Here is a 72,089-nt window from a genome sequence, read left to right on the forward strand (position 1 = left end):
TTGCTTGGTTCTAAACCGCACATTTAGCTTTTCTTCGGCTATATCACGCTGAGGAAACAGAAGCTATGTGCCTTTCCCAAGAACCATGGAGATAGCAGTCCCGGGCTTGTCGGGGAGGGGGAGTGAACCCCCAACCCTTAGATTTCGAGTCCCACGCTTTACCACGGTTTCTTCAATGTGTTCTTATTTTCCGGAAATCTTCACTTTAACCGTTATATAGTGTCAGTTCACTTTAACCGTTATATGGGGTTAGTTCACTTTAACCGTTATATAGGGTCAGTTCACTTTAACCGTTATATAGGGTTAGTTCACCTTAACCGTTATATAGGGTCAGTGGAGACATATGAATAAAAATAACATGTTTAAACCTGTTTACAGTGGTCACCCATACACTAGTGCATAGAGGTAGCCACTCCGTCCCCGTCCAGGATCCATCCAAGTTTTATTGGGTGGTGAGTGTGGGTGGATGGGAAGGGAGCAAATACAAGTCCCATTACTGATAAGACCTCTCCGGTGGCTCAGGCGGCCTAAGTGGTTAGAGAGTCCGCCTCTGATGCGGGAGGTCGTGAGTACGAACCCCGGCCGGGTCATACCAAAGACTTATTTTAAAAACTGGTACTGGCTGCTACCTCGCTTGACGCTCAGCATTAAGAGGTTAGTGTTAGGACTGGTGGGCCTGGTACCAAGATAACGCGATTGGATGGCACATGATGCCACATGTCTGCGGCGTGATGCCTCAGTGCTAAACATCACGATAAACTGCAACACTGCAGACATCGTAGTAATATGACTGAATATTTTTAAAAACTAAGTTAAAAGTCCAAATGACACACCCATTATCGTTCACAAATTTAAGCGTATGGTTTCTCGATTTTGAATTTAAATTCCCCAGACAGACAAGTGCAATAAGACACAGAGGTAACACCTACCATGAATGGTTTCTTCACTGATTAAATGTTAAATGGGCACAGAGGACGATATTTCAAACTTAGTATTAAAATTTTATTTGAAACAAGATTAAAAAAGATAAAATACCAACTAAGTTCCAGTTCAAAGGCGCTCGAAGAATTATTTTTGGGGGTGGGGAAGCAAACATATAGTGGTCAGCTATTAAGTTTAACGGATGTAGACCAAAACATGTTTAGAGGTAAAATGGGGGTGGGGGTGGGCTAATGACCACTTGTCCCTATGTGCGGGCGCCAATGTCCCAGTTACATCAGCCGCAGCACACACACCCACTCTTTATTTGAAGAGACAGTAATACAAAATACAAATACAAAAATAAAACGGATTTCTCGATGATGCGGATTAACAACAGTGAAAAGTCATTCATTAAGAAAGAACATGTATGAATGCAAAAAATTTCAGGAAGCCATTTCAATTATGCAAAAGGAAAAGTCGTCACTGACTCGGAAAATTTATCTGACAGATAGCCTATCGTAGGACCTTCAGTTAATGAATACGTAAGCTAAATGCAAGTTTCACCTACCTCTACGATATCTTCAGCTTTCATTCACTCATCCCCAAACCGGGTCATGCCCAATTTGCATACTGAGGTACAATTACAACATTTATCTGTGTACCCGTCACATTTCAACCCATTCTTTCTAAATGCTGTCGTATTTCCCCTCTCTTGACACATTCCTTCTACAGCTTAACTCCCAATATTTCGTGCTACTGAATCTCTTGTATACGATATAATATACGCCTTATCTTTCAAACTATATTTCTAGACCCCTTTCCGCCAGAAACTGATGAAATTGTCAGCGTATTAACAATTATACCGTTCCCATTTAACGCAACAAATTTTAGAGGAATATATACGGTAAAAGTTACTTAAGTTGATAATGTTCTAATTTTAGAGGAATATATACGGTAAAAGTTACTTAAGTTGATAATGTTCTAATTTTAGTTATTCTTTATGTTGTTCTTTCTTTCTTTTTTTACAAGCGACGATTATTGTCCTTATCGAGACAAAAGAGGTCGAATGTATTCATGTCAGAAAATGTTGCTTGTATGTAGAAAGTGAACTGTAACGACATTCTATATTTATCTCTCTTCTATATCGATTTCAAAATACACATGATACGAACATACTAGTCTGCTCTCTCTCTCTCTCTCTCTCTCTCTCTCTCTCTCTCTCTCTCTCTCCTCGTAATCAATTTTCCCCAGCATATCGTCCTGACTTCTGTGCTCTATATCAAGACGCTGGGACCTGATGTATGACCTGAGACCCAAAACTAAAATTTACCTTGATAGAGTACTCAACGTCGACTTTAGCCTTGAAAGGTCTAACGTTAGCACTGAGAGGAATGACGTTAATATCGAAAGGTCCAACGTACGTTAGCATCGAGAGGAATGACGTTAATATCGAAAGGTCCAACGTACGTTAGCATCGAGAGGAATGACGTTAACAATGAAGGAATCCACGTTAACATTGAGAGGAATGATGTTAATTATGAAAGGACCAACGTTAGCATTGAGAAGAATGATGTTAACGATGGTAGGACCAACGTTAGCATTCCGACCATGACATTAACGCTGAGAGAGCCGCTCAGTACTTTATAGTAAACATGTGTAACTAACTTAAAATGACAAACCTGTATTCATTTATATCCTTTGTAGATCGCATTCGAATGTGAATGAACAAAAAAGAATATATATATATATATATATATATATATATATATATATATATATATATATATATATATATATATATATATATATATATATATATATATATATATATATATATATATATATATATATATATATATATATAATTTATATTTGATTTCATTTAATTGTTTGATTGATAGTTTTAAATTTTTTAATTCCATTACATGTTATAGTAATGTAATTATATTTGTTTACTGGGATTTGACATTTTCAAGAACTTAGTTTGACCTGACTGTTTTTTCGTAAACACCTAAAAATAGAACTTTGTATTTTTATGCTGTCGTAGTTCCTGACCTTGATTCAGAATTAGTAACAGTCGGGGTAAACATTTTTTTTATTATTCATTTTTAATGTGTGATATAAAGAGTGAAATCGATGCTGTCCTGGAGTATGTGATGTAAAGCTTCTAGAACGTGATCACGTGACCCCAATCCGGGCATCTGTTTTGCGCAGAGGTCAGGTTTAATACCGATGCTTTGAGAAATAATCTCATTTGGGCTTTTAAACATTTAGATATCGTTTTTATTTGTTGTGACCATATATATATATAAACAACACCAACACGTAGAATGTGCATATCTATATATCTATCTAAATATTTGTTTAGTATGTACGCTGTATATTGATATACCACTCGTATAAATGTTTCAGTTAAAAAGAACTCGCCAACCCTTGTATCCTTTCTACGATACGAGGGTTGCTGAGTTCTTTTTAAATGAAACATTTATACAACGAGTGGTATATCAATATACATCGTACATGCTATACAATTATTTTATTTATAACTCATAGAAATGCACACACTTGAATTTCTTTTGCACTCTTCAGTTTGTATAACAATCGAGTTATTGCTAATTTGGCCTTAAATAAATCTCAGTTCTTTTGATGTTGTTGTTGATGATAATGATGATGATGATGACGACGACGACGATGCTGCTGACGAGGACGATGATGATGATGACAACGATGATGAAAATGATGATGAGGTTGGCCTACATGCACATTATCAAAACGTAAGTTGATGATGCTGTAAACATAAGTTGATGATGCAGTAAGCATAGGTTGATGATACTGTCCGCATACGTTGATGATGCTGTACGCATAAGTTGATGATACTGTACTCATAAGTTGATGATGCTGTAAATAGTGCTAGTTTAGCAGAGCATGCATTTAACTCTTTGAAAAATATATTTCTAGTAAAGATGCTGGTCATTCGCTGCAATTTCATGACTTACGTAAGTGTGATATAAAGGAAAGCGTTAAAATGAGTGACATGAGTGGATTACGATATCATCATCATCATCATACACAGGATTTTAATTATGCTTTGTGCAGCCTTGTCACTCCCCTACAATGTTTAGGACTGTTAATTAACATACTCTAGTCACAAAGCATTACTGGTTAAAAGAACTGAGATTTATTTAAGACCAAATTAGCAATAACTCCATTGTTGCATAAATTGAAGAGTGCAGAAGAGGCTAATGAAAAGGAAGTTATACAGTGTTCGGTGAAATTAAAAAATATTAAAATATAGTCGACTGTATCATTGTGATCTTGCATATAGTTTCCCATTTTCTGTAACACTAGCAGAAGCTTTTGAAGTGAAAGAAGGTGGAGATCAGTACTGGAAAACAGCTGTCTCCAGTCCAATAAGATTACGATGGAATTAAGTTCACATTTATTTAATGACAAATATAGAAATTCTTTTTAAGAATGCAGTTAAAGAGAGAATTGTTGACATAGCAACAGTAAAGGGTGTTTTGATCATGCGTAAAAATCCAGAAAAGCCTGACAACACAGTTACAGAAAACTTCTTATTCACTATATAGACTGTCTGCCAAATGTAATTGATTCCCATGGTTTATATAGACTGTCTGCCAAATGTAATTGATTCCCATGGTTTTCAATTGATACAATACTTTACAGAAGTCATACATTATTTATTTGACGTGCAAGGAAGGCAAATAGAACTCAGGTATGCAAGTATTAAGAATGTTTACACTGTTATCTACACAATCTGTCTTGCTCTAAAAAGTATTATAAAACAATATTCACTTCGAAATCAATTGAAATGACAATACAGATGCTGCAAACAGGTATATATTTTGTTGCAAACGCATAGGTAAAATTCAAAGCCATCAACTCAAATCAATAATGTAAATATTCAAATTAATAAGTAGATATAAATTATGTAAATTTATTTTATTTGCAGATGCATTTGCAATTAAAATCAATCAGCTGAAATGAATTATGTAAATTTCTAATCAATCAATTGAAATCAGCTATCTTACAGTTACGTAATTGGACAGCATAATCCAGAGTCAGTGAACAATGTAACGTTTACCTATGGAAAAAAATATATTTAAAAGAACGGTAATTTCTGGAGTGCACTACAGAAAGGCTACGTTTGCACTAAATTTGACAGAGAATGAAAATGCGAAAAAGATTTTTGTACTATATTATTATATTCTGTCCAAGTTTTCTTAATAACAAAACAGTTACAACAGAAGCAGCTTCTTCAAGGAAGAAAAAATAATTCTAACGATACATTGGAATATTTTTTTACAGTTTCTGGCTGATGTGTTCGAAAGTACTAGTGACCAGACTTACATGTCAGTGTGTTCGAAAGAACAAGAGGCCAGATATACTTGTTGATGTGTTCGAAAGTACAAGTGGCCAGATTTACTTGTTAATGTGTTCGAAAGTACAAGTGACTAGAGTTTCTGGTTTATATGTTCCAAAGTACAAGGGTCAGAGTTGCTTGTTGGTGTGTTTCTGAGTACAAACAATGGCCAGTAATACAGTTTGATGTGTTCCAATGTACTAGTAGATAGGGTTACTGGTTGATGTGTTCCATGGTACAAGTAGATAGCGTTACTGGTTGATGTGTTCCAAGGTACAAGTAGATAGGGTTACTGATTAATGTGTTCCAAGGAACTAGTAGTTAGGGTTACTGGTTGATGTGTTCCAAGGTACAAGTAGATAGGGTTACTGGTTGATGTGTTCCAAGGTACAAGTAAATAGGGTTACTGGTGAATGCGTTCCAAGGTACAAGTAGATAGCGTTACTGGTTGATGTGTTCAAAGGTACAAGTAGATAGGGTTACTGGTTAATTCGTTCCAAGGTACAAGTAGATAGGGTTACTGGTGAATGCGTTCCAAGGTACAAGTAGATAGCGTTACTGGTTGATGTGTTCCAAGGTACAAATAGATAAGGTTACTGGTTAATTTGCTCAAAGGAACTAGTAGATGGGTTACTGGTTGATGCGTTCCAAGGTAGAAGTAGATAGGGTTACTAGTTAATGTGTTTCAAGGTAGAAGTAGATAGGGTTACTGGTTAATGCGTTTCAAAGTACAAATAGATAGGGTTACTGGTTAATGTGTTCCAAGGAACTAGTAGATAGGGTTACTGGTTGATGATTTCCAAGGTACAAGTAGATAGGGTTACTGGTTAATGTGTTCCAAGGTACAAGAAGATAGTGTTACTGGTTGATGTGTTCTAATGTACTGGTAGGTTGGTTTACTGGTTGATGTGTTCCAAGGTACAAGTAGATAGGTTTACTGTTTGATGTGTTCCAAGATTCAAGCAGATAGGGTTACTGGTTGATGTGTTCCAAGGTACAAGTAGATAGGGTTACTGGTGAATGCGTTCCAAGGTACAAGTAGATAGGGTTACTGGTTGATGTGTTCCAAGGTACAAGTAGATAGGGTTACTGGTTGATGTGTTCTAAGGTACTAGTAGATAGGTTTAATGGTTGATGTGTTCCAAGGTACAAATAGATAGGGTTACTGGTTGATGTGTTCCATGGTACAAGTAGATAGGGTTACTGGTTAATGTGTTCCAAGGTACAAGTAGATAGGGTAACTGGTTAATGCGTTTCAAGGTACAAATAGATAGGGTTACTGGTTAATGTGTTCCAAGGAATTAGTAGATAGGGTTACTGGTTGATGTGTTCCATGGTACAAGTAGATAGGGTTACTGGTTAATGTGTTCCAAGGTACAAGTAGATAGGGTAACTGGTTAATGCGTTTCAAGGTACAAATAGATAGGGTTACTGGTTAATGTGTTCCAAGGAATTAGTAGATAGGGTTACTGGTTGATGTGTTCCAAGGTACAAGTAGATAGGTTTACTGTTTGATGTGTTCCAAGATACAAGTAGATATGGTTACTGGTTGATGTGTTCCAAGGTACAAGTAGATAGGGTTACTGGTGAATGCGTTCCAAGGTACAAGTAGATAGGGTTACTGGTTGATGTGTTCCAAGGTACAAGTAGATAGGGTTACTGGTTTATGTGTTCTAAGGTACTAGTAGATAGGTTTAATGGTTGATGTTTTCCAAGGTACAAATAGGTAGGGTTACTGGTTGATGTGTTCCATGGTACAAGTAGATAGGGTTACTGGTTAATGTGTTCCAAGGTACAAGTAGATAGGGTAACTGGTTAATGCGTTCCAAGGTACAAGTAAATAGGGTTACTGGTTAATGTGTTCTAATGTACTAGTAGATAGGTTTACTGGTTGATGTGTTCCATGGTACAAGTAGATAGGGTTACTGGTTAATGTGTTCCAAGGTACAAGTAGATAGGGTAACTGGTTAATGCGTTCCAAGGTACAAGTAGATAGGTTTACTGGTTGATGTGTTCCAAGGTACAAGTAGATAGGGTTACTGGTGAATGCGTTCCAAGGTACAAGTAGATAGCGTTACTGGTTGATGTGTTCCAAGGTACAAGTAGATAGGTTTACTGTTTGATGTGTTCCATGGTACAGGTATATAGGGTTACTGGTTGATGTGTTCCAAGGTACAAGTAGATAAGGTTACTGGTGAATGCGTTCCAAGGTACAAGTAGATAGGGTTACTGGCTGATGTGTTCCAAGGAGGTACAAGTAGATAGAGTTAGTGGTTGATGTGTTCTAAGGTACTAGTAGATAGGTTTAATGGTTGATGTGTTCCAAGGTACAAATAGATAGGGTTACTGGTTGATGTGTTCCATGGTACAAGTAGATAGGGTTACTGGTTAATGTGTTCCAAGGTACAAGTAGATAGGGTAACTGGTTAAAGTTTTCCAAGGTACAAGTAAATAGGGTTACTGGTTAATGTGTTCTAATGTACTAGTAGATAGGTTTACTGGTTAATGTGTTCCAAGGTACAAGTAGATAGGGTTACTGGTTAATGCGTTCCAAGGTACACGTAGATGGGTTTACTGGTTGATGTGTTCCAAGGTACAAGTAGATAGGGTAACTGGTTAATGTGTTCCAAGGTACAAGTAAATAGGGTTACTGGTTGATGTGTTCTAATGCACTAGCAGATAGGTTTACTGGTTGATGTGTTCCAAGGTACAAGTAGATACGTTTACTGGTTGATGTGTTCCAAGGTACAAGTAAATAGGGTTACTGGTTGATGTGTTCCAAGGTACAAGTAGATAGGGTTACTGGTGAATGCGTTCCAAGGTACAAGTAGATAGCGTTACTGGTTGATGTGTTCCAAGGTACAAGTAGATAGGGTTACTGGTTAATGTGTTCCAAGGTACAAGTAGATAGGGTTACTGGTTAATTCGTTCCAAGGTACAAGTAGATAGGGTTACTGGTTAATGCGTTTCAAGGTACAAATAGATAGGGTTACTGGTCAATGTGTTCCAAGGAACTAGTAGATGGATTACTGGTTGATGTGTTCCAAGGTACAAGTAGATAGGGTTACTGGTTAATGTGTTCCAAGGTACAAGTAGATAGGGTTACTGGTTGATGTGTTCCAAGGTAGAAGTAGATAGGATTACTGGTTAATGCGTTTCAAGGTACAAATAGATAGGGTTACTGGTTAATTTGTTCCAAGGAACTAGTAGATAGGGTTACTGGTTGTTGTGTTCGAAGGTACAAGTAGATAGGGTTACTGGTTAATGTGTTCCAAGGTACAAGTAGATAGGGTTACTGGTTGATGTGTTCCAATGTACAAGTAGATTGGTTTACTGGTTGATGTGTTCCAAGGTACAAGTAGATAGGGTTACTGGTTGACGTGTTCCATGGTACGAGTAGATAGGGTTACTGGTTGACGTGTTCCATGGTACGAGTAGATAGGGTTACTGGTGAATGCGTTCCAAGGTACAAGTAGATAGGGTTACTGGTTAATGTGTTCCAAGGTACAAGTAGATAGGGTTACTGGTGAATGCGTTTCAAGGTACAAGTAGCAAGGTTTACTGGTTGATGTGTTCCAAGGTACAAGTAGATAGGTTTACTGGTTGATGTGTTCCAAGGTACAAGTAGATAGGGTTACTGGTTGATGTGTTCCATGGTACAAATAGATAGGGTTACTGGTTAATGCGTTCCAAGGTACAAGTAGATAGGGTTACTGGTTAATGTGTTCCAAGGTACAAGTAGATAGGGTTACTGGTGAATGCGTTTCAAGGTACAAGTAGCAAGGGTTGCTGGTTGATGTGTTCCAAGGTACAAGTAGATAGGGTTACTGGTGAATGCGTTCCAAGGTACAAGTAGATAGGGTTACTGGTTAATGTGTTCCAAGGTACAAGTAGGTAGGGTTACTGGTGAATGCGTTTCAAGGTACAAGTAGCAAGGGTTACTGGTTAATGTGTTCCAAGGTACAAGTAGCAAGGGTTACTGGTTGATGTGTTCCATGGTACAAGTAGATAGGGTTACTGGTGAATGTGTTCCAAGGTACAAGTAGATAGGGTTACTGGTTAATGTGTTCCAAGGTACAAGTAGATAGAGTTATTGGTGAATGCGTTTCAAGGTACAAGTAGCAAGGGTTACTGGTTGATGTGTTCCATGGTACAAGTAGATATCGTTACTGGTTGATGTGTTCCAAGGTACAAGTAGATAAGGTTACTGGTGAATGCGTTCCAAGGTACAAGTAGATAGGTTTACTGGTCAATGCGTTCCAAGGTACAAATAGATAGCGTTACTGGCTGATGTGTTCCAAGGTACAACTAGACAGGGTTACTGGTTAATGTGTTCCAAGGTACAAGTAAATAGGGTTACTGGTTAATGCGTTCCAAGGTACAAGTAGATAGGATTACTGGTTAATGCCTTTCAAGGTACAAATAGATAGGGTTACTGGTTAATGTGTTCCATGGAACTAGTAGATAGGGTTACTGGTTGATGTGTTCCAAGGTACAAGTAGATAGGGTTACTGGTTGATGTGTTCCATGGTACAAGTAGATAGGTTTACTGGTTGATGTGTTCCAAGGTACAAGTAGATAGGGTTACTGGTTGATGTGTTCCAAGGTACAAGTAGATAGGGTTACTGGTGAATGCGTTCCAAGGTACAAGTAGATAGGGTTACTGGTTGATGTGTTCCAAGGTACAAGTAGATACGGTTACTGGTTAATGTGTTCCAAGGAACTAGTAGATAGGGTTACTGGTTGATGTATTCCAAGGTACAAGTAGATAGGGTTACTGGTTAATGCGTTCCAAGGTACAAGTAGATAGGGTTACTGACTGATGTGTTCTAATGTACTAGTAGAGAGGATGACTGGTTGATGTGTTCCAAGGTATTAGCAGACTTAATTATGAATAAATCAGCCATAAACTGGATTAGTTAATTTGTTTTGTTTTGGACAAACCAGTCATCTTCAAACTAGCCATCATTACGTCGACGTCAATATTTCCAAATTAACCATAATTACATCAACGTCAAGCATTCTTCAAAATGACCATCATTACGTCGACGCCAATTATTTCTCAAACTAAACATCGTTACGTCGACATCAATTGTTTTCCAAATAAGTCATCATTACGTCAATTACAATAAATTTGTATCCCTGTAATTAATGTCTCTTTAGCATTTGAAGACATTTTTGAAAAATTAATTTCTAGATATTTGATCTTTTTCCAACTCATATTCTTTATTTATGTAATTAATACAGGGTTGTGTTTCCAGCGGAAAAATATTTATTAGAATCGTTTGTTGCTTTTAGTCCCAAGTTTGTATTCAGTTCACTTTAGTGTTTTAAATCACGATTGTTGTTCAAAAAAGACAGTTCTATCTAACGTATCTAGTTTTAAGCCTGTTTCTACGTAAAAGTTTGAAGTGATGTTGTGAATTACACATTTTCTTTGTTTTTCAATGTACATAATACTCTGAGTACGGCTGGTTTACTGTCCTTTTGGTCATTTATCAACTTCTGAAACCCTGTAGAATCGTGTTAATTTGGAATTAATTTCTCTGGAGACAATGGGTATTTCTTGAAAAAGTTATATTAAACTGATGGAATCTCCAAATCCACTTTTTAAATACAAAAAATGCCAAATATGCATCTAATATAATATACACCCTAAATGTATCTAATCTCATAGACCCCTGATATGCATCCAATATCATAGACACCTGATATGCATCCAGTATCATAGACTCCTGATATGCATCCAATATCATAGACACCTGATATGTATCCAATATCAAAGACACTTGATATCCATCCATTTTCAGTCACCAATTACGCATCCAATATTTGTATTCGATTATTATTATTATTATTATTATTATTATTATTATTATTATTATTATTATGTTTAATTTTAATTATTTATATATATTTTTTAATTATTTTTTATACTTATTCATTGATTGTATTCAGATGATTTATTCTTATATCATGTAATCTTCTATGGAAGGAAATAAAGATGATGATCAACTTCATCAAATTATCCAATATCAACGACACCTGATATGCATCTAATTTCATAATCGCCAGATATGCAATCCAAAAGTATGGTCACCCGATATGCATCGAATATCACAGACACATGATAAGCATCCAATGTCATAGTCACCAAATATGCATTCATTATCATAGTCGCCCAATATGCATTCAATATCATAGACATTTGATATGCATCCAATATCATAGTCATCCGATATGCATTCAATATCATAGACACTTGATATACATCCAATATCATAGTCACTAGATATGCATCCGAGAGCATAGAAACCTGATATGCATAAAATATCAAAGTCTGCAGATGTGCATTCAATATCGTAGACACCTGATATGCATTCAGTATCATAGACACCTGATATGCATTCAATATCATAGACACCTGATATGCATTCAATATCATAGACACCTGATATGCATTCAATATCGTAGACACCTGATATCCATTCAATATCATAGACACCTGATATGCATCCAATATCAAAGTCTGCCGATCTGCATTCAATAATGTAGACACCTGGTATGCTTCCAATATAATAGTCATCCGATATGTATCGAATATCATAGTCACCCGATATTGTAAAGAAATATTCGTCTACTAATTCAATTTGTTCACGAGTTGTGTTAAAAAATGTTACCTTCATTTATATGTTCATAGTCTATTTATATAATTTATTTCAATATAGGTCAAATATAAATTAGCGTCTGTATTGGCCTTTCGTAGTCGCCATCATTTTTTATAGCACCATCTGTATCCAGCAGAGTTCATGATTTTATTATGTGTATCTATGCGATATCACAATAATCTAGATCTATGCGATATCACGATAATCTAGATCTATGCGATATCACGATAATCTAGATCTATGCGATATCACGATAATATAGATATATGCGATATCACGATAATCTAGATCAACTCTCAACCAGCAGAAGCCATAGTCCGTTAAGGTTTGAAGTTCTGCACCTGGTATAAATAAACCTGCCCTATTATCAAGAAGTGATATACGATAATAGTGGACACGGTCCAGTTTGTAATCATTAACACAGCCATTCCTACATTACTCAAAATAACAAAGCATATTAGTGTATCCGTCATGACAAAGTAGTTACATAGATCCCCAAGTAAATCAAGGTTAAAAGAATATAGTGTGCATACAATGGTCATTTGATATATTTTAATCATTCACACGTGAAGTAAACTTTTATGATTGTAGTATAGCTATTTCGTAAACTTAAAAAATATATTTCTTCAAATATTTTGATTGCATACTTATAAACTGTTTAAAGATTTCTAAATTTCGTGATTTAATTTATCATAACATTGTTCCGTAGATTGTCTCACCAATCTAAAACTGTCCATAACTCTGACTGTCCATTTTCTGTTATTTATATTTCTTTCTTTGTAAACAGACCAACCGTGAAGTCGTTGTTCGAATGAAATGTATTTCTAATCATAGATCGGTATGATTGTTGATTATTCGTCATTGTTAGTCAGTGTCCTCGTGAACAGTTAGCTGTCACGACCGGACAACCCTAATTTACTTAAATACACTCCGTCCGTCTGTAAACTATTGCTTTATTTATCTTGTTGATAGATTTGCGATGCAACAAAAAAGAAGAAACAGAACAAATGCTTTTGAAACGTCCTAGACTATTACGATAATAATGGACATATCAGATTTACCAGACACACTTCGTGTCCGTGTAATGAAGGCACACCTCCAGTAAATATTGACCTTGACATTACTGGTGACAACAGGTCTGTGGATTATGGTCTGTATACACTCACCTTCTTTACTATGATCGCACTATAGAATTATACAAACTATGGAACTTATAATTGGTGTTGGTAGTGTTAGATTTCTCAAATGATATATAATTATATTGCATTCCTAGAATGTGTCTTGTCTTATAAAAATGTAGCAATCATCTTTAACAGATGTGTGTTTGTCCATGCGACCTAGACATCTGTCGTGACACGAATTTTGAAAAATATATATGCCAACAAAACTATACATTGCATCTTTCAAGCCATTGGATCTACTATACTAAAAAATTATTAAACATGCTAACAAGTATTTCTCTCTTTTTAGGTTATTTTATTAGTTTTAATAAAGTTTTATGCCATATCCTCTATCACAACCCCTTCGAATAGTTTATGCAGATTTAAAGACAGATCAAATTAATTTTCCAATTTGTTATCGATATTTTGTATATTGATACAATTGTTTGTGTTGAAGTTTCCTTTGAGGGGATGATATCTATGAGGATTTTATTGTACTTTAACGGTTCAAATATAGTAGACAGGATGTTAACTAAATGTTCAATGATACTATTTTCACCTCATATTTAGATGACTGTTTTGTATACTAGAAAGTTATTTACTCATTGGTTCACAGTACTGGGCAGCTCGTTTCCGAAACCTGATCATAGAGATGTTATTGTACTCTCGGTGGCCTAGTGGTTAGAGCGTCCGCCTAGGATGCGGGAGGTCGTGGGTTCGATCCCCGACCGAGTCAATCCAGACTTACAAAAATGGTACTAACAGCTACCTCGCTTGGCGCTCAGCATTAAGAGGTTAATGTTAGGAATGGTCGGCCTGGTGTCAGGATAATATGATTGGGTTGACATCATGCTACATGTCTGAGGCATGATGGCCCAGTGCTAGACATCACTATAAACTGCTGCACTGCAAACATTGTAGCGATATGATTTTTTTTTTAAAAAGCTACGTTAAAAATCCAAATCTCACACACACACACACACACACACACACACACACACGTCCTCTCGTCATTCTCAAACATGGCTCAACATTTTCCAAAGAAAGGTTGAGAGAGGGGCAGAGAGAAAGAAATGAGACGCAAATATTGATGCAAATAAGAGAGGGAAATTCATAGAACTCTTTTTGCTGGTCATTTAGAAGTCAAATACAATCTTGAATTAAAAAAAAAGTTGTGGGGGAGGGGAATTAAAAGAAATTTTTCTATATACTGTCGATCTTTTCACATTTTTCATATGGTAGGAAAACCCATCTAGAAGATACATAAGGCTCATCTACAACCTATTCCAGCATCTCATGAACAATTTATCAGAATAATGGTAGACTGTGTCGGTCTCTAACCTAAGTCCAAGTCAGGCAACCAATAATTGTTGACCATAATGTGCGCGTGCACAAGGTTTCCAGAAGCAGTGTATTTGAAAAACATTAAAACTTAAATGATAGAAATTGATAACGTTTATGTTACACTTTGTGGCCGTCCCAACTCTGTTCAGTCTGATCAAAAATAACATTTTATGTCTGGAATTTTCCAACAAGATATCCATGAATTAGGCATCCAAGAGTTTAGAACTTCTGCATATCACTGAAAGTCGACATTAAGATTGTCGATTCTATACCAATGAAACAGCATTGTCGGATGAACCATCTTAAGCAGGAATGTTTGAAAAAATAAACTGAATATTTTTTGGAGAATGACTTCATAGAGAAAAAACAAAAGTCATTGGAGTTGAAAACATATTCTTGTGCCTAAACCAGATAATGCATTTCTTATACGTATTGACCATAAAAACGTCCATATTGTCACCAAATCAGATTAATTTCTATTTTCCAAAAATTGATGATTACATTTACAAAACTGGAATCTCACAAAAAGGTCACAAGTTTGACCTTTTAAAGGATAGAAGTTATCAATCTAAAGTGGTGCCGTTTGGTATGAAAACGGTTCCGATAACTTTCCAGCTTTTAATAAACAAGAACAAATGGTATACAATAAAGCTTTCATTTATATGATAATATACATCATCTACAACGACACTTGGAAACCATTCGGAAATTCATTGATCGACTCAGAAATGCAAATCTGAAAACCAAGTTACTTTTGGTGTGCTTGTATCCCTTGTTTGTTTTAGGACATACTGTCGAACAAGGTCAAGTTAAATCTGAAGAAGTTAAGATCAGGGTTACTTCTGAATTCCCAGTGCCTATCAATATGGGGGATGAGGTGGTTGGATATCTGGCTGGTTACTTCTGAATTCCCAGTGCCTATCAATATGGGGGATGAGGTGGTTGGATATCTGGCTGGTTACTTCTGAATTCCCAGTGCCTATCAATATGGGGGCTGAGGTGGTTGGATATCTGGTTGGTTACTTTTGAATTCCCAGTGCCTATCAATATGGGGGATGAGGTGGTTGGATATCTGGTTGGTTACTTCTGAATTCCCAGTGCCTATCAATATGGGGGATGAGGTGGTTGGATATCTGGTTGGTTACTTCTGAATTTCCAGTGCCTATCAATATGGGGGATGAGGTGGTTGGATATCATAGTACATTTTGTTCACATTTTTCCACAACTACTGAACACCTGCCCAACTTGTTGAGTAATCAATCCAAGTTCCACTTGTCTGACAATGTCAGGAGGCTTTTGATAAATTAAAGGTCATAATTAAAAGTTCTTTCAGCTCCAATGTATAGTCAATTATTTAAATGTATGTTGATGCAAATGATGTTGGGGTTGGTGGAGTATTGATTCAAGAAGAAAGAAACAACGGCGTGAATGATCGGTGTGCTATTTTTCTAGAAACTAAACTAGCACTAGAGAAATTATTCCACAATAAAGAAGGATACTTTTATTGATTTGAGCTTTGACGGACACATTTCTTTAGTTCCTTCTTCGATTATTGTATTCAGTGACAACAACCTCCATACTTTCATCAGCAAAATGAAAAACAAAACCAGGTATTATGGAGGCTAAGTATGATGCCGCAGGAATATAAAAAAACTGACACTAGACACGTCAAGTGGAAAGATAATCTGATTGCAGACGCACTTTCACGTGTAAAGAAGTATTATATTGCTTCATGTATATTTGTGTAATTGATTATGCATCTTCCTATCTAATGATACGTGTGATATGGATTTTTAACGTAGCTTTAACAATGTTTCAGTCATATCGCTACGATGTCTGCAGTGTGACAGTTTATAGTGATGCCTAGCACTGGGGCATCATGCCGCAGACATGTAGCATGATGTCCCACCCAGTCACATTATCCTGACACCAGGCCGACCAGTCCTAACACTAACCTCTTATTGCTGAGCGCCAAGCGAGGCAGCTGTTAGTACCATTTTTGTAAGTCTTTGGTATGCCTCGGCCGGGGATCGAACCTACGACCTCCCGCATCCGAGGCGGACGCTCTAACCACTAGGCCACCGGAGCGGTCCTATCTAATAATAATTAATATAGTATCATATGTATGATTAACTAATATGTAAATAAAAGCTTTATTATGTTAATCTATTTTCTTCTATATGAGAAGAGGTGCTATAAATATTTAATTTATATTGTATGCTTGACATTTATCCGTAATTGAAGGCAGAGTTTTATCCTACCTGACTTTTGTCATTCAGTGTCTACTTGATTTAAAGTGGTAAACAAGAAGTTGGTATATAGGGATATGGTGAACAAATTATTCATTCCTGTTTCATATCATTCTTCGGGGAATATGTGATCAGAGGTTTTAGTTCTGTTTCTTATATAATTTAAGAACTTTAATTTGTAATTACAACGGCTCATTTAATATTTGGAATAACACATTACTAAGGAATTATTGTTAATTCGTTCAAAGACATTCTGGATTATATCACTGTGATACAGCAAGACTATTGGATTTCGTTCAGAACATTCTGTACCTTTGGACTTGTGACTTGTGATAGAACATTTAAGATTATTTGGATTTATTTGACACTACTGCACATTTGTTTTGAATTTTCAGTTATTATACACCCAACGAAGACTTACCAAAAACTTATAAAATGATACTAACAGCTACCTCGCTATGCTCTCAGCAATAAGAGGTTTGTGTTAGAACTTGTCGGCCTGATGTCAAGATAATGCTACTGGGGAGGAGGGCGACATGATGCTGCATGCCTCCGGCTTGATGTCCCAGTGCTAGACATAACTATAAACGGTCACACTGCAGTCATCGTTGCGATAAGACTGGAAAATTGTTAAATCTACATTAAAAATCCACATCTCTCTCTCTCTCTCTCTCTCTCTCTCTCTCTCTCTCTCTCTCCGAGCACGTGATCCAACTGTAACTGTGGCTACTCATGACTGCCTTTGTCTAATTAAAACTTTTCTACCCGAGCACGGGATCCACTGTACCGGTGTTATACTACTTATACTGTTCATAGTTTATTATCCACTATCCACTGTACCGGTGTTATAAAGCTACTCATACTTTATCATCCACTGTACCGGTGTTATAAGGCTACTCACACTTTATTATCCACTCTACTGGTGTTATAAGGCTACTCATACTTTATTATCCACTGTACCGATGTTATAAGACTACTCATACTTTATTATCCACTCTACCGATGTTATAAGGCTACTCATACTTTATTATCCACTGTACCGGTGTTATAAGGGTACTCACACTTTATTATCCACTCTACTGGTGTTATAAGGCTACTCATACTTTATTATCCACTATTCTGGTGTTATAAGGCTACTCATACTTTATTATCCACTCTACTGGTGTTATAAGGCTACTCATACTTTATTATCCACTGTACCGGTGTTATAATGCTACTCATACTTTATTATCCACTATTCTGGTGTTATAAGACTACTCATACTTTATTATCCACTATACTGGTGTTATAAGACTACTCATACTTTATTATCCACTATACTGGTGTTATAAGACTACTCATAAATTATTATCCACTCTACTGGTGTTATAAGGCTACTCATACTTTATCATCCACTGTACCGGTGTTATAAGGCTACTCACACTTTATTATCCACTCTACTGGTGTTATAAGGCTGCTCATACTTTATTATCCACTCTACTGGTGTTATAAGGCTACTCATACGTTATTATCCACTATACCGGTGTTATAATGCTACTCATACTTTATTATCCACTCTGCTGGTGTTATAAGACTACTCATACTTTATTATCCACTATACTGGTGTTATAAGACTACTCATACTTTATTATCCACTGTACCAATGTTATAAGGCTACTCATACTTTATTATCCACTGTACTGTTGTTATAAGACTACTCATACTTTGTTATTCACTGTACCGGTGTTATAAGACTACTCGTACTTTATTATCCACTCTACCGGTGTTATAAGGCTACTCATACTTTATTATCCACTCTACTGGTGTTATAAGACTACTCGTACTTTGTTATTCACTGCACAGGTGTTATAAGACTACTCGTACTTTATTATCCACTCTACCGATGTTATAAGACTACTCATACTTTATTATCCATTGTACCGATGTTATAGGACTACTCATACTTTATTATCCACTCTGCTGGTGTCATAAGGCAACTCATACTTTATCATCTACTCTACTGGTGTTATAAGGATACTCATACATCATTACCCACTGTACTGGTGTTATAAAGCTACTCATACTTTATTATCCACTCTACTTTTGTTATAATGCTACTCATATGTTATTATCCACTCTACTGGTGTTATAAGGATACTCATACTTTATTATCCACTATTCTGTTGTTATAAGGCTACTCATACTTTATTTTCCACTCTACCGGTGTTATAATGCTACTCATACTTTATTATCCACAGTACTAGTGTTATAATGCTACTCATACTTTATTATCCACAGTACTAGTGTTATAATGCTACTCATACTTTATTATCCACTGTACTAGTGTTATAAGGCTACTCACACTTTATTATCCACTCTACCGGTGTTATAATGCTACTCATACTTTATTATCCACAGTACTAGTGTTATAATGCTACTCATACTTTATTATCCACAGTACTAGTGTTATAATGCTACTCATACTTTATTTTCCACTCTACCGGTGTTATAATGCTACTCATACTTTATTATCCACTGTACCGATGTTATAAGACTACTCATACTTTATTATCCACTGTACTAGTGTTATAAGGCTACTCACACTTTATTATCCACTCTACCGGTGTTATAATGCTACTCATACTTTATTATCCACAGTACTAGTGTTATAATGCTACTCATACTTTATTATCCACAGTACTAGTGTTATAATGCTACTCATACTTTATTATCCACTCTACCGGTGTTATAATGCTACTCATACTTTATTATCCACAGTACTAGTGTTATAATGCTACTCATACTTTATTATCCACAGTACTAGTGTTATAATGCTACTCATACTTTATTATCCACTCTACTGGTGTTATAAGGCTACTCATACTTTATTATCCACTGTACCGATGTTATAAGACTACTCATACTTTATTATCCACTGTACCGATGTTGTAAGGCTACTCATACTTTATTATCCACTGTACTAGTGTTATAGGACTACTCATACTTTATTATCCACTGTACTAGTGTTATAAGGCTACTCATACTTTATTATCCAACGTACCGATGTTATAAGACTACTCATACTTTATTATCCGAATGAAAATATTGTTGATCTACCGCAATAGTTTATTGTATATGATTTAACTATATAAGTTAATATATTGAGAAGGATGTGGATTTGTTTGTCTAAGAAAAGGTAAATGGGCTAAAGTTCATTCGATTGGATAATAGGCATTCTTTCTGTAGGTGTAAATTATATCAGCAATTTCAATTTTTGACGATTGTCGGAAGCTTCGACAATGATTTGTGTCTATTATAGCAATACAATCTGTTTGCCTGAGATTTAATTATGTCCTTTTCAGGGACAAAAACAAAACAAAGCGACATTATTACTGCATGTATATGTACATCCATTCACGTGGCGAAATATCCACACATAAGTAATTTTAAACGCAGTTAAATTTGTGAACTCGTGTTAAATAGTTACTTCAACATCCCAAGGGACGCAAATCTTGCTATTCTTCAGACATAGACAAATGGAGTAAATTATATATTTCCCTTGTAGGACTATTGTGTTTACTAAGGTACACAGAATTTGGAATTTGCGTGCCTGAATATATTCGAATACATCGGGTAAATACAAATTAAACTAGTTTTAATGAAATAAAACACGCTTCTGCAATATGTCCGATATGACATATACCTGACGGACTTCGGAATGAAAGACTCAGCAGTTTTTGGAAGATAACCAAGTTTAAGACTTTGAAATCAATATAAATATAATTTTATCCCCACCCCCCACCCCTGTATGTGTTAACTCCCCCACCCCACCCCGTATGTGGGAATTTGTGCTGAAATAATATGGAATTTTGAATAGTTGAAAGCAAACGGGTTAATAATTTTTGTGAAGACAGATTAAGCATTACTCCAGTGCCTTAAAAACATAAAGTTAAATAAAATTAAGAATATTATTGAGCACTTTGTAATGCCAATGAATAATAATCTTAATAAATAAATCCACCCAAACTAAAAACGGAACACAACCATACGACTGATTATGCTTCGTATGTTAAGGCAAGAATGGGTACTTCTTAGCAAAGCATTCCTTTACTTTACCTAGTTCGCAATTACCATTTTCTGAAAATACTTTGTCAGCTTAATGGAATTTTCCATTCTAGAAGTTTCTAAGGTTAGGATCAAGAATATAAACATATCAAAGTATAGTTTTGAGTTAGAGAAGCCTCTTTTCTTCGCGTTGATTTTTAAGAACAGAATTGGCGTTGTCATAATTCCTATTCGTTCAAACGTTTCTCTCTGTCGATCTAGGCCATATTTTTACTTCACGGAAGTATCCTGGATAGGAGTAATGTTTTCCTTCAGAACCGTGCTTTTTTCCATGTAAAGCGACGCGTTCATCTGTCTGGCAATCCTCCGTTGACTTGTCAACCACTACAATTATCTTCCAAGATTACCAATTAAGTGAAGCCACGGTTCACATACATTGGGCCAGGGGCCATGTGATCCAGAAGAACCCTGACAGGAGGAACACCAAGAGGTTGAAGATGATGTCCTGTGGGAAGAAATTATCAAATAGACAGAAAACTGATGACAGACAAATAAAGCAGTAGAGGCAGCAACAACAGAGGCAACATTAGTAGAGGTAACAGCAGCAGCAACAACATCAACAAGGAGAGTTAAATGGAGACGGACGGAAAGCTTCGTGTTCCCGTTTAGAGAGAATCTGCCCATGCCGCGGTGAGGCCCAAGCTGAGACGTGGCCGTCCTTCCAAATCCTATAAAATGCAGGATCACTTACCAAAAAGAAACAGCCCCTTTCAGGGTCACTCTCAACTCTGGAAAATAAATATACTAATAATTTTGCCATTAAATGTCTGTTTTATCTTTGTGTATGTCGGTGTATGCCTTCGTCTTTCTCCCGAAAAAACTTAAACTTGACACACCATCCCTTATCAAATGTGTTTTGTGTGAATAGTGTGTTTTCGTTTGTGTATAGTGTGCTTATAAAATATTCCCTTACCCTTGTGTAAACCTATGTAACAAAATCAGGAAAAGATTTCTTCTAGGTACGTGTAATTTCTCTTCCATTTCCTGTTCCAGAGTGAGGGATGTTTTCCTTCACGTGCTTGCTTCAGGCATATAATGCGGCATGTTCATCAGCCTTCTCATTCATAACTCAGAAGTGTGTAGTGCGCACATTAAAGCGTCGTGCAGGTGCCTGACATCGGTACTTCGAATAATTAAGAAATACGAGGTGCGTACACTAACCAATCGCACTTGGCCAACTTGTCAAACTTTAATGAGGGATCGTAACGAGTTCTCTTCCCTTTAATCGCTATGTGACAGCAGAGAACAAAGCGGTCAAAGATTATTTCTGGTTTACTTCCTGCTTAACAACCAAAAACAAAACAAACAAAAGAAAAAAAAAACACATTGATGGCGTCTTCATCTTGCTTGACAAAATGTCTCAATCGTACGGATAGTGGATGTTATCGTCGGTGAGAGAAACCAGGAGCTGTCATCTCCGCGAAAGAAGTTAATCAATTCGAAAGTAATTATTCCGCATATTTTTGATATTGTTGTCGAAAATTTAAAAAATCATATTTTCTCATGTGTGCAAAAAATGGAATACGCGTAATTTTCACAAATTTAACTTTGTGACTCTTTCTGTAATTATTTTTCAGGACAGTCATACCCCTGAAATTATTAATTAATTAATTAATTAATTATTAAAAAATTCACGGACCACTGAATGATTTGTTGTGAAAAATTCTTTAGACAGTTAGTTGGCGGGATAATTTAGTGAAAATTCTAAACTTCTTTGTAAACGATTTATCTGTTTAGTTTAGATTCTTGTTATCAAGGTAATATTATGTACGCATTACAGTCAACAATAACTGTCCTTGTTCTCAGGTTGAAAGCATATGACAATAGGTATTCTCAAACATGTCGTCCTAGATAAGTATTTGAATAAGTCATATAAATGAGAGAGAGAGAGAGAGAGAGAGAGACGGAAGTACATCTGTGTGCCTGTGTGCGAAGATACAGGTCAGATTTTTATTTTGTTCAGTCAACCTATACCAAAGATATTACTTGTGCGGGACAAAAGGAGAAAAATGATCATGATCTAAAAAAAGATGTACGGTTCTTAGTGTGCTTTCAGTTTTGCAATGATGGTTTCTAAAATGTAATGATTCAGAAAATTGCATTGAATTTTGTCGCAAAATGAAAATACGATGTAACGTTTTAAAAAGAAATTGTTTCTCATTACGACACACCTGTTCATCGATGTATAAATCCTTTATTTATTCGAGGCCTGACTCTTTCCTTTTAGACAATTATATTAAATTTAAATCTCTTGACCTTCTCGTGACTATTTAATGATTACCAAATAAATGCAGTGTTTAAAAAAATTTGTTTAAAGTTTAAATACTGAACTGTTTGCACAGATGCTTTGCATATATTTGCTTTGTCATAATTAGTGAATGCAAATAATACGGCAGTAAGTTGTTCTTTTGTACTAACTTATAACATTCGTTCTTTATTTAACGAATTGTAAAATTACAGCATGTCATGTGCAGCTTTTGTTTAGGTGATTTTCACTAAGCCACTCTAATCAGATTTTCACTGTTACACTGATCAGATTTTCACTAAGTCACACTGATCTGATTTTCACTAAGCCACGCTATTCAGATTTTCACCAAGCCACGCTAATCAGGTTTTCACTACTAAGCCACATTAATCAGATTTTCAATAAGCCACGCTAATCAGATTTTCACTAAGCCACACTAATCAGCTTTTCACTAAGTCATACTGATCAGATTTTCACTACGCGACACTAATCAGGTTTTCGCTGTCACACCAGTCAGGAGATTTTTGCCAAGCCACACTAATCGACAAATAAAAAAATAAAGTTAATATCATTAAGATTTGAGATATAATTGGTCGGCGCTAAAGTTTTGAACTGAAGTGTTAATACAGTATATACTTTGATTCACTGAAAAATGAAATAAGACAATATTTGTTTTCAGTGATACATGTATTATTGTAGTTTTGACGGGTGTTTATCGCTGGACTGATCAACAAATAGATTGTTCTGGTGAACGAGTAACTCCGAGGGTAATCAAATATTGGGACCGGATTTTTCTGTGGCTCCACCTATTGGAAAGATAACTGGCTACAAACCGTCATTCAAAATCAGTCAGTCAGTTTTCTCACTAATTAATTAAGAAGTACAGTTTATTGGGTAGGGTGGAGCACCTCCTGGGCTGGGCACAAGAACTAGACATCTACCTTTTCAACCGGCATCTGAAGAGGGAGACGAGCTTTTTACATTCTGCGAAGAGACTCTTCAGGGAAGTAATAGGTTAATAAGTGGAGAAAATTAAATCATAAGAGGCGGGAAAAGAAGAGACCGAGGAAGGAATTGGAAAAGTTGAGACGGAGAAGAGATACGGAATTTGTAAGACGTAATAGAAACATGGTGAAAATCCAAGAGAAATGAAGAGGACTGAATCCTACAAATTGGATGCTAGAGGAGGAGGAAGTTTTATGCTCCTAGTCTCCACAAAAACATTATGGCTTCAAAGATGTGCAGCCTGCGATGCCAGACCCGGGAGGTGCAACTACAAAGGGAATTGGTTGGAAGAAGAAGCAAAACAATGGACCTTTTCAGGGAAATCCAGATTTTTAGATAAGAGTGTCCAGTAGCCAAAATGTTTTGTTTTATGTTTTGTCTATGTCTATGTCTTACAAAAAAATTAAAAAATTAAAACCCTTTCAGTTTCTCATGTGTGTATATGTGGAGAAGGGTAACATTGTGTGTCTACAAACACTTCCTGCTCTATGTGATAGTATGTTTTGTCTATGTCTTTGTCTTTCCCAAGACAAAAATAAAACTTAAAACCCCTTACTTTTCCTCTTGTGATAGTATGTGTGTAAGGGCATAATATAGTGTATATAAACACTTCCTACCATTGTGTGTGATAGTATGTTTCTGTGTTTATAAGCATATAATGTGTATATAAATATTCCTGCTATTTTCGTTGGATATTAGGTGTGCGTGTTTGGATTGTACTCAAAAGGTGGGTGCTGGATAGTATATGTGGTGAGTGTGTTTGGACTGTAGATAAAAAAAATGTATTATTACGTTTTTCTTTATGCCCCAGAGTAGCTGATCTGCCTTTAAATTGCAAGAAAAGCCTGGGGCATAGATCAACCTTATGTTCAATACCCCTATGCCCCAGGCTGCCACCCCATGTTAAATTCCCCTTATGCCCCAGACTGTCAATTCCATGTAAACTTATGGTGCAAATTTAATCCCCCTTTTTGCCTCCGCGTGTATATTAGGTGATGCTCTACAGTTTCGTATTTTGTATAGGTTAGATTTTTAAAGAAATCGAATTTCTCAGGATTTCCTCACTGGTTATCCTAGATATTTAAGAAAAAAACGTATATCTTAGAGATCGCTAAAATAAATTTTAATCCTCTTTTTTTGGTCAGGACTGATGGTTGTACTTTGTTTCATAGCGTATAGTGCTAGCTCCGCTTGGTCATTTTCGATTTCATGACTTCAGAAAAACAAAACCAAAGAAAACCTATATAAAAAACAAAAATAAAATAAAACTAACAGACAATTTTTGGTCCCTTTTTATATATTTTGTAATTCATTCAATGCACTTTCAGAAGCTGGTATTTCCTAGTCTGGCAAAATTCATTTTCACTATTTTAATAACTGTTAAAGATAGTATACTTGAGACTAAGTCTGGCTGATTTTTGGAGAACATGTGAACAGTCCCTTTTGCTAGCCATGTACAATATGCAAAGAAATTTCAGCACAATAAATGAAAGTTTCATAGAGGTATTCCCATTTTGCATGCCGCAGATGCAAACAACTTCAACTTACACCTGTAACTCTCTCACAAGTCCGAAATATATGTATGGCATCTCACTAAAGATCCCATAGGTATTGTTATTGTGTGATTTAAGTTTGGTTTCAAAGATTAAATATTTAAGTGACAAGTAATAATTCTCATACTTTTCCCCCAAAGAACACTATTCATTAGTGGCGAAGTCGCAAACCAGCCCAGCCTAGCTGCTATCCCAATATTAAAAGTGGGCTATTTTAAAAATGCACATTTCATTTTCTCAGTACAATAACCATTATTATACTGAAAAACAGGGCCATTAAACTTGCCACAAGTATTCCTGAGTTGTCACTAATAAACTGTACGGTTTGAACATGGCTGGAACAGGTCAGGTTCATTGAGGTTAAAGGTCAAAGGGTAAAATATTTGCTAATCTGCTAGTATCTGGAAGAAAATAAATTTGCTTTGGAAACATTTTTGCTATATTTTTCTTTCGCTGAATGCAACAGTTTTTAATTTAAATGACGTCATTCCAATGTTTTAAGACTTCTAGTTTTCCCATAATTAAGGTCATTGCAAACACAATACTGCCAGTAGCTGAGGGGGTGAATAGACTAGAACTTCAGACCGAAATAAAGCTTCATACTGCGGGTGAAAAATACAAGCGTCAAAAATCCTAAAGTAGGGAGGGTAAATAGACCAGGTTTATTTGCGCGATAAAGCCTTCCTACGACGGGCGAAAAAATAAACGAGTCACTGAGACCTCTAATTGGGTTATATTTTTGTGTCAAATATATTTACCTGGGTCATAACCGCGCGTGTGTGTATGTGAAAAAAAAAACGCCCGCTGTCAGGTGGAGTAATTAAATCATTATTATTGATATAATACACTAATCATGGAATCTCGCACAGCCAAATTAGCTCGACAGCGACTAGATGCAATTAAGAAATATCTTCCCGTCCGTGATTCTGTCAAGCAACAACTACAAGCGCGTCAGGAGTCCCAGGTGGAATTTACGGAAGGTACAGAACAGTTATTTAAACCAATTGTCGAAATAACCAAGACAATTGTTACAACAATTGAGGCGGCTCAAAAAGCTATTGAGACATTGCCTATTGATATTGTTGGACGTTTCAAAGCAGCTCAGTCACAATCTCAACAACCTCCTCAACCACAAACTGAACCTCCAGAAGTTAAAAATAACATTATGGATAAATTTACAGCAGAAAGTATTACTACAAGACCCACTGGGACGATATATGGACAAAATTTAAAGCGACAAGGAGAAAATGTATGGTTTTGTATAGGGAAAATAGGAATGGAACAGGTAGGATAACGGTACCGGACATTGGCAACAATAGTGCAAGGGTCTGACCTGAATACGCGCTAACCTAGGTAGAGACAAATACAGTAGAGACATAGACATATATAACACATACATATATTGATGAACATCAATCTATCACACATAAAATAATAAAATCGACCCAAAAAATTTAGGCAAAAGAGTTTTAAAAAATTCGAGGAAAATATATGATATATAATCGATTAATTTTTTTAGGCAACAGAGCAAACTTTTTCGAGACATTTGAGTGGCCCTGAGAATGACCTTTGTTTGTTGTTTTTTTTTTCCTTCTTTCTTTTAAAAATCACTTCGTCAACATAGAGGGCATCGCATAGACTTCTAGGCCGTAGATGATGACTATCTTCATACAGCCTTGTCTCTCCACATAGATCCTTATTTTCCAGATTCTCGTATCGATGATCTTGATGATGATTTGGCTTATATGGGTAAGTCCATGCGGAACAGCATATACGATACGAGGGTAGACGATTCAAAGTTAGTCCACATCTTGTGACGAGAACAAGTGAAGGGAATAAAATGAACCGCGGTTATTTATAGTGGACGAGAGGATCGACACGGATTGAGCTTTCTCACTAACCCTAACACGCGATACAAAATTCAGTCGCAGTGCAGAGTCTGTCTTCTAATCCGAAGAGAGCTACCTGTGACGTCACATTCCTTTTATAGGTGCACTAGCGTCTGTGCACAGTGAATCAATGCGACATTGTTTTGAAACATGACGGAAACTAAAAAGACCATGAATTCGGGTGTACTGGCCGTGGAGACGAGAAGCGATGGTATAGCAGCGGCTACCAAATTCAACACGGTCCTACTTCCAGAAGAGACCGATTTTAATTGGGATTTTTTTTCTCTTCTTCGCAATAATTTTTTCCGGTATCAGCACCTTCACCACCTTCTCCTTCCTTACCACAGGTCGAGGATTTTAAACAGAGACATAAAAAAGAATAGGAGAAAATTTTGAAGCAGCAGAAAGAAGCAGAACAAGCTTTTCTCCTTCAACAGCAACATAGAGAAGAAGACGAGGCAAGACGGAAACGACAGAAAGATGAAACAGCAGAGAAGAAGCAAGGTCTATAAGAGAAGGAGGACGGTGAAAGTCATACGGTGACAGTACTCTTTGACATTTTGACAGAGTTAAGGAGTCTTAAACAAATGTATCAGTCTTCATTAATACCAGCCAAGAGAAAAAGACCTTCCCGAGCCAAATAGCACAACCCTGTTCACACACTTACTATGCCTAAGATACCAGCCCTAGTGATTTCCACGAAATGATCGACAGGAGCAAGTCCAGAAGTAGGCACTGGCCCTGGCAAAGGCTTAAGGCAAACAAACACCCAAAGGACCTTTCAGGGCCAACAACCTCTATCGAAAAGAGATACTAGTCATTTTGCCAAAATCAATTAAAACTCAAAATCCTTTTTTTGCCCCATGGTGAGCGTAAGTGAATGCTTGAGTGTAGGTCCTTATTTTAAAAAATCAAAACCAAGAGACACTTACGTTTTTTCTTTCTGTTATATTATGGTACAAATTTTACAGTCCAATTTACTACACAGCACTTTAAAGGGTTCATAGACTTCTTCTTTGTCTTTGTTCACCCTCTCTGTTTTTTTTTAACTTCTTCATTTTCACAGGTTTTTCCTCTTCTTCCTCACTTTCGTCTCTTCTTCTTTTCTTCTCTTCCTTCTCTTTCTGGGAGTGTCGGGATTCTTCCTTTCTGGTGGGCACCTCTTCTTCCTGTTCGGAAACCTCTATTCCTCTTGCTCCTGTTATTTGTTTTAACGCAGTCTGAATACCAATGTCCTTTCTCTTGACAATGATAACAGGTTCTTTGACTTTTGTTTCTTATGATACCTATTTTGCTTTTTTTGCGGTATGTACCCTCTGTAGCCCAAGACTCTTTCTTCTGAAAGATATAGCACTTAAAGTACCTTAACTTTCATCTCGAAATGAAGAAAACTTTCGTATGACACCTCGCAAAGCTCTGGTCAGAAGTTCGATCTTTGTGTGTGTGTGATTTTGATTTTTAACGTAGTTTTAACAATTTTCCAGTAATATCGCTACGATGTCTGCAGTGTGGCAGTTTATAGTGATGTCTAGCACTGGGGCATCATGTCGCATACATGTAGCATAATGTCCCACCCAGTCACATTATTGGTACACCAGACCGACTAGTCATAACACTAGCCTCTTAATGCTGAGCGCCAAGCGAGGCAGCTGTTAGTACCATTTTTATAAGTCTTTGGTATGACTCAACCGAGGATGGAACCCATGACCTCCCGTATCCAAGATGGAAGCTCTAACCACTAGGCCACCGGAGCGGTCGAAGTTCGATCTGTGTTGCCTCTTCCATTTTTCTGGTCGGCTTGAGAGTGAAATAAATACTGGGAGGGAAGACACTGGCCCTTTATATAAGGAAGACACTGGCCTGACATTGATATAGGGACCGAGAGCGTTTAAAATGGAGTCATTTGACTTTTTGCAGTCGCATCATTTCGTTGAGAAAGGAGAAGAAAGAGGCAGACACGTGACATATCGCCTTGCACAGTAGCTGAAGTCTTGGCTCAAATTCAGGCCAGCAATTTTGAAGATGACATGAGTGAACCAGAATCCAGACCCAGAGAGGCTCCACCAAACCAAAGTCCACCACCTAAAAACCCTCAGAACTACTACCACATTCAAGAGACCGAAAAGCGCTCCTCTAGAAAATTTAGAACCACGGCCTACACGGTCACACGGGCGTCACATAATGCTTGGGTTGACACCTGGGGAGTTAAATCCAACTTTGAAACATGAGTGCGTGTGGTACTATTCCCACTCATGTAACAAGCCTTTCACTCAGGTTGTTAGGGCCTTCAAATAGTCCTGCAACCTGACGGCTTAAATCAAAGGGTGTTCCGTGAACACATAAAAGCCTGGGGGATGTGGCACTCATTCATTCCCCCAGGAGTAATTAAGAAGTCAGCTGTGCTGGCAGAAACCAGTGAAACATGCTCCATGTTGAACGCACATCACTTTAATTCAAGTTCCATTCCATTCCAGGAATGTGGATTTTCCAAAATTATAAATACGGCAAACGACGCTATTTACTATTGAGAAACTGGGGACAAAAATTGATACCGGATGTAGGGTGCACCCCTTCCACTGAGCCCGATCCTCCTTTGCCGCCTCCAGACGTGCACCATCTAGGTGAGTGCGTGTGGACCATTCCCACTCACCAATAGTCCCGTGAGACATAAATGTCTCGAAACCGGACCATTCAAATAGCACTTCTTAAGTGCATTAATGATGTGGGGGAAGTGACAACATTCCTTCCCCCTCGAAAAAATCAATCATTCCCAAAAGGGAAATAAACCGGTCGTAAATGCCCGAAAAGGCGATAAACGACCTTAATTCAACCAGTCAGTCGGTCAGTCAGGAAAGTGGAAGAATAAAGATAGTTGTCCGATGATACCTGTATGCCAGCGAGTCTCTTCATATCGATGTGTGTGCTGCTGTAGTTAACAGGAAATCTTTACTCTGCAGTATTCAAGCAAATTACCGGCTGGTGTTTAGCAGTCCAGTTGTCGGTGTGGATCCTCAGTAGAGATTGCTTGGAGTGGAACTCCAGAGTGGAGCCAACGGGCAAATGTTCGACTGAAGACTTAGCAGCGCTGTAAACCCAGTACTGCCGCACTTATGGTGACCCTCGGTTGAACTCGATATTGAAAAGGTCGAGCTACCTATCAAAATTGCCTTAGTGAATCATGCGGTTTCCATTTTGGCTTGGAAACTGCTTTTAGTTATATCTCTATCTTTGGCTCTAATTTGATCATTTCGATACCGACATCAAAATTTGTATTCTGGTTTAGTTTAATGCGTGATACAATATAATACGAGTCATTTAGACTTAGAGGATTGGTATTGTTTAGTTTATACAAGTACACTTTGCACACTAAATTCTAACTTCAATAATAAATGATTTAAGAACAATTTTTAACCTACTTGGTTTGATTAATTGCACAGGTGGCTTACACATTATTGGTATTTTAACATTGTCTAGAAACAACTGGACTTGATTTGTTCAAGTACGAGCTGGCGTTTCAGAGCTCTGTGCGCTTGCGCCTTCTGTCGGATCCATTGCCACCTTGCCACTTTGCCTCTCTCTGTCATTCGTACAATGACGGAGATGTGGAACAATTTCCACCCGTCCAAAACATCCGGTGTCCCGATGTGACGTCATAGTTATGATCAATCGCGACTGATGTCTCATTCTGCTTTGGTTGACACCTGGTAACACTGTAGAATACAGACTGAAAATTAAGATTATAAAACTTGAGTGCGTGTTGGGTCCATTCCTACTCAGGAAAGCCATACATGCAGGTCGTTTGAGACTATTTTGTCTCAAGACCTGTATGGGCTAAATTAAACGGCTTTTTTTAAAAACTGCATTAACACCTGGGAGATGTGGCTCTGATTCCTTCCCCAGAAACATCCTACTTTCCAAGAATAATCCAATCGCGCATGCCCGAATGGGCGAAAGCGACTTTAATTTCAGATAACTAATAAGTCTGGCTACCCCAGCGTTGACTAGTCAACACATTGGAAGATGAATTTGTTCAACGATTTATAAGACACTTGGTATTGGATGGTGGATGCAGTCTATGTGGTGGAAAGGCTTGCAGATGAATGGAAGTATCAAGGTAACCCAGACTTTGTGACCAGTCTGAAAGTAGCGAGAGATCTGGTGAAAGGCATGATAGAGGAGGAAGTGGAGAAATTAAGAGGCTTCATTCAACCTCCGTATGTGAGAGTGGGAACCTTGAAGGAGGCCCTTGATGGTGTGATCAAAGTGAGGTACTTTTTGCAAAAGGTAGGGAATTTCACAGAGTGGTCTTTTGTGAAGTGGAGATTAGACCAATTAGAAAAAGCAGAATAGATGATTAGAAAGGTATTGAAAGAAGAGGTGAAGAAGATAAAAGATAACGGCAAAGGAGAGAAAGGACAAAGAAAACAGAAAGACAAAAGAGGACATTGAAAGACTGAATCAAAACTGGATCAAGGTGCAAGAAAAGTTTAGATCCATGGGACATCGTGACTGGATGCCAGAGAAGGAAAAGAAGAATGGAATAATAAAGCGAGGAGATGGTGGAATAAGTGGAGAAACTAGAAGAACCCAAAGGCTCTCTTCAGGGCCTCTCATATGTCTCGAACATATTTGCTCCCGTGCCTAATTTCTTTTAGTCCATTCTATCTTTCATCTGTGATAGATTGATGTTCTTCGATCTATGTCTATGTGTTATATATGCCTATGTCTATGTGTTATATATGCCTATGTCTATGTGTTATATATGCCTATGTCTATGTGTTATATATGCCTATGTCTATGTGTTATATATGCCTATGTCTATGTGTTATATATGCCTATGTCTATGTGTTATATATGCCTACGTCTATGTCTTTACAGTATTTGTCTCTACCTAGGGTAGCGCGTATTCAGGTCAGACCCTTATAACATTGCTGTTACCAATGTCCAGTACCGTGACGTCACCCTACCTGTTCCATTCCTATTGTCCCTATACAAAACCCAACCTTTTGTCTTCTCGCTATAGTGGCCCAGGGCCAACTGTGTCGCTATAGTGGTCCATGATCTTTTGACTGGATTTCTTCTTGTCGCTATACATTTTTCTCAATTTAATTCAACCATTCATTAATTTTCGATCTACATTAATTCTAATAGGAAAAGTCAAATGCATACTTTCCAATAAAACATATTTGCTCTAAACTAGTGGGAAAAATATTATTCCTCAACCTTTGTTTCAAACCATGGTCCCTTTAAATACTGATTCACGCAAATAATCTGTCAAAGCGTCATTAGTGCAGTACGAATTACTTCCCTTAAGTAAATCTCTACTAAAGAAAATCTAGTGTAGCCAACAAAATGGCTGGTGACACAGCAGTCGGCTTGTCACGGAACAGTATAATTATGTTTATTGTCGGAATCTTGGCGGGATTTGGGTTCACCTATCTTTATAGCACTTCGTCCCAATGGTCTATTAATCCCGCCGGTGTCAGGCAAATTCCCTCGGGAGTCTTTCTGCCAGATGGGCCTCACAGTCACGGGGAGTTCGACCACATAAGTGGCCCGAGCGGAACGGTGTTATGGGAGGATCAGCATTCGCACAGTCATGCAGGTGGTTATAGGTTGCGCTGCAATAAGTCATTTTTTATTATAAGATGAAAATATTCAATTACAAAGTAAATCTCATGAATCTCTGTGATAAAGTTGAATATATAGAGTACCTTGAGCGATGACAATATTTTCGTCAAATTTGTATCTGTCGTAATGCAAACATAAATAATTTTCTTTTGATATTTTTTATTGGTGTTTTATTTCAGTGGACTATAAAGTATTAAATAGTTATGGCACACAGTAGACCTCTTGATTCATTGTACGAGGTCAGGGGTCACTTTAGTCCTACAATATAAGACATAGCACATGTTGTTTTAATACTAATATTAGTACCCTAAATCATGTGTCATAAAGAATGGTCTTAGTGCTCTATCATATCAAATTAGATGCATGAGATCAATCTGACAATTTGACGGGTAAATACATTATCGTGTTGTAATATTCACTTTATATTAGTTTTGAAATTTTATTATAGATAAGTATATATATATATATATATATATATATATATATATATATATATATATATATATATATATATACACACACACGCACACATATGGAGTATAATCCACATTTGACTAGTTTTGATTTTTTTTTCTGCTTCCAGTCGAGTCTAATTCAGTTGCTTCAGCCTTAGCTAAGAAGATTCGAGTACTTTGCTGGATAATGACAAATCCGTCCAATCACCAGAGCAAAGCCCAGCATGTGAAGGCGACATGGGGAAAGAGATGTAACGTCTTATTGTTTATGAGTTCTACTAAGGACTTGTCACTCCCTTCGATAGCATTACCTGTCAAAGAGGGGCGAGACAATTTATGGGCCAAAACCAAGGAAGCATTTAAATACGTGTATGAGAATCACTTTGAAGAAGCAGAGTGGTTCATGAAGGCAGATGATGATACTTACGTTATTGTGGAAAACCTCAGGTAAAATCAAGCTCCAGTTTGAACATAGCATTATTTAATACCTTCATGATTTGCTAGTCAATCTAAAGCATCACGTTAGAAATTATGAATGAATTCAAGAAAGTGGAAAAATGGAGTAAAATCATCTTATCCCAACATTTACAAAAAATATTGGATATATCATGAGATCATGTCAACATGTGTTGTCAGAAACATGGAGAAATCGAGATTGGTAAAATTGAAACATACATACTTTCAATTGCAAGTCTGGCATGCTGACCACACCATCTCCATGACTCCTTGTTATTGACAGCTGATATATTAGCTGAGATCTGCCTTGACAAAAAACAAACAAAAATTGACGTTATCTCTTTTGTTTGGTTAGTTCATTTGTTTACTGGTCATCCATATAGTGTGCAAAACTGACCAAAACCACTTCAGACCAAACTGACCAAAACCACTTCAGACCAAACTGTCCAAAACCATTTCTGACCAAACTGACCAAAACCACTTCAGACCAGTAGGTCATGCATATATCATTAACTAGTCCCATTGTTTAACATTTTGTGTGTGACTTAGTCTATTTATGTAAAACAGTAAGTTTGTATTGGAAGATAAAAATTGTTGACAGTGTAAAATATAAAAGATGAAAACAGTTTTTGTTTAAATTCAAAATAGTATGCACTACGATGAAATTTTAAAATATCACCTATGAAATACTGCTCAGTTATTACTTAAATATAATTACACCAGAGGTCTCGCTAGGATTTTAAAACTAGGAGTCCAGGACTCCAATTGTGGTAAAAATAGGAGTCGCACCATCAAAAGTTGCAGTCCCTTCTTTCCTACAGAATCAACACAGACATGAGTGCATCTGTTTTTAAATGGAGAGGTTTTCGTAATGTAATCACTCACTTTAATATAGCTTCATTACAACAGTCCATTTACAGGATTGCAAATTTATGGTTTATTTATTTGTCTGCGTCCTTGTAGTAATTTTAGACAACGGTTAAATAGCATCTGATTTGCTATTTTTTTCCCCGTATTTTCCTTTTCATGTGCTCATTTGTTCAAATTTTTAACATGTGCACTGATAAAATTCATAATCTTTTAAAAAAAATGAGTTATATTTATCGTAAATGCTTCTTTTTGCCATTCAAGGTACTTTCTACAAGACAAGAATCCACAAGATCCCCTACTGTATGGTCGTCGATTTAAGCCGTATGTCAACCAGGGTTATATGAGTGGTGGAGCAGGCTATATCTTGAGCAAGGAAGCACTTAAAAGGTTTGTTGAGAACGGTGTTAATAATCCTGCAAATTGCCGCGCAGATGATGGGGGAGCCGAGGACCTGGAGATGGGTAAATGTCTGGAGAAAGTCGGTGTGAAGGCTGGGGATTCTCGAGATGAATTACAGCGAGAGAGGTTTCATCCTTTCATCCCAGAACATCATCTAATTCCAGATTTCCTTCCAAAAGACATGTGGTATTGGTCATATAATTACTACCCTGCTAAACAGGTATGTACATGTTCAATTTCCTTAAGATATGAAATCGTACAAATGAGGTAAAAATTGGGGTCATGGACCATCCTTATCAAATAAAAAAAAATTTAAAGTGGTAATAAAGTTAATTTTCTGTTCCCTGAAGAAGAAAAAAATCATGGGATCATTTATCTGTGAGAATGATTCAAAAATACCTTTGAAGACACCAAAAGTTTCAACCTGTTCTTGGATGCCATACAAGGGATTTGTCCTTCTGTTTCTTCCAAAAATTCTGCATGTTCACTGTATGTGAAACGTTTTGCACCAGGAGAGAGGCATACTCTGTCTTGAATTGTAAAAGAAACCAATGCACATCTTGGAGACAAGAAAAAATATTGCTTCTGTCAGGCAGCCGAAGGGGTTGGGGTTTGGAGATTGGATATCATCAATGTAAGAGGGAGACCATTGCATTGCATATTGTAGTAGTTGTTGTTGTTATAGGGTTTAACACCTTTCTTCAGCACAGAATAGGCCATGCATGGCAGCCAGTATTAATGGTGGAGGAAGAACCCAGGAAGACTCCGGAAAGAACCACCGAACCACGAGAAGCTTCCGGCAAACTTTCTCACATATCCACATTGGCCGAGCCCAAGACTCGAACCCACGCAGACAGGTGAGATGGCAGTGATCCATAACAGTGAGCACTTTAGACCACTCTGCCACTTTTGGCCCCCTGTATTGTAGTGGTAAAATCAAGCTTATTAAATTCTTTTTATGTACTGTTGTCAAAATGCTCATTAGATTTCATGTTTAATTGTTTCTTTTAATCTTGCTGATGCACCAAGTTTTATCTTCTCATACTCAGCCATTGTGATAAGGTACACATCATTTTCTGTGCAAAATTAGGAGTAGTTTCACGAGAAAGTCATTTTTATAAAATTCCTGGTTAAAGAATTGTACATACTGCATGCTACTACCCAGCGTTCCAACTCCAATTTGTTGCTGGGACATGTAGAGTTGGGGGTGGTACATGTGCCCACTAATGGTCAAAACTGAGGTTACATGGGTATTCTGGGTGGTACAGTGGTCAGTTGTCATAATATGTATATATCATGTAACAGAATGATTAACAGTGACTTAAGGCCAGATACTTTGCTTATATTGTTAATTCCAGATAATGTCTGATACCTTGATAATGCATAAATAACGATTTATCTGATACCTTGATAACATGTCAATAAAAATTTATCCAATACCTTGATAACATGTAAATAACTATTTATCTAATACCTTGATAACATGTATTTCTTCCAATACCTTGATAATGCATAAATAACAACTTATCCAATACCTTGATAAGACATAAAAATAACAATTTATCCACTACTGTGATCATTCATAAATAACTATTTATCCAATACCTTGATAACATGTAAATAACAACTTGTCCAATACGTTGATAACATGTAAATAACAATTTATCCAATACCTTGATAAGACATAAAAAAAATAATTTATCTACTACTGTGATCATTCATAAATAACTATTTATCCAATACCTTGATAACATGTAAATAACAACTTATCCAATACCTTGATAACATGTAAATAACAACTTATCCAATACCTTGATAACATGTAAATAACTATTTATCCAATACCGTGATAACATGTAAATAACAACTTATCCAATACCTTGATAACATGTAAATAACAATGTAACCTTGATAACATGTAAATAACAATGTAACCAGTACCTTGATAACATGTAAATAACTATTTATCCAATACCTTGATAACATGTAAGTAACTGTTTATCCAATACCTTGAAAACATGTAAATAACAACGTATCCAATACCTTGATAACATGTAAATAACAATGTATCCATCATCATCATTCATCATTGGCGACTCGGTCTCGAAAGACCATGCGAACAGCGCCCTTGGGGTGTTGTCTGTCTCTGTTGGCAACGTCTGCTGTGGCTGTGCAGGCCTATACGTGAGTGACAGTCCCTACTGCAGTTGGTGCAGACATACTGGGAAGTCTGTGTTACTGTGGTTGCTGTTGCGTTCTTCTTTCTCTTACGTTTCTCTGCCACCAACTGGCCTCTCTTTGCATCAGCAACTGATATGCCATTGTTTACCATCAGTCTCCAGGTGCCTCGGTCCTCAGCCAGCTCTTCCCAGCCATCGGGTGAAATGTTGCATGCCTTCATGTCCCTCTTGCACACATCTTTGAAACGGAGTGAGGGGCGTCCGACTCTTCTCATGCCAGTGGCCAGCTGTCCATATAAGATGTCCTTTGGCAGCCTTCCATCCTCCATGCGTCGGACGTGACCCAGCCATTGAAGGCGGTGTTTAATTAGCAGGGAGTACATGCTGGGGGTACTTGCACGCTGCAGGATCTCGCTGTGTGGAACACAGTCTTGCCAGCTGATTTTCAGGATGCGTTTTAGGCACCGTATATGGAAGGAGTTGAGCCGGCGTTCTTGCCTCATGTAGGTACTCCACGTCTCACTTCCATATAGAAGGGTGCTGAGAACACAGGCCTGGTAGACTTGGACCTTGGTGTGCTCTGTCAGCGCGTTGTTTTCCCACACCCTCTTTGTTAATCGAGCCATGATGGTGTTTGCCTTTCCAAGCCTTCTGTCCAGCTCCATATCAATCGAGAGAGTGTTGCTGATGGTTGACCCTAGGTAGGTAAAGTTGTTGACTGCTTCCAGGGTGACACCGTTGATTTTGATTGAAGGGGCAATGGTGGTATCTTGCACGCTGACATTTGTTTTTTCCAAGCTGATTGTGAGACCAAACTGCGTGCAGGCAACAGCAAAACGGTCTCCCAGTCTCTGGAGGGCTTCCTCGGTGTGGGCCACAAGAGCTGCATCATCTGCAAAAAGCATCTCCCTGATGAGCACAGCTCTCACTTTGGTCTTTGAGTGCAGTCGTGCCAGGTTGAACAGCCTCCCATCAGACCTGGTGTGTAGATATATGCCATCCGTGGATGTGTCGAAGGCGTAGGACAGGAACAGGGAGAAGAAGATCCCATAAAGTGTTGGTGCCAGCACGCAGCCCTGCTTCACACCACTGTTAATTGGGAAGGAAGTTGAGGATGATCCATCATACAGGACTGTTCCCTTCATATCTGCATGGAAAGAGATTATCATGCTGAGGAGTTTTGGGGGGCAACCGATCTTACTCAGAAGTTCAAAAAGGCCCTTCCTGCTGACCAAGTCAAAGGCCTTGGTGAGGTCGATGAACATCATGTAGAGTGGTTGACCTTGCTCTCTGCTCTTCTCTTGGAGTTGTCGTAGGGAGAAGATCATGTCTGTCGTCGACCTGCCTGCTCTGAAGCCGCACTGTGATTCTGGGTACACACGGTCTGCCAGCAACTGCAGCCTGTTGAGTATGATGCAGGCGTACACTTTACCAACAATACTCAAGAACGAGATCCCTCTGTAATTATTACAGTCACTGCGGTCACCCTTGTTTTTGTAAAGGGTCACAATTGTGGCATCACGCATGTCTTGGGGGACTACTCCTTCCTCCCAGCAGCGGCAAAGTAGCTCGTGCAGTGGTTTAATCAATGCTGGTTTTCCACGTTTGATAGCTTCAGGCGGGATGCTGTCACTACCTGGTGCTTTGTCGTTTGGAAGGCAGTCCTTTGCTTTGCTGAGCTCCTCTAAGGTTGGCACTTTGTCGAGCTCATCCATGGTGGGCAGATTCTTTATGCTGCTGAGGGCTGCATCAGTGACTGACGTTTCTCGGGAGTATAGTTCTGAGTAGTGCTCCACCCATCTGGCCATCTGTTGCCCACGGTCTGTGATCTTCTCTCCCATCAGGGATTTCAGGGGAGCGACCCTTTCGCTGTAGGGCCTAGAGCCTTCTTGATGCCACTGTACATGCCTTGGATGTGTCCGGACTCGGCACTGCGCTGGATCCCTTCACACAGTTGTTGCCAGTACTCGTTCGCACACTGTCTAGCAATGCGTTGGGTGTTACTTTGGGCACTTCTGAGAGCAGCAAGCGTCCGTTCATTAGGGCATTTTTTGTAAGCTATGAAGGCTTTTCGTTTCTCCTCGATTTGTGGTTCCATCCTTGATAGGTGTGCATTGAACCAGTCCTGGCTGGGTCGTTCCTTCTTGCCAAACGTTGACATAGCTGTACTGTAGATGGCACCCTTCATGGCATTCCACTTGGCAGTAGCGTCATACTCAGGCAGGTCCTGGAGAGCCTTGTTCAGGGCAGACACATACTCCTCCACCTTGGCAGGGACTGACATCTGTGCAGTGTTTATGCGAGGACGTCCTTTTGGTTTTGAGCGGTGTAGCGCGTGTGGCTGTAGTCGCACTCTGCTGCTCACAAGGGCATGGTCGGAGTCACAGTCTGCACTGTGGTAGGTTCTGGTGGAGAGGACGCTGTTAAGGGCAGAGCGCCTGGTGATGACCAAGTCGAGTTGGTGCCAGTGATGAGATCTGGGGTGTTTCCATGACACTTTGTGTTGTGGCTTACACTTGAAGAAGGTGCTTGTGATGCACAGGCCATTGTAGGTGCATAGCTCTAGCAGTCTCTGGCCGTTTTCGTTGGTCTTTCCAGTGCCATGATATCCGAGGCAGGTAGGCCAGGACTCGTGGTCCGCACCTACTCTGGCATTAAAGTCTCCGAGGAGGAATAGTGGTTCATTTTTGGGGCATCCTTTGATCTGTTCGTCCAGCTGCCCATAGAACTGATCCTTCACGTCTTCTGATGACATGAGGGTTGGGGCGTAGACACTGATGATGTTGACAGGACCTGAAGTAGTGGTGAGGCAGATGGACAAGAGACGCTCAGTGCCCCCTGTGGGAGGTTCAACCGAGGCCAGGAGATTGTTTTTGATGGCAAAGCCCACTCCATGCTGACGGGGCTCCTCAGGTTCTCGACCCTTCCAGAAGAAGGTGTAGTTTTCCTCTCTGAGGGAGCCACTAGAGGCGAGCCTGGTTTCCTGGAGGGCAGCTATGTTGATATTTAGTCTGGTGAGTTCTCTATCGATGATGGCCGTCTTTCTGGTGTCGTCCACTTCTCTGAGGTCATCGGAGATGCCTGTACACATGGTGCGCACATTCCAGCTTGCAAATCGAAGAGCTGGAGTCTTCTTTATTGGTTTCTTGTTTCTTTTGTCTGGTGTGGAATTACCATCTGCTTGTCATGTTGAACAACACACTGAGCTCCAGACACCCACTGGAGCAGGCAGACAATGGTGGGTCAACACCTTATTGACCGGGGGCTGCCCGGCTTGAGGCGGGCGATAGTTTGCCAGTGAGACACGATGATCCCTCCCACCGTCAAAGCTGACCCGTGGCGCCCCTTCCCTACGCCAATCGGGTGGGACTTATAACCCATAAACTGTCAGCTTCCGTGTTGTTTCCTCACTCAGTAGCGAGACTGGAGTGTCCTCTCCAGGGCGCAAGCCTGGGCATGGAGTATGGAGATCCTGGGCTGCCCAGACGTCAGGATCCCCCTCTCGTCCTTGCTGGTGGGGTCCAAAGGAATACTGAGCATGACATTTGGCACCAGTTTGGATGCAGGAGCTGCCGGAAGAAGGTCGTAGTCGGCCCCCAGCTGCCTTAGGGGCTCCACTCCTGATTTTCTGTCTGGGTTTACTCCCGTAGCCTTTCCTTCTCCCGAAGATATCCACAAGGCAGTGGAGCATAATCCAATGGATGGGACTTGGTTGGTTTTGAATCAGAGTTTCCTTCTCCTAGATGAACTGCCTGACAAGGCTAACGAGCTTCATCTGCCCGGGTTTGAGGTCAGAGTTTCCCTTCTCTTAGACTGGTTGCCTGCCAAGGCTAATGAGCCCAGTCTGCCCACCCAGTTATACCGCCGGGTACTCGGTCGCGCCACACAGCAGGCTCTGTTAGAACAGGGCACCGTGTGAAGGTGCTGCTGTGGACACAATAGTGTAGGAGAGGCCATATGCAAGTAACCTCCCGCCCCGCAGAGCGAGACAGTGGTCCTGCGGCGATCACTACACCTGGGAAGGAGAGGCTATGAGAGACGCTTCACTTTCCTTTGGCAAGCGGGACGTCAGGCCCAGGCCACGCACCCCTCAAGGTATCCAATACCTTGATAACATGTAAATAACTATTTATCCAATACCTTGATAACATGTAAATAACTATTTATCCAGTACCTTGATAACATGTAAATAACCATGTATCCAATACCTTGATAACATGTAAATAACAATGCATCCAATACCTTGATAACATGTAAATAACAGCTTATCCAAATAACAATTTATCCAATACCTTGAAAACATGTAAATAACAATGTATCCATTACCTTGATAACATGTAAATAACAACTTATCCAATACCTTGAAAACATTCTCATTTTATAGTATGGTAAGAATAACTAAAGTTTCCCGCTGATCTTAACTTGTTTTGGGAAGTATTTTCTGAATTTATTTTGTCCATGACCCCAATAACAGACCCATTGTTTGTATGTTCCTGCTTTTTCCGTAGGTGAATTTTGTATTTTTACAATCTGGCTACATGAAATAATAAGTCACTACACTCATCTGCATCACCTGGCCACCCTAGGCAGCATGGTAATGAATGAGCAATTAGATTGGATAATATTATGCTGACATCCAATGGGCATTAACATTATATCACAGCAGTGTTTTGTGGTCTTCTAACTGCTAGCATTTTGTCTAGAAGACAAGAGGCAAGCATATGTATATGCATTGATCATGAAACACAAATTTTGTATAAATGAGGGCAAGAAAAGGCATTTATTTTATGTCTACTCCACACATGATACAAAGCTTTCTTGGTATAATATGTGCCATTCGATTTCGTTATGTACATGTTTGTGGTCATCTTTGGAAATAAATTGAATCAATCAATAAATTAAAAGTTTTTTATGCCTGTCTTAAGGTGGAGCATATGATGTTCAGATTTGATTTGTTGTCACAGTGACTTGATTTGTTGTCACAATGACTTGATTTGTTGTCACGGTGACTTGATTTTTGTCACAATGACTTGAGTTACTGTGGATGACATGCACTTGGGGTAAGGAAGAACTCTTTGATTTTCAGAGGCCAAAGGTCAAGGTCATTCTGACAGAAGGAAGAAAAATTGTTTTCTCACATTAAAGTTACTTCTCCTCCATAATTACCAAATTTGATGTCTTCACAGTAATATTAGAATGGCTTTGCAAATCCACTTGCCCAACTCCTGCGACAAGTTCAAATTCAGTTCAGAAAAGATGAAGGTTGCATGGTACTTGTCTTTTGCATACCAGGGCCCAGCAATTCCAAAAAACAGGGAGCAGAAGGAGCCATGTTCAGTTTGTAATGTGCTATATTCTGCAAAATGTTTATAGCCTATGATCTCATCACAGTAAAAGCATTAACACCTTTATTTGGTGCTTGTGTGTACTGTATTCTTTTATTACATAACTGGCACATTTTCTTTGATCTGTTGATCCTTTATTTGCACGATATATGCTGTCAGAGGCTATCATTTCTATCTTGTAATCGAGGTCAATCTTTTATTATGCAGATGTGATAATGTGAATATTTACTATTTAAAGCAAGTTTTAACAAATCAGGAACAAGTATTTATATTTTTGACTTGTCTGATGTATTTGAATCATAATATTTGTACTTATCTCAGATTCACCAATTTTGAAGTCATAACCTAGCCTCAGGCAGTTTGTAAGAATGCCAGACTCAAAATGGCTAGCTTGTAATGACTGTGTTGATATATGTCATGGATTTTAGTTTGAGTAGGTGATAATTATGTACTATTTAAATATGACTAGCTACTAATTATTTATACTATTTAAATATGACTAGCTACTAATTATTTATACTATTTAAATATGACTAGCTACTAATTGTTTATACTATTTAAATATGGCTAGCTACTAATTGTTTATACTATTTAAATATGGCTAGCTACTAATTGTTTATACTATTTAAATATGACTAGCTACTAATTATTGTATGCTATTTAAACATGGATAGCTACTAATTGTTTAAACTATTTAAATATGGCTTGCTACTAATTGTTTATACTAATTAATAATAATAATGAGGACTTTGTATCGTGCCTAATCTTTAGAAGCTCTAAGCTCTTTACAACATTAGACATCACCTATAACATAAAAAACGTCTATAATGATATGATTACAAAAACAAACACAATGAAATTAGAAAACATAAAAAACATGCTGAAAATATTTAAGGTAGGAAACATTATTAGGTCTTTAAGTTTGTTCTTGCAGTCGAAATAAGTGAGTTTTAAGAGTACTCTTGAATGGGATCACAGTGTCTTTGTGTCTAAGTTCAGTGGGCAATTCATTCCATTTTGCTGGGCCCTGGTATGCAAAAGAACGCTGTCCATATGACTTTGTTTTCATAGTGGGAATAATGAGTATATGATTGTCAGAAGAGGAGCATAAGTATCTTGCTGGTGTGTACACATGGGTGAGGTTGGATAGGTATGTTGGACTGGAGTCCATCAGTGAAATGTAGCACAGAGAACACATTTTGTGTTTGATTCTGGATCAAATGGATAGTCAGTATAGGGTACAGAGCAGCGGGGAGGTGTGCTCTGATCATGGTACTCTTAAGTATGATCCGAGCAGCTGTGTTTTGAACTTTTTGAAGTTTCTGGAGTAAATATTCAGATGAACCAGACAGAACTGAGTTACAATAGTCAAGTCTTGAAAGTACTAATGAACACACAAGTGTTTTAGTGGCATCAACTGAAAGATATTTGCAAATGGAGCTGATGCGTCTCAGCTCAAGATATGCAGCCTTGTATATGTTCATGACATGTTGATGCAGTGTGAGAGTACTGTCCAGAGTAACGCCTGGGTTTCGTACTGATTGTGTGAATTTAATGTTGGTGTTACTGATATTTATTGTTTGAGGTAAAGGATGTGAATGAGAAAGTCTTTGTTTTGTGATCAGAATGGCCTCAGTTTTATCATCAATCATCTGCAGCTTGTTACATGTCATCCATCAGAAATGCACCTCTCTACACCTTTGATGGTGGCATCAACTTCAGTTGGGTGGCTAGATTTGTATATTTGGGTGTCATCAGCGTACAATTGGTGAGACACTGGATGATGATCTATGACACTTGAGAGTGGCTGAGTGTACAGAATGAAGAGAACAGGTCCAAGAACAGACCCCTGTTTAACACCACAACATAGATCAACTGGGCTGGAGTGTATTCTATTTGCAGACACAATTTGTGTCCTGTTGACCAAGTAGGACTTAAACCACAGTAAGGCTGTATCATGAATGCCAAATACATGCTGGAGACGGTGAAGTAATATATCATGGTCTATTGTGTCAAATGCTGCAGACAAATCAAGGAGGGTGAGGACTATAATCTTTCCGCTATCCAAAGCAGAGATAATGTCATTAACTACTTTTAGAAGAGTAGTTTTAGTACTGTGGCAAGGGCGATATGCAGATTGTACATTGCTAAAAAGACTGTTTGAATTCAGATGAGATAGAAGCTGGGATAGAACAACCTTTTCTAAGATTTTTTATATGAATGGGAGATTAGAAACTGGGCAGTATTTCTTTAAATCATTATGGTCTAGTGTTGGTTTCTTCAGCAGAGGCTTTACAATGGCAGTTTTGAAAAATGATGGGAATTCCCCTATTGAGAGAGAGGTATTAATAACGTCAGTAAGTGAAGGCAATACTGGATCTAAGCACTCAAGGAGCAGTGATGTTGGAACTGGATCAAGTTCACATGACTTTGGTGCACTCGTCATCAGGATTGTACGTACGAAATCCATAGAGACCGGTTCAGATGCTGCTAATGGTTGCCGCTCAAATTCTGTATCCCAACTGTATGATGATGACTTGTCAATTGAAATTGTGGTGTCAAGCTTATCTCTGATAATTTGTACTTTGTCACTGAAGAAATTTGCAGACATATCTGGAAGGTCAACTGGAGAGAAGGTAGTTGAAAGTGTTGTAGATTTGTTCCTTGACATTAGCTTGTTAGTAATTTCAAAGAGCTCTTTGCAGCTGGAAATTTCCATGATCTTAGTAGTGTAGTTGGCTAATTTCGCTGCACGGACTATATTTGTGACATTCTTCTTAGTGGCTTCATAGATTACAGCATAAATGGGATAGCAAATTAATTTTCCACAGGGACTGGTTTGTATATTTAATTTAATTGTTTGTTAGTTTTAAATTTTTATTTCATTATGTGCTGTTTTAATGTAACATTGTTTACTGGACTTGACCTTATCCAAAATTAAGTTCATTTCTGCTTGATGTGATTGACTTTTTTTAAATTTTTAAATTTTTTTTTTATTTCATTATGTAAACAACCAGTTACCAGATTATTATTCAGGTAAACAAGAAGTGGTAAATACATGTATGTTGAGCAGAGTCAGGATTTTGAGAATTTAGTAGGCTACTCTGTTAGGTAATGGTTGTTTTTAGAAAATTCTAATGTGGTCAAGCACAGAACTATATTATTTTGTGACTGTGAGGATTTTACCAGTTATGCTTTCACATCTAGCACATTAAGTTGTATTATGTTGTGACCAGTTTGTGCTGAATTTTATTTTCTTCAAATTATTGAATTCAAGTGATTATTTTCTTTGGAAATACAAAAGTGCTCTGGACAAAATTCTTGGATAAAGACATTCATTGGAATTTATACTGAATTCATACATGGAATAATATTTCTGTTTTTCAACAAGAGACTTGACACATCAGTACTTCACAGACCATAACAGACAATTTTGGATCTCTTTGGGAATTGAACTGAGTTTTATTCAAGACTTTTTGTTACTAGAACTTGTGTCTTTAATTCTCTGATTATTTTTGAATTTGATTCGCAATACTGTATATTCTTTTTTCTTATTTTTTTAATATTGTATTCTAAGGAAATAAATTATTTGTTAAATTGTACAAAGCTTGTTATCTTCACTCTTTTCTGTTACTTATTTTAAGAACATAGACTCATAACAGGACTGATGGGATAGCAAATCAATTTTCCATAGGGACTGATGGAATAGCAAATCCATTTCCATAGGGACTGATGGAATAGCAAATCCATTTTCCATAGGGACTGATGGGATAGCAAATCCATTTCCATAGGGACTGATGGGATAGCAAATCCATTTCCATGGGACTGATAGAACAGCAAATCCATTTTCCATAGGGACTGCTGGAATAGCAAATCCATTTCCATAGGGACTGATGGAATAGCAAATCAATTTTCCATAGGGACTGATGGGATAGCAAATCCATTTCCATAGGGACTGATGGGTTAACGAATTCATTTTCCATAGGGACTGATGGGATAGCAAATCCATTTTCCATAGGGACTGATGGGATAGCAAATCCATTTTCGATACTGTCTAAGAAAGAGTCTATCACTCAGCGAAACACACACACACACACACACAAACCACTCTAGTGGGTGGCCTATTGGTTTGAGCGTCTGCCTCTGTTGCAGGTTCGAAGCTTGGCTAAGTCATACAAAAGATTTATTAAAATGGTACTAATAGCTGCCTCGCTAGGTGCTTATCATTAAGAGTTTATTGTTAGGACTGGTCGCCCTGGTGTCAGGATAATGTGTCTGGGTGGGACATCATGTTAGATGTCTGCAGCATGATGCCCCAGTGCTAGACATCACTATAAATTGCCACACTGCAGACATCATAGCGGCATGACTGGAAATGTTTTAAATCTATGTCAACAATCTAAATCACGAACACACTCTCTCTCTCTCTCTCTCACTTAAAAATGTTGCTGTTTCCAAAACCCTTTTCTACTCGTCCATATATCTATGTATATACATGTACATGTCTGTCTTGGCTCTTCTAACTGTATCTGAATTCTATCTTTTCTCATCTATCTACATCTATCTACATTTACATATCTGTTTTGATAACTTTAACTATTGGCATATTGTTTTAAGCCAGAAACAAAGATAAAATGGAAACACTAGTTATTTATTTTTAAAATAAAAATGACTCAGTTTCCTTTTGAATATCCCATATTTTATTTAATCTAATTTAATTAATCAATTAATCTAATTAAACAAGCTCATATCTTTCAAATGTATGTTCAGTTTTCGAGCCAGCTTGTAAATTTTGTGAAGGCCTGATATTACTGATATACCAGGACCATTGGTCATGTTTACTTTGTATGTAGTTTTCACAAAATGCTATTAGTTCTTCATCACAGACTTGGACCAGTCTTTGTCAGTGACTTGCATTTTGGGCAATAAAATATAAGGGGGCGCTCACCAGTTAATATGTATTTTTGAGAGAGTGGCATATGTAAGATGAAGTTTTCTGCACAATGGAGAGAATGTCGGCATACCTCTATGCTACATTAATGTAATGTGGATGATATTTCTTTGGATATTGAACTTTTGGAAATTGTACATGATCTAAGCACACTGCTAACTAAAGTGGCTGCTCCCTTGTGCTAAAAAATCAGCCTGAATTAGTCTAATTATACACCAAAATAAAGGGAATTAAAGGTTCCTTGAATTAAACCTAAGACATACAAGTTTTTTTTTAAATAGCCAGTATAACCAGTGAGGAAAGCCGGGGAAATTCTTTTTCTTTAAAATTCTAACTCTATGCAAAATGCGAAACTGTAGAGCGCCACCTTAGCTTAAAAATGTTAAGGTTAAGCTATCAAATGTCAAGGTCACTAAGGTTGGAAGAAGAATGGTTTCTACACACAAATATCAGTTGTTGACCACAAACTTTTGTCATTGTTTGTGGGTAACTTACAGATTGGGTGAGAAATAAACTTGTCATTTTTTTATGATAGAAGGTCAGAGGTCATGATTACTGATTGAAAGAATAAAAAAGGTTTTGGCTTAATAACTTTAGTTTCAGACCATATCACTTGACCAAAGTTTAAGGAGGTCTTGCACTTAAGTTACAGAAGGAATCTGTTGAGTTACTTCAGAATTCAACTTGTAGATCAGAGAAAAATTGGTTTTGCAAAACAACTATTGTTGCACCAAACTTAGATAAATTGCACTTAGGGTGATAAAAAACCTATAAATTATGCTGTCTGGAGGTTAAAGGTCATGGTAATGGTAATCTTTATAAAAGAATAATGGTTTCTCCCAATTTATAAGAGAATAATTGTTTCTCCCTATTCAAGATCACACACTTTGCCAATGGTTGAGGTCTTTGAGACCCATTTAACACATCAATTGGAATGCTTCTGCTGTCTTCGAAGAAAAAAAGAACAATTTCTAAATAATTTTTTAATTTTTTTTATTTCCCCAGGGACCCGACTGTTGCAGTGACTATGCCATCACATTCCACTACGTCAGCCCAAACTTAATGTATGAATTTGAATACTTTGTCTATCATCTCAGAGCCTTTGGAATTAACACAGTTGTACAACAGTGTGGACCTAGAGATTTCCTGATGTCTTCATCAAAAATGATTGGAGATAACCATTCAGAGACTGAAATCAATAAAAATAAAGAAAATTCAGCCAAGACGGATGTAAAGGACAATAGAAAGACAGAGAGGGACCAAGTGCCATCAGTGGAAAATGCCAAGATTGTTGACGGAAATGTTATCAAGGAAGAAAGTCAGCTAAGCTCTATCCCAGGTTCAGATAAAGGAGTACACCAAATACATCATCCCAAAAATATACATTTTGATCCCAAAAAGTCTTGAGTGAATGAAAATTAGTGAAGTGTGTCATATTCAAGTTAAGCTTGTTAATTTATTTATCTATTTATTATTATTATTATTATTATTATTATTATTATTTTATTTTTATTATTATTTTTATGTGGACTTCTTTCAGATGGGATGATCTTGCAATACATTTTTCATTGTTGCTAGTTTTATTGTAACTGTAACTGTTTCTTTTACTACATGCCTTGTATAATGCATCATATTTACATTGTCCAGCAAACTCCAATATCATAAAATGAATTTGGGAAAATATTATAGAACCATATTTTCTGACTCATGGACTACAAATTCTTATCTTGTGATCTTTTCTCATGATGCATGTGGCTTTTTCATTTATCTGAAGTCTGTTTTAATTGCTGGCATTATAAAAGGGGTCTGAAAATTCACTTGCCCAACTCAGAATTAAAAATTTTCAGCAGTCAAGTAAACTTCATAATCATTGTTGTGATTCATGGTTGTCTAGTGCCCATCTGTAATGAAAAGACATCTCTTTTGAAAATATTGCTAGCTTTCTTCATTGAAAGCCTATAGTTTCTAATGTAAGATTGTTTTGATCAAGCTCATACAAGCACTTACTTTCCAGTCATCAGTTCTAATAAACACTCACAAGAAGGATTTTTTTTTCAACCCCTGGATAATTTTCTGCTTCATCTTGCTATTGTCATGTAGTGTGTGTTTGTGTATTTGTGTGTGCATTGGCATTTAACAAGTCTGCACAATAATGGCTGTATGGTGCTAATTAAGTTAATTTCTAGTCTTAGATCTTGAGCAGTAAATAATTGTTTTTCATATATTAAATTTAACTGAAATGGGCATTTCAAAAATACAGTATTTAAAAGTTGTATAATAAATACATATAAAGAAGGTTTATAATAAATACATGTAAATAGTTTTTCATTTATTGAAATCATATGTTTTCATATATATTTCTAAGACTTAAAGATTTAAATAGTTCTAATAGTCTCAGATTGACCGAGTGACCGTGTGGTCTAAAGCGCTCTCCGTTACGGATCACTGCCATCTCACCTCTGACTGCGTGGGTTCGAGTCTCAAATTCGGCTAATGTGGGTATGTGAGAAAGGTTGCCAGTAGCTTCTTGTGGGTCGGTGGTTTTTTCCGGAGTTTTCCCGGGTTCTTCCTTGACCATTAATACTGGCCACCATGTATAGCCTATCGTGAAAATGGCGTTAAACCCTACAACAACAACAACAAATAATTCTAATCATATGCTTCATCACTATGCATTGAGAGTCCCATCTTTTAGGACTTTAGTTTCTGGTCCAGGACTCTTCACACCCTTCTTTTTCTCCCATTGATATTGGTTTGAGTTATCTCCCATGGTAATTGTGAATGTGTATGTACATTTGACTGTTACTTTTCTACTTGCAGCCATAAATAGAAGGCCTGAAGGTCTGTAGTAATCCATGTGTTCATATGGGCAGTGTTTTTACCTGCAGGCCTAAAAGACTCAAAGAATGTTCTTGTTGGTGCTGTTTTTATTAATCATAAAACTCTGGTTTTTCTTGTTGGCCCATGCTATATTTATTTGAATGAAATATATAGTGTTTCCCCCATATCAAGTTGTGATGTCTTTTGCAAATTTCATTTTGCTTTATAACTTTTGGAATCCAATGTAACGGATTCCAACCAAATTTAGAATGAAGCTTTACATTACGAAGATATAGGCCAGGTTCGATATTCATCATTTTCCAAGAGTTATACCTCATGATGAGCTTTAATTATTGTCCTTCAGTTTGCATAAAAATTTTGTTTCCAGTCAGTCAATTTAAAGTCTTCATGGATTCAAACCAAATCAGTTGTCATATTAAAGTCTTCATGGATTCAAACCAAATCAGTTGTCAATTTAAAGTCTTCATGGATTCAAACCAAATCAGTTGTCATATTAAAGTCTTCATGGATTCAAACCAAATCAGTTGTCAATTTAAAGTCTTCATGGATTCCAGGCAAATCAGTTGTCAATTTAAAGTTTTCATGGATTCCAACCAAATCAGTTGTCATATTAAAGTCTTCATGGATTCCAACCAAATCAGTTGTCATATTAAAGTCTTCATGGATTCCAACCAAATCAGTTATGAGGCTTTACATTAAATATCCTGAAGCAGAGTTTTGATTTTCACCATTTTTCAACCAGATTTAATAGATTTGTGGTCCCAGTTTGATGAGGAACATTGCTTTTGATATGCTGAAGAAATTGTGTCCATTCAGTACAGATTGTATGCCTTCAGACCATATTTTCATTTGAATGACACGTGTCAGATACAGTTTTCCCTTATTTCTGATGAAATATTTGTATAGTTATTACATAGTCTATGCACATTAGAGCGCTTCCTGCCAGGATGGCATGTAGTATTTAAAGTTATTACCAAATTTATACTCATAACTTATTTAAAATTATGAACAATATACATGTTTTTCTTAAACGCAATAATTCCGGATATGTTTTTCATTTTCTTTATCTTTATCGTTATATTCAGTTGTTTTTAAAATCATTGGCACCTTGTTTGATGCTGTACATTTTTTAAAATACTTTTTCTGCAATCTTAATTATTGTCTATATCTATTACTTAAATGATAAAATTCAGTGCTTTTATGAAGCAAGTCAATTAAAACATCAAATTTTGTTCAAAACAATGCTGCATCTGTTAACATTAATTTGTTGCTTGATTGTCTCTTAGTTTTTGGAATCTGTTAACATTGGTTTGCTGCTTGTCTGTCCCTTAGTACTGGAATTAATCTGTTAACATTGGTTTGTTAGCATTGGAGTCCATTTTGAAAAGTACTATATAGATAGCACTTAGTGTGACTATGTACCATGAATGCTATTAATAGTTTAAATCTGATACACAAACTGAGGAAGAGCCATTTTTCTACCAGTGAAAATTATTTTTTAAGCAAAAGCCTTGCATGTAGATATTGGTATAAGTTTCATGTTCTTTGTGTCACTAAATGGCATATATATATATATATATATATATATATATATATATATATATATATATATATATATATTATATAAGTGAGAGCTGGGATATGAATAAACTTGTCATAGAAAAGGGAATGGATAGTAAATCTGCACATTAACAAAAATGTCTGTCTTTTTCAAGTGGCAGCATAAATGACGCTATTGTCATTATGATTGGCTGCCATTAGGATTGGCCATCATTATGATTGGCTGTCACAAGATTAGCTGTCATTATGATTGACTGTCAAATTAGAACAGAGGTACCTGGGAATTGGAATTACCACAATGAACTATTGTAGAGAATAAAAGAATCCACATAGTCTGATCATGATGGTGGGATTTAGCCATCCAACACCGGTGGGATTTCCCAGTTACATAGCAGTGGGATTACCCGATTCAACACCAGTGGGATTTAGCCATCCGCCACAAGTGTGATTTCCCTGTTGCACAGTAGTGGGATTTCCATATCCCATGCCTTTGCATATGAGGAATTATTTTTCTCTTGGTTCCTGCCCAGAAATAATGTAGGGAAATCCTGTGGGATGATCAGCTTTGCTGACTTGCTAGTGTACAAATTCTGATCATAATTGTGGGATTTCCCTATCACTCAGCAGTGGGATTTCCCTGTTCAACACCAGTGGTGTTTCCCTATTGCACAGCAGTGGCATTTCCCCATCCAACACCAGTGGCATTTCCCTATCCTATGCCTGTGCATATGAGGGATTATTTTATCTTGGTTCTTGCTCAGAAATAATGTTGGTAAATCCCATGGAATGATCAGGCTTTGCTGACTTTGAGTCCACAAATTCTGATCATGATGGTGGGATTTCCTTATCACTCCGCAGTGGGATGTCCCTATTCAACACCAGTGGGATTTCCTTATCCCATGCCTGGCATATGAAGGATTATTTTTATTTTGACTTTCTTACCAGGAAATATTTTCGGAAAAGAATAGATGGCAAATCATAAGTAGCTGTATGGCATCAGAAAGAGAATATGAAGTCTAGTTTACAAGAAAAGAATATATGCTTTTATATTATATGTACTGTAACTGGAGACTTTTACATTTTGCCATTTGTATAGAGTTATTTATTTTATCGGTTTTGATTTAAAACATGACTTCTTTAATTCCTTCTGTAGAGGACTAGATGTTGAAAATGTATGTCATATTTTGTCTCTGATTCAATGCTTTACATTTTTTTAAAATCATCATTGTCTACAACACCAAAAATCAGTTTGTGTGGCTATAATTGATAAAGTGATCGTCAGTACCATCCTGTCACTTGTCAGGACTCAAAAGTGCAATATGATCCATTTACACTAGTAGAAATCAGGTTTATATTGGATAATTTATTATCATTTAAGAATAATAAATGAAGATAAATAATAAAAATGAATGTATATGTATCTAAAGTATATGCATACATGTATGTATACATGTATGTAAAGTGTATGCATACATTTTTGTAAAGTATATGCATACATGTATGTATGTATATATATATATATATATATATATATATATATATATATATATATATATATAAAGTGTATGCATACATTATATATGTATGTAAAATGTATGCATACATGTATGTATATTTGTATGTAAAGTGTATGCATACATGTATGTATATATGTATGTAAAGTGTATGCATGTACATGTATGTATATATGTATGTAAAATGTATGCATACATGTATGTTTATAAGTATGTAAAGTGTATGCATACATGTGTGTGTGTGTGTATATATATATATATATATATATATATATATATATATATATATATATATAGTTAAAGTTAAGCTCTAAAACTGTAAAGGTGAAGAAAATTGTCAAGAAAATGTTTAATAGGGTCAACTTTTCAGCATAAAGATTACTGTGTACAGGATTTATTTTCTGCTTGATAATTAACGTTATAATGGCTGTAAGTAACTATTGAAAGGTTTCTTACATCAAGCTTTGTAATTGTTGATTAAATTTCTGTGTGTACATCCAGATATCACTGTTTACTCTAGTATTTGAGAGCATACATTTGCTTGTGACATATAAAGTTCATTTGTAGTAATAAAGAAGTAATATGTGTTTGGAGTGTTGCCTTTTTGTTCAGTCTGTCTCAGGTCACGTACATGCATACATAGTGCCAGTAAACAGGTACCTTAAAGGTGGATGGAGGTGAATAGGAAAGAACTTTCCATTTTAACTCTAACCCCTGGCGCCGCATTGACACGTCAGGAGGTAGTAGCCTACTACCGAGCTCTGTAACGTCAAGGTCATGTAAGATACACTAAAGTGGGTGGTATTATAGAAAGGTAGACGGATGTAGCTCTACAATGGTACCAAATAATCTGGACGTTCTAATTGCTCTACAAAATACAGAGGGAAAAACCTAATTTGTTGGACCCAATTTTTTCTACCCGAAATTCGCCCGTGGTCGGAATCCGATTTTGTGTCCGGATTTGAGACTTTTTGGCCTCAGATCTAAGGCAGGCCTGTCTGAAGAGCACACAGACAGGCGAACCTTTGCAAAAAGTAGGATAAGATGGGCATTTAGAATAAAGAGTGGTATCGATACGAAAATGATGGGTCCGTTAAGCCAAAAACAAATAAATCCAACTGGTATCCTTCTGCTCATGTGCGAACGAAATAGCCAATGAAAAACGATGTTTGTAATAGAACTAGGTGTTGGTTAACGGAAAATCTCTTGGAAGTCGATGTGTTAGGATGTGTTAAATAGCCGCCAAAATGTGTTTCCTACTCGCATTTCAGACGAAAACTACAAAAACCTCCAGGGGTTAATGAGATAAAGGTCTATATATCACCATTAGAAGGTAAGTTGCATATCGTATGGATGGTCCTATCTTCAAGGACTCGGTGAAGGTCGTGTCTCATTATTTTTTGTTATCCATCAAGCGTTCTCTTCTGCTCTACTATATAAAAAATCCATTCAAGAGAATGGGATTAAATTTGGTGTGCATATACATGATTAATAAAAGGTGTATTGTATGCCGCATCGAGCATTATAAGTTTAGGGTTAAGGTCACAGCTTTGTAATTCCAGTTTTCCTCACGCTTTCCCTTCTTCGTTATAGCTGTAACAGATACAACATGGAATACTTGACATGTTCTGTAAAATAGATGTAAGTTTGCCATCTTTACTTTCCTTCCACTCTCTAACTTTACAGCCTTTAAGAGATTATGGTATAATAATATTAATACATGGTGGGTATATATATACATCCATGATATATCATCATTGGAAGTTTTGTCTTGAAGGTCAAGGTCATGCCTCAATAATAAAAGTTTGCCATCTTTCCTTTCCACTCGATAACTTTAAAGCCTTGAGAGATCAAGATGTGATACAAGGTATATGTATATAACATCATTAGAAGTTACTTGTTTTGTGGGGACCGCTCATGTGGTGTAGTGGTCAGAGCATCTGACTTGTATGAAGTAGGTCGCAGTTTCGATCCACAGCTGAGTTATACCAAAGACTTATAAAATTTGTACTCGCATCTGCCTTCCCTGGTGTCAGGATAATGTGACTGGGTGGGACATCATGCTACATGCCTGTTGCATGATGCCCCAGTGCTAGACATCACTATAAACTGTCAAACTATAGACATCGCAGCGATAAAACTGAACATTTTTTAAAAGCCGCTTTAAAAATCCAAAACACACATAAATGCTTGGTATACATATATATCATTATTAGAAGTTCAAACATGAAAGTCACGGTCATGATTTATTACAAGTTTTCCATCTCTACTTTCCCTTCAACTCTATAATATTAAAGCCTTGGAAGATCAAGGTATCATACTTTCTGTATGTATATATCATCATTAGAAGTTCAAACATTAAGGTCAAGGTCATGATTTATTACAAGTTTGTCATCTCTACTTTCCCATCAAATGTATAACACTAAAGCCCTGGAAGATTAAGATATCATACTTTGTGTACGTAGATATCATCACTAGAAGTTCAAGCATGAAGGTCAAGGTCATGACTTATTACAAGGTTTCATACTTTGTGTATATCATCATTAGAAGATATGTTGTAAACAATTTTGTAGTTTTCCATCCTCAAGGTCATAGCCCTTTATTTTGAGTTTAATGCTCCAACTTGATTTAATATGTACTAATAATGAAATTTGATTCCAGTACTTTAATTTCCATGCAATAATAATCATCCTTTGTGGTGGGACATTATTAAGTTTTTAAAATAAAATATTTACTTTTATTTTGATATCCTGTATTTAAATTCCTACTGACAAAATAGCATATGAACTTGTGCAAGACTATGTTATTAGGTGCAGACCAGGTAGTCTCCCTTCATTGCACAGTCTGGCTCAAGAACATGTTACAGAGCATCGATTTGTTCTCGGCTTAAATAACATTATAACTAATGAATGGAACCATGTGTGGTTGGTATGCCAAGCAAATGAAAAAAATATTTTTATTTTCTTATATATTAACATTAAATTGCACGGGAAATTAATTAGTAGCCAGATTGCTATTTGAAGTGGTGGTAGGGTGTGTATCCATGACAACCATGCTGACACTATCTTCTTGGTCGTGGAAAGCTCATGTCATGTGACCGCTTCTGTAAGACTCGTGAATCGCGATTGATGAAAGTTTTTAAAATCGTATAATTGCAGTAAGGGTCATTAGGGGCATTTTGTTAATTGTTTTTACTCGAACTTTTCACATTATTTTAAACAAGATTATATCTTCACGTCAATATTTGTTCTAATTTGTTGTGATGTTGTAAATTGGTCGATTTCAAATAGTTCATATTTCTAAACAAATTATTGTCGACCCACCTAAACTACATACAAATTAATCTTGTGTGATATTTTACATAGGTGTGTGTAATATTTTGTATAGGTGTGTGTAATATTTTTTTAAATCCATAAAACTTCAGATTTCAATCCATTCAGTTTAGCGACGGCAGCGGGACCTGATAGGTGTACAGCATAAACGATACCTTTGAAGTAGAAAACTCCGCACTGTCACCGGGCTCCATTTTTTATTTTGCATCAAAATATTTTCGATTGTGATTTTCAGTTTTTGACCTTCACCTTATGTTTAATATAACTCTTAAACCCTATAAATTTATTAGAAGTAGAGATCATAATGTAAATAAATTTATAAAAGGTGTGCACTTATTGCAAGAAAGACTTTAGAAGTCCTCTGTTTAGATGAATATGATCAAAGTGTACGCAGTTCTAAAAAACCGAGAATTTAGCAATACTCTTTTTAGACCTAAATATTGCAAAAATGTACTCTGACGATATGCATATACAGTTCTTACAAAAAGTGGCAGAAGAGTCATCTGTTCAGGTTAATGTAATAAAAATGTACTCTTACGATACTCGTATACAGTTTTTACAAGAAATGGCAGAGAAGTCCTCTGTTTATAATAATGTAATAAAAATGTACTCTGACGATACGCGTATACAGTTCTTACAAGAAATGGCAGAGAAGTCCTCTGTTTATAATAATGTAATAAAAATGTACTCTTACGATACTCGTATACAGTTTTTACAAGAAATGGCAGAGAAGTCCTCTGTTTATAATAATGTAATAAAAATGTACTCTCACGATACGTGTATACAGTTCTTACAAGAAATGGCAGAAGAGTCCTCTGTTCAAATTAATGTAATAAAAATGTACTCTGACGATACGCGTATACAGTTCTTACAAGAAATGGCAGAGAAGTCCTCTGTTCAGAATAATGTAATAAAAATGTGTTTTGATGATATGCATATGCAGTTCTTCCAAGAAAGAACTGAGAAGTCCTCTGTTTAGGCTGATATAATTAAACTGTACTTACACGATATACAAGACACTTGTGACTAGATTTTCAAAACCTGTGGCGTTGCCTATTTTTAGTCCTCAGTTTGTGTGGATTTTGTGATTGCTACGAGTCGTGAATCTACAGACCCAGTGTAACATTATTGTCATTTTTTAAAATGTGATTGCCATAAAAACTTTCGAATACTATGTGGCCGTGTGTAACCTAATTACGTATATATATATATATATATATATATATATATATATATATATATATATATATATATATATATATATTGGAAACGTTACAGTGAAAGGCTTCAAAATAGACTTTGAGGGTACTGATCTCGTGTTCTGTCGAGTAGTTGTATCAGTAATGTACATTAATTGATTTGCAGTCCGTTTCCACCGCTCGAAATACGTAACCGATTTGCTATTGTGGGGAGCACTTGGTTCAACTGAACTGTTGTGAAAGCGATAAAACCTCGACTTTACATACGCTGTTATCTCACGTTTGAAAAGAAATCAACTCTCTGGTGGCTGTAGAAAACAATGAATCATAAAACGGTGCTGAAACTTCTTGAAAAGACCGAGGATACGTGATAATAAAATAAACGGAGCAAATATTGATCCTTAGCTGGTTGTAGGAGAACACTTGAAAGTGACTTTTGTCAGAAATTTCTTTTATAATTTTTGTTGTTGAAAGAATGTAAATCAAGTTTGCACATAATTACATGTTGAATGTCACTCTTGGGAATTATACATGTAAGACAAGTCGATACGATATCTCACTCCAGGGGGTATCCTTGTTAGACGAATCGATATGAAAATCTAGATAAACATAATTAGGCACGATCAAGCTCACTTTGTTAATTAAATGTACGAAATATTCGATGAACTGTTCCATGTCATACATATTAAAGTTTTCAGTCTCTTTGATGTACTGGTATTGGAAACGTATTTGATTTTATCTTTGATTTTTCATATTATAACGTTGTATCTGCTTTGTATATAAAAATTATATAATGTAATTTTTTATATGTTTATTCTAAAAGTTTAAATTACTAAAACAACATTTTTCACTTAAAATGGTATACTTCCAACATCGTAAAGCGAAAGCACGCGCGTTCAAGAAGTCATATTGATCCATGGGATCGCACTCTGCGCATTTCCCTTCGTCCTTAATATGATCTCACTCTCTTCACATGACTCATTTTGACCAAACAAAAAGAACAACTAGTCAGTAGTGAGATGAATAAAAATTGTATCCTGCTCCACATCGACAAACATGTAGCTCATCGACCAACATCGACAAATCCTGCTCCACATCGACAAACATGTAGCTCATCGACCAACATCGACAAACATGTAGCTCATCGACCAACATCGACCAACATGCAGCTCATCGACCAACATCGACCAACATTTGGCTCAAATTTGCTTGCAATTTCTATCATACGTTATTTAATTCTTTGGTTTCCTCGTATTCTAATGTATATATCAAAATATTCTTTGACAAAACAGTGACTGAGAATAAATTTAGAATGGTAAGAAACCTGTATTTGTGGAAATCATCCAATTAAATATTGTTCGAATTTTAGTTTTTAGAAATCAGGAAACAAAATATTGATATACTGTTCCATTTGTGAAAAATCATCGAACAAAATCTTGATGTCTTTATCGACTCTTTCATTTATTTTATGTCATAAGATGTGGTTAGATAGTTGTTAGGTAGTTTGTTTTTTTTTAGCCTGGGGGTGTCCGACCCCCACCTACAACTAGATCTGGCCCAGAGTTGGGGTGAATAAGCATAACCTGTCAGCGTAAGCTCGAATTAGCCTACTTTTTTACAAGTCAGCTGACATAAATCCTGACTATATTACTACGGTAAGCCATATGTCCAAATATTCATCTCACACAGTTGCTTAGCTAAGACTGTACAAGCCTGATTTAGTCTACATTTACTTGGTTTTGTTTGGTTAGATAATCTTATTTAACTTTAAAGTTGACTAGTTTTTTTTTTCTCGCTTCGATTGACGGATATTAAATGCTATTCATTTGACTTGGTTTTGTTTAGCTCAGCGGGACCCCGGGTGGCAGAGTGGTCTAAAACATTCGCCTTTTTTCTATCTCTGCTATCGCACTTCCGTCAGCATGGTTTCGAGTTTAGGGCTGGGCCAATATGGTTATGTAAGATAGGCTGCCATATTCCTCCCGTGGGTCGCTGGTTCTTACCGGGGTTTTTCGGGGTTCTTCCTCATCCACGTATCCTGGTCGCCATGTATAGCCTATCCTGTGCTGAGAAATGGCGTTGAACCCAAAACATCAACATGTATACAGTAGCTTATTGTATATTAGGAAAGTTTATCTGCTCTATAAAGCTCATCCTGACTCTGTTAATCTTAGCCTAGCTTTATCTAACTTGACCTAGCCTGGCTCATTTAACCTTTGCCTAGCTTTATCTAACTTGACCTAGCCTGATTCAGTTAATCTTAGCCTAGCTTTACCTAACTTGACCTAGTCCGACTCAGTTAACCTTTGCCTAACTTTATCTAACTTGACCTAGCCCGACTCAGTTAATCTTAGTCGAGCTTTATCTAACATGACCTAGCCTGACTCAGTTAATCTTAGCCTAGCTTTACCTAACTTGACCTAGCCTGACTCAGTTAACCTTTACCTAGCTTTATCTAACTTGACCTAGCCTGACTCAGTTAACCTTTGCATAGCTATATCTAACTTGACCTAGCTATCGTCACCTTTTCGTACAAGCACAGCTGTGTGTTTCGCTCCAAAGATGACTCTTCGGACATTTCTGCAAAATCCAAATATATGTGATAGTGGAATCGTGCATGAAAACCTTCTACGGGCACCTTTCAGTGCTAATTTACGTGTAGCAAATCCATTATTGTAATTGTTGTTGTAGCTCTGTAACATCAAAAATCCAGCGCCGAGCTATCTATAGCTCCAGCTGGTTTTCGGTTAGTCGCAGTATTTCGTGGTACTTGTACTTGAAGAAATTGCATGTGATCAGAAAAATCAGTTATCTTTGGCAAACATCATTGACGGACCGGTTGATCTTGTATAATCGTCGGATTATCTTGCTAACCCTACTATTGTTCTGGCAATATCAACATCTTTTTGAATTGTTTCTATGTTTTTTCCATCGATCATGTATGTGGCACTGTCAAATAACGCCATAATACAGTTATTAACAAAACAAACTATGACATCCCTCCCATATGGTGCATTGAGAGGCACATTTGTTACAAGCTCACCTTCTACTTCAAAAAAAGCCTAAGCGGGTAGAAAATATCTACTTGTATCATGAACCTGCAATTCAATTCTTCCTCGTGCGTTAGGTACACGTGCGTCATAAGAATAATACTGATAACCACATACAGATTCATCTTTTTGGACTGATTCATCCATGTCAAATGCTGTATCGGATATACGTTTAAACATCTTTATTATACTGCTCATTTTTTAAATCGTGCTCGCCTGGATCTTCGGGAAACTCCGCCTCCTGAAATAAAACTTGTGTTTATTTTTTCATCTCCACCTTGATTTACCTTAGGCTGCTAGTTTTTGATTTGCGGCTTGGTTTATTATTTTACTGACATCCGCGGGAATAACTTCAGTGGATGGCAAGTTTACTTTTGGTTTAGCAGTCTGACCTCTGCGTAATAGTTGTGCTATTCTGTCTTTGAATGCCGTGAAGGCTTTACCAGCAGCACTAGCAACTGCACCAAGAGCTTTTTCACGAATAACATCGATAGCTTTCACTGATGATTGTTTTGCTTTTGGTACTGCTTTGGGAGCCATCCTTCTAAATAATCCCTGAATAACATTACCGAGTCCAACTCCGTAATACGCTCTGTAAACAGGTAATCGCGAGTTTACTACTCTGACCATCACGAGTCTGCGGTGACCGTTGTTGTGTATGATCATCGTATTTGTTATTTATTCGTTTAATCGCTGTAGTAGCCGTCCGCGATTTCATCAATGAGAGATCGATAAACATTAATATCCATGATACCGCCTTGAAATAATCGTCGACAAATATCAGCTGATTCATTGATTATTTCTGGATTTCTGGAGAATTATTACCGGCTCGTTTTCCTCCTATGAGAACTTCTAACCGTTGCACATCATCGAGGATGTTGTTAGGACAAGCAACAAGACCACTTCCCGTCAAACCGCTACCAGTAGGTGCATCGTAAATCTCCTCTGGAGATTGTGGTCCAGAAGGAGGTTGTTTTTTTTCTGTTGCTGCGGTAAAAAAGTTGTATTTGTGGTTGTTGTATTCGTGCAAGATATCTATCTATTGCGTTAATAAATGTAATATATCTAGTATCACTATTTCTAGCCCGATCAGCATTATAATGTATACGAAATATCCACTTGAACCAATTCTCACGACTTGCAGCATCACTGGCATACTCGGATTTTAAAACTCCTTCTCGTTGATCATAATTTCGCACGGCAAACTCAGCTAATTTATTTATGTCTTTAGTTTCCTTTATGAAATTAATATTTTTTTCGGTAAATTTATTGTTTATATCAACTTTAGGTAACCAAGTAACCATTTAATTGGAATCTTTACTGGTTAATAAAGTTGCTTTTAGTTTTGCCATTGATGTTGAGGTGGTATATTCGATACTGATTTTAATATATATGAGCGAATGGTCATCCTAGAGCCACGTGATCTCCATCTTTTCCTCTTTCACTCTGTAGTGATTGATAGGGCGAGATTACCTCAGTATATACGCTATTATTAAGTTGTTTTTTTTTATGTTGGTGCATCGGCATTCAGATATCAAAGGACGTTTTCCCGTTCCCAGCGTATGCGATGAAACTGAATGCTTTATGGCTAACAAACACATGCTTTTTAACAAGAAGCTCTTTTGACACTCGCGCCACATAGGGTGAGGGTGAACTTGTTTCGGCAGTTGCCATGGGTGAGAAGCACTTCTGGTCCCCCTGCCGCCCTGGGTAAACATCGACATGCTTTTCATGTTCATCTTATCTGCTATTAGCTGGGGCTGAATATATTATCTTGTCTCCGTTTTAGCTGTCAATCGATAATCGTTTGTAGCAGTTGATGATGTGAATATATATGTGATACTTTGACAATTTCGTGAATAAATGTCAAGATTTACATGGTCGATATTTTCAAAAGGTGACAGGCTGACAGAAATATTGCGCAAGAACCACAGAACTGGTAATCAGCTCTTTTCGACATCTGTCTATGCTTATATTATTAGATGTTTAACATGTATCATTGCTTTTAAGAAGGAAAGCATGCGTACATGATATAAGAAAAAAGCAACTAAAACTAACGGTTTTGTTCTTGCTGTGGATGGGGGAGGATTTATTCCGTTGATGTTCGTATATTGATATACGGTTAATATTATATTCTCATTTTCTCTCTCAAATACACACGCACAATCTGTAAAATAACCTGATATCTTGCGTACAAAGAGAAGCTCACATATAATAATAATAATAATAATAATGATAATAATAATAATAATAATAATAATAATAATAATGATAATAATAATAATAATAATAATAATAATAATAATGATAATAATAATAATAATAATAATAATAATAATGATAATAATAATAATAATAATAATAATAATGATAATAATAATAATAATAATAATAATAATAATAATAATGACATTCTTGACAAAATATAGACGCGTTATAAACTTTTACCAGGAAATTTGTTTTTCTTATGTATAAAAATACACAATACACCTATGTTTTGCCAAAATTACTCGGTAACAGCCTTGTTAATACCATAAGTATCTGCATGACCATGATTAACATGTAAGAAATGACAAAATATGTTATTTAAACAAATGACTGTTATGTTGACGTGTTCCAGGTTTTCAAGACCAGATGAGTCAAGATCGATATGCTCCCTATGCTTTTTGAGGTACGGTATATTGCTCTTAAATCCACGCACAGTCCACCTCAGATGCGGGAGTTCGCGGATTAGAGTCCGGGCCGAGTCATAGAAAAGACGTAAAAATGGCACTTGCAGCGCAAAGTTAGGACAATGCATCATAGAGTACATCTTGGACGAAAACAGACGCCATAACGATATTTGAAATCCTGAAAGGGTAAGATAATATTTTATATTACTAGCTTATATAGCGAATTAGTCACGTGAAAGTTATTTGAAAGACACCGAAATACTCAGGTTGAGTTTTCTGTATTAAGTAAAGATAAATGAATGAATGAATGAATGAATGAATGAATGAATTTGGAGTTTGGCAGGTGGGTGCAATAGAATGTGGCTGATGCCCAAAATTAGTAGTAACATTTTTTTATACATAAGATAGTCGACTAGTTGTATGCACGTTATTGACCATTTTTCCAAGTGTGCCTACTTTGAGGTTTCGCTGAAATTTTATCCACCGTTTTTCTTTCCTCGACACATATTTTATTGTTGTGTCCAAGTCCAATCATCTGACAAGTGGGAACCATGGTAGCTTAAGTAAGTGGGTAAGAGTGTCTGACTTGAAATCCATTGGTCTCCAGTTGGATTCCCACAAGTAGCTGATAAATTAAGAAAGATTACTCCTTTTAATTCCTTCAAAATTAGCACCAAAGCAGAACCACCATTACCTGGATATACTGACAGTGTAACAACCTGACTTAAAGGTATCATTACAGTAATGTAGCTAATGACTTTGAAAGTATAGCCACGCTCATGTACTAATGACTTTGAAGGTATCACTACACCAATTTAACCAAAGACTTGGAAAGTATCACTACGCTAATTTAGCTAATGACTTTGAACGTATCACTACACTAATGTAACTAATCACTTTGATCATCACTTTTACACTAATGAAGCCAAATGACTTTGAAGTTATCATTACACTGTTGTAGCTAATGACTTTGAAAGTATCACTACACTAATGCAGCAATGATTTTTAAGGTATCACTACACAAACGTAACTAATGACCTTGAATGTATCACTACACCAATGTAGCTAATGACTTTGAACGCATCATTACACTGACTGAGCTAATGAATGGTTGCTAATAGTCATTGTATTTACTAAGAAAATAATTTATATTATCCTCTGACTTTTCCCAGAGATTTACTAACCATTTAGTAAAGAATTGCTACACTTAAGGGGTCTCTCTACCGAGCAAATCAAACACTTGCGTGAGTATGACTCTTGTTTTCTACTATTTCGAAGGAAATCAAAACAACAGTCCTTGTCAAGTGGGAGATCACATAACGCGCAATCTTCAAATAGTTTTCTCTAATGAGCCAGTTACCACAAATATCGCAACTTTAAGTTCAAAAGTGCATTTCTTTTCCTTGTTTCACATTTGCATGGCTTCTCCACTAAGCGAGAGTCCGAACATCAATACTTCCGATTCAGTCTCAGTGTCAATCCAAAACACAGCCTCGAACCGCATTGCGCACTCGTCCTACATGTGCCATTTCACTAGCTGCTTTCACAACCAATATTAAAGGCATCTTAAGACAAAGACATGACAGCTTCCCAATTGTTCCATGTAAAAATGTCAGTCCCGGTCATGAATATTTCACACTGAAAGTTACAGCTAAATCGCACCTCTAAATTAAGATAGGAACTACTTGACTCCCTGCCAACCGGAATCATTTTATCCTGCTACCACAAACTACAAGACAAGTATACCTTTACAAAAAATCCATAGAATTCCTTGTGAAATGAAGGAGGGTCTCTTTTACGAAACTAATTCATGCTATCATAAAGTCTCGTGAATAGTGTACATCATGACGTATGTTCCTAGAAAATGGCTAATTACTCGGGATGAGAAATATTTCCCCAACGTCAACTTCCCATAACCAATCAACTAATCACTAGAATCTAACAAAATTATAAACGGAGACGTAAATATAAATAGCGCATGCCCAAGGTTTATAACAGAATGTTACTTGCATTTAAACTGAAAATAAAAAGTTTACAACGGATCAAGAAGGAAAGTATGAGGTATAATATTCTATTATACAAAATAGGACTCTTTTTAAGCGATGGTTATGTCCTAAATATTGTACGATTAGTTCTACAGTATAGTAATTACAAAATGGAGAAATACGAAACTGCATATAAAAATGGCTATCAACTCCATTGTTCAAGTAATTCTTAATAAAGAGTATTATTTATTTTAGAAAGGAAAACGAGAGCCATCTTAGCCCAGTTGGAAAGCGTGGGACGTTATCCAAGTTTCGGCGCAGTTGGAGAGCGTGGGACGTTATCCAAAGTTTCGGCCCAGTTGGAGAGCGCGAGACGTTATCCAAAGTTTCGGCTCAGTTGGAGAGCGTGGGACGTTATCCAAGTTTCAGCCAAGTTGGAGAGCGTGGGACGTTATCCAAGTTTCGGCCCAGTTGGAGAGCGTGGGACGTTATCCAAGTTTCACGGGTTCTATGCAAGCCCATGCCAGCTTGGGTGTGCATCCAAAGACGTGTAGTTGGATAAGGCTCTAAATCCAAATTTCTTTGCATGCTATAGCCTGTAAGTTCTTAAAAGTACCGTTACAACGCACCCATTCTAATTACCGATGTAACGCCTTTGTGAGTTTGTACATTTAAAATATTTAATGACAACACCGATAGTAATCTGTTAGAAATACGTGAAAGGATACTTGTATAACTGATACAAACAAACCCCAGTATTATTTAATCTCACTTTTCTATACTAAATAATAATCATTGTTGTTTCTTGTATGGTCCAGATTAAAAGTTCCAACATTTGATGAATACGTAAGAATTCATCCAAATAAATTGGTTTAGACCTATGGCGCTATAATGTCAAATACAAAGACAAATTATATATGTTGGACAAATATCCGAGGCGGCATTCCAAGTCAATTTTTTTCCAGTATTATTTACGTTGTTGTTCTTGAGAAGAATATAATGCTTTGAAAAAAATAACTACTGTTACAATTTGTGAAAAATTCCATACTTTATTGACCAGAAGCTGAACCGTCACAGAGAGAGAGAGAGAGAGATAGAAACATTCGGGAGTATGGTCCCGTACATTAGTTGTTATGGCGAAATTATGAAAACCAATACGTTCGTCAATGCAGTGAGATGTAGAAACATTGTGCATCACGGTCCCGTACATTCGTACATTGAAGCGATATAAAAAGAAACACAGAGTACTATATCATGGTCCCGTACATTCGTCATCACAGCGAGATATAGAAACATTCTGAATAATGGTTTCATACATTTATCCCGACAGCTAGATTTATATATATAAAAATATTGTATCGTGTTTCTTTACATTCAGTATTCGCAGATTTTGCAGTGTGAATTTAAAAACAAACAACAAAACAAACCAAAAGCAATCAGCCAGTTTTGCTACATTCATTTATGACTAAACCCAAGGAAGTATGACCTCAATATTACTAAAGTTGTCATGGAAACCATTATATCAATACGGACTTGGAAAGTAGATTAATATATTTTGTATACAATGTGTTTTAGAAAAAAGAAAGCAAAAATACGTTGCGACAATTTCACCCAATCAAAGTAAACCAGTGGATATCAACATGACTATATTTGATATTATAAAGACGAACTGATATTTACAAATTTAATTCTTGGGGTTTTATTTTTTATTTTTTAAATTGTATTTTTCTCAAAAACAGTATAAAAAATTGGAATTCATTGCCAAAAATAGTTATCATGACCGCCAAGCCGTCATAAAAACCATGAACATTTTTCAAGAGCAGTGCAAAGACAGTTTTTCTAAGGAAATTTTTTTGTAACGGTTCACGCAAAGCCGTGCTGAAATGCCATTGGGATGTAACATGCTAACTAATTAATACCAGTGTAATTAATTATCAGCTGAGTTATACCATGTAGTGGAATAAAATAACCATTAGGTTTTATATCTGGAAAGTATCAAATTAAAAAGATTGTCTTTAATAGCACACAATACTTTGGTAACAAAGCTTCTTGTACACAACGTTGGGACTGATGGGCGACCTGTCTTTAACTGATTTCTTGATTGTAATGTTTCTGTTGTCTGTGAAATCATCATCAACTCCTGAACATGATACTAAATTTATTTATTTCACACTTTAAGAAAATTAAAATTATCATCAAGTGGATTACAAGATGGGCTAAATCAGTTGTTGACGGCTCTAAAATACAGTTCAAAAATACAGTTATAAAATACAGTTCTAAAATACAGCTCTAAAATACAGTTATAAAATACAGTTCTAAAATACAGCTCTAAAATACAGTTCTAAAATACAGTTCTAAAATACAGCTCTAAAATATAATTCTAAAATACTGTTCTAAAATACAGTTCTAAAATACAGCTCTAAAATACGGTTCTAAAATACAGTTCTAAAATACAGCTCTAAAATACAGTTCTAAAATACAGTTCACATAACGAAAGTTACATATTGTTAGGTTTTATGTCATTTACATGGGTTTAAAACAAACTTCCATTACAATTCTGCATTTTTAAAATGCGCATCTACAAATTTTGGGTGTTATTCTATGTCATGGTTCGTTTTATATCTACGTATAGTGACGTATGACTGGACAGAGTATGTACTAAATGAATCCTGTTTTCGATGGATTTATTCGGACAATATTCATTCAGCATAATTTAGGTTTTTTTACACAGCCATTAAAGACAACTTTTATTATTACGTGTCATGCTCATAAACAACGGTGAAAATGTACCATCAAAAACTACAATACTGCTATAAATACAACAATTAACGTCATTACCAGTAAAACTATTTGTCCATTTTTTCCACGACAGTTAACTACACAAGAAAATAGTCTGATTACAGATTTAAGACAATTGACTGGACATTCTTCTTTCCATGTATTCATTTATTTAACACTTTCCATTTTTACGTACCACTGTTATCATCATTAACACTGTCCTTTTTATTCTCTTAATAACCAAATTCAAACGACAAAGAAAATAGATAATAATCAGACAAACCATGCGGTTGATGTGCGTAAATATCCATTGCATAATTCAATGTAATACGAGACGCTGCAACAAGGTCAACGAAATTCGATGCTCTGTGAAATACAAGTGCAGTCTTGCATACACCTTTGTATGCCAAATTCGTTTTATGAAAACCTGTCTGTTTAAGTAAGTCTAACAACAAGTATCGTTGTCATCCACGTGATCATTATTTTCTGGACATCTCTGCAATTTTGCAGCATGTGCATCAGTCGCATGCAACCTACGGCCTATGACCTGGTTTTGTTCCTTTATTTACATCGCAAGATTTGACCTTAAAGCTGACTGGTCAGGTATTTTAGTTTTAGTCCTTGAGAAATCCTGTCCGTGCTTCACGAATGACTAGCATGCCTTCGATAACGGAACCGAACGCTGCGATCGTCTGTAGCTACGATTTGCATCACGAATTGTAGCTGATTAGGCTGGTACGAATTAAACTGGGTGTTCGATAGACTAATTGCTTTCGTGTCGACTTGAAATTGGGACATTCAAATTGGGACATTGCTCGACTTCAGGGGTCAATTGAGCACGAGAAGCACGTAACAAGGTAAGTTATAACGGCACATTACAATTTCGTGCGCAGTGTCTGTTGCTTTCTGTGAAGCCCTTACTGCACACTTGTTTCAACGTATGGGTGATTTGTGTGTGTGTGTGTGGCCTAACAGTCCTAACACGAACCTCTTAATGCTAAGCGCCAAGCGAGGCAACTGCTAGTACCACTTTTATATTTATTGTAGGACTCGGCGTGGGTTCAAACCCGCGACCTCCCGCTTCCAGTTGTTAAATGTTCACTTTGTCACTTGGAAAAATACACTATTTGTTGATCTGACTGAACTGAGAGGCTTCTCTTTCTTTATGTTACATTGTTTAAGACCTAGAGTCTCAACTTTTGCAAAGTCAACGATTAATGTTTTTCAGTTAAATTACGTGCTGCTTGCAAATTGATTCCATCGATATGACGTCATTTGTTAATTTAAAATATAGCAACGCTATGAACCATGGGGTTGGGGGCTAGAGCTCATAAAATGACCTGGTTGAGACAATTCTTTCCTGAAATAACGAAAAAGAAAAAAAAATGCTTTTTTTTCATTTTATAATTGAAATAAGTCATTTGAAAGAAAATGATAAAGACGACGAGAAGTATACGAGATCTTGCGAAAGCATTAGCTATTTACGACTTGCCGTAAATCTCAATAATGATATCATCAGGAAAAGAGTCACTGACCAACACGCTATGTTGTATTTGGTAACAAGAATTTATGCTCTTTAATCTATTTAGATTTAATGAATTTTAAATGGTCATTCGGCTATTATTTTGTGGAAGATTAGTGACGGAGTACATTCTCCCAGATTTTTCTATATAATGATCCTTATTTTGGACGCAGATTCAAGTAAGAGTAGCGTGAGAAATGCAAGCCGACCTGTATATTACATAACGATTTTGGATTGCTTGGACAGTTGGCTATTTAAGTCTACCCATTTTTCAAGCGATCAGACTTTAATGTCGGCAAACATTTTGCGACAGCAGTCGGAAAGACTCCGAAATAGCAGGTTCCAGCTGTTTAGACCATACTCTGCACGCAATATACCGTGTATAATCCATTATTTAAAGTATTAAGTACGTAGTTTGCCTAGTCACATTGGGATTATGGGTAATGAAAGGCCAGATAAAGGGGCCAAAGCTACTCTGAGGTCGCCGGTTTTCGAATGGAAGATTTCAGATGCTGATTTGATATATTATATAAATCATTATGTTCGATATACTTACCAAAATATACAGAATGAAAACTCCACAAACAAGCTTCGTAAAATCAAACCCATCACTGGAGAGAGGCATCCCTTACATATAATAGTTCTCAGAAACGATGGTGGAATTTGCCTATCACGTATCGGACACACATACATGTCAGGTGCATACCTGCCGAAGATGGAACTTTGACCAGAGTGCGGTGTTATGTATATTCAATTTATATTGCTTGTTGGCTTTTATCCATGACTATATGTTATGTATATTTATACTGTGTGATTAAACTTTCCAGTTAAGTGCCTACCTGACTAGTGATATTTATTTTGGAAACACCATGATACAATACTAATATTTATGTTATGATTTTAGACGAAATATTCAGATCGTTATTAATGGAGGTAAACATGTTTGCTTCTGAGTTTAGGACATTGGTTTTTCATTTGAAAATTCCGGATCTTGCTGACAACTTATAATCTGTTAGAAAGGAAGTTGATCCTCATCCTGGTTCTGTTATTGTGTCTTAGCTCTTAATATTAATGTTGTTTACTTAAACATTACTCATTCCCACCGAAACGAGATACGTTATAATGTTGTGTTCAGTTTTTATTTGAGAGGATTTATTGACTTAAGTTATTTACCGAATACAAGAAGTTTGTTAACACTTCTTGGACTAAATCACTATTTTGGTATTATTTTGAATTAATTCAAAAACATTTTGGATTATATCATTCTGATATAGGCACATTAGCACATTCGATGCTATTGGCAAATCAGCACGTTCAATATTATAATTTCTTCGGAACATCATAGGAATTAATTTTGGAACTCTGTACATTTGGAGATCTGAAAGAAATTTCAGTACTATTTTGAATTAAATTCACAATACTGTAAGTTCTTTTTAAATTTTTACTTTGTATTCTCAGGAAATAAATTATTTGTCCACGCCCAGATCATATAAATTATCAAGTTTGTAATGATGATAAAAGAGAGTCACTTGCATTTATGTACATACACGAAAGATGAAAACTTAAACAAACATTAGTGTGTGTGTTTTGGTTTCGGCAAGAAAATCTTTCAGTTATTCAGAATTTGACACTAATTCAGTGAGCACGTGCGAGCAATTGTTGTTGTTGTAGGGTTTAACGCCATTTTTCAGCACACTATAGGCTATACATGCCGGCCAGTATTAATGGTGGAGGAATAACCCGGGAAAACTCCGGAAGGAACCACCGACCCACGAGAAGCTACTGGCAAGCTTTCTCACATACCCACATTGGCTGAATCCGAGACTC

At 36.8% G+C, this 72,089-nt stretch overlaps 1 protein-coding gene across 1 annotated transcript; it reads left to right on the forward strand.

The window, feature by feature from the left end:
- The first annotated feature begins 32,865 nt into the window (after positions 1-32,865).
- On the forward strand, positions 32,866-52,265 carry LOC149781028 (glycoprotein-N-acetylgalactosamine 3-beta-galactosyltransferase 1-like). Its single transcript, XM_089938160.1, has 4 exons — positions 32,866-33,127; positions 33,737-34,055; positions 35,196-35,553; positions 48,815-52,265. The coding sequence occupies exons 1-4, from the start codon at positions 32,875-32,877 to the stop codon at positions 49,214-49,216; spliced, it is 1,332 nt and encodes a 443-aa protein (XP_089794286.1). The 5' UTR covers positions 32,866-32,874; the 3' UTR covers positions 49,217-52,265.
- Positions 52,266-72,089: the final 19,824 nt, after the last annotated feature.

Source organism: Sinohyriopsis cumingii, chromosome 16 (genome assembly GCF_028554795.1).
Source record: "Sinohyriopsis cumingii isolate HCF-2022 chromosome 16, ASM2855479v2, whole genome shotgun sequence".
NCBI classification, from domain to species: Eukaryota; Metazoa; Mollusca; class Bivalvia; order Unionida; family Unionidae; genus Sinohyriopsis; species Sinohyriopsis cumingii.

Excerpts from the sequence above, each read along its gene's own strand:
- LOC149781028 (XM_089938160.1), top strand. The coding sequence starts at position 32,875 with ATGGCTGGTGACACAGCAGTCGGCTTGTCACGGAACAGTATAATTATG. Across the intron at positions 34,056-35,195 it reads GTTATTGTGGAAAACCTCAG|GTACTTTCTACAAGACAAGA; the intron begins GTAAAATCAAGC and ends TTGCCATTCAAG. Across the intron at positions 35,554-48,814 it reads ATTACTACCCTGCTAAACAG|GGACCCGACTGTTGCAGTGA; the intron begins GTATGTACATGT and ends TTATTTCCCCAG.